At 37.6% G+C, this 72,089-nt stretch overlaps 1 pseudogene; it reads right to left on the bottom strand.

Moving 5' to 3' along the window:
• Positions 1 to 27,696: 27,696 nt before the first annotated feature.
• LOC127188399 (ran-specific GTPase-activating protein-like) lies at positions 27,697 to 30,599 on the bottom strand (annotated as a pseudogene).
• Positions 30,600 to 72,089: the final 41,490 nt, after the last annotated feature.

The raw sequence follows: 72,089 nt of genomic DNA, 5'->3' as shown, positions 1-72,089 counted from the left end.
AGTAAATCAACCTTTAAATATTGTGTCTTCATTTTTCTTTAAAAAAATAAATACATTTTAAAGAGGCAAGTCGTTAATCCAATAAGTCCTTACAACTTCAATCTTACTGTGTTTTTAAAGTGACAGGACTGGGATTAGGAGTCACTGAGAAAGATATACCTGCCACCTCTGCCCGATGTCCACTTCCAACTGTGAGGGATACAACCTAAAGTCCTCAGTGTACACCTGCAAACAGGGCTGGTCCCATACCCTTTTACTCTGTTTTTTATATAAATTTTACTTCGAGTAGCTTAATTTGTAAAATCAGATTAAGAATAAACTAATAAATTAACTAATCATGGAATAGAAACGTTTTAACAACAAACTTATTAAAATGTATGTGAGCCCAGGCTTTCTATTAACTAATTAATTGAACATAAGTAATGTACATCTAACAACCAGAGAAGGTTATTCTCTAGTGGATAACACATGTACTTGAAGTATACTAGTATAGATAAGACAGAGTGAAAAAAAAAGGTATAGCAACATGAGATTTCATCACAAACCTTCTATACCAAGGTGTTCCCATCTATTCTATTAGTATGTGATTGTGAGGAGGGGAGGAAAGAGATATTTTACATCACCTACATATGAATATGAAGTGAGTGTGCTGTGGTGTGGTGCCTTTTAACAAACTTATTTCCAGAACTTTTCTTTAATGTGAAATTCTTCTAGCAAAAGACTCATAATTCCTACTGACACTTTTTACACCAATCCCCAAGCATTAATCTATAATGAGAGAAGGAAATATAGAAAGAAGAAGAGAATGTAAACCTCAGAAAACTCCTGCTATAAATTACAGTTCAATCTTATTTATGTTTAAAAAATAATGACCCAATGGAATAGCTAAAGAGATATTTCTCTCTCCATTCACTATTAATTTATATGTGTCCCAAAGCCAAAATACTGTTAAAAAGGATTGTACAGAAGGCATGGTTGGGTGAATTGATTTGGGGGTGTTTTATTTATGTATTTATTGCATACTCATGGAAAAGGAACAACAGGGCATGCACAGTATCAGTTGTAACTTACAATGGCATGCACCTCACTTTTGATTCATAGTTTGGTGTTGTAACCTTCATAACCTCATTTAAAACCATGTATGAGTATGTTTTTAAAGGCAAATATAAATCCTGCATAGGCTTTTCATTCTGCATTGCTCTTTTCAAATGAATTCATGCCATAGTCTTGGCATGCCTGAACAAATGACTGAAGGAGGAAACTAATGGAGCCTTTCTCTTCTTTCCTTAAAATTCCATTCCCACACAGGATTGATGAAATCCCTGTTCCCTGCTCTGTGTTTGAATGAACTTAATACAGAACTGTTTGAGAGAAAATTAAGTAGAGTTTCATTTTCTTAAAGCAAAAATATTTAACATTAATTTTATGAAAATTACAAGAGGTAATATTTTTACAGCCTAATTTTCAACAAAGAAATTTTAGACTGGTTTTAGATCATCATCCTGGGCTTGTGATGCTATAGGTTCTTATTTCTATCCGGTTACTTGTTTTCTGTCATGTTCCCTCTGACAACAACACCTTCTCTGAGTTTTGTTTTGATTGTGTTCTGTTCCTGCTGCCTATACAATAAACTGTGACCTTATATTTCAAATTCTGATTGACTGTACTGTGGAGAGCTGCGAAGTGCCGCGCCCTGACATGGCGCCGGTTTCCGCCTTCCACCTTCCCGCTGGCGAGTGCTCTCCAGGATAAACAAGTCCTCATATGGAGAAGGGCTGTGCAGGGGTAACGGACAATCTTGTGACGAGCGGCCTTGCTCTGACTTTGACCTATGAGGAGTTAGCACCTGGCAAAAGCTGATTGGTACTTGGTTGTTACTTAAACTCTGTCCTTCCCTTCTTCGGGGCCATTCCTGCTTAGCAAAATCCTGAGTAAAGATCTAGAGAAGAAGTCTGGTTGTCGGTGTCTTATTTCTGCTGGACGGTGCAGCGCCGACAAGTGGTGGCCCGTACGGGGACGTTAAAGTTCCCGTTGCGCCAGATTTCAGAACTCCGGATCTACAGGGCGATCGATCGGTAAGTGTCCGGGATTGTCAGACCCAAAAGGTTAGGTTGTCAGGTCGAGACAGATTACAGTCCGCGGTAAAGCGAGGGACGGCTGACGACCCTGTAGTCATGGGGAATTCGTCATCATGTCCAATCAAAGCAGCCTTAAAAGAGCTATTGAAAGCCAAAGGCTTAAAAATGAAAAAGAAAGTCATTGTAACCTTTCTGAGAGAAGTAGATATAATTGCCCCCTGGTTTGCGATCTCTGGGCACCTGAATGTGAACTGTTGGGATAAATTGGGCAGAGAATTAGATTTCGCCTGGGAGCAGGGGAGCTTAAAAGGAGGAGTCCGCCCCATATGGAGGCTTGTCCGTAGCTGTCTGGAGGACGAGAAGTGCTGTCAGGCAGTTGAGAAATCCTCCGAAGCATTAGAACAGCTACAAGAGAGTAGGTCCGAAGGGGCTTCCAGTGAGAAGGACAAGAAAACACCGGAGGGAGGGCACCTCTACCCCGACCTCCATGGCCTCATGACAGATGGAGAGTCCTCCTCAAAGAGTAGTTCAGAAGAGGAGGAAAAAATGGAGGAAATGGAGAAGGAGCTTGAGAACCTCATGGCCAAGATGGAGGCATCAGCCAAGAGGCAACACAAAGGAGGGGGAAGAAACAAGAAAGCGGAAGTAGCCGCACCCAAGAGCGAGGACTCGCCATCTTGGCACGTCTCTCTGTCTGCACCTCCGCCTTATGCGGACACGTCACCGCTACAGCCATCACATTCTTTGTGCCCAGAAGTATGGAAACAGGCTAGTGCTACTTTTCCCATTTTTGTGGACGCCAATAATCAGAGTTACCATGAACCACTAGATTTTAAGGAGCTCAAGAGTCTGGCTGAATCCGTCCAAACTTATGGCCTTCAGGCCTCCTTCACACATGCTCAGCTGGAGCGCCTTGCCAATAAGGCCATGACCCCTGTTGATTGGTTCAGCACGGTAAAAGCCTGCATGTCCATGGGCCAATACTTGGATTTTAAATCTTTTTATCAGGATCTAGCTCAACAGCAAGCTGCACAAAATCAAAGGGCTGTGAATGCAGCTTGGGATATGGATATGCTTATGGGTCAAGGGAGATTTGCTAATGCTCAAACAGGTTATCCTCCAGAGGTTTATGCACAAATTAACACTTTGGCCATTAAGGCCTGGAAGTCCCTGCCCAACCGTGGCGAGGTCCGGGGGAACTTAACAAAAATCATACAAGGCACCTCAGAACCATTTTCTGATTTTGTCGCAAGAATGATGGAGGCTGCGGGCAGAAATTTTGGCGATCCAGACACTGCCATGCCTCTGGTAGAGCAGCTTATCTTTGAGCAGTGCACTAAAGAATGTCATACTGCAATTACCCCTTGGAATGCTAAAGGATTACAGGCCTGGTTAAAGGCCTGTAGAGAGCTGGGAGGTCCCCTTACTAATGCCGGCCTTGCCGCAGCAGTGATGCAGATGACTAGAGGAAAAGGTAGTACACCAGGAGCATGCTTTTGGTGCGGAAAGCCTGGCCATTTGAAACGCCAATGTCCAGAGAAAGGTCAGAAAAGGGAGCCCCGTACAGGACCGGGGCTATGTCCTAGGTGCAAAAAGGGGAACCATTGGGCTAATGAGTGCAGATCGGTCAAGGACATTAACGGTCAACCCCTAACTCCAGGATCTGGTGACGCCCAGCCAAAAAACGAACAGAGGGGCCCTCGACTCCAGGGCCCACAAATGTATGGGGTCATGGAGAACAGCCAGCAAACCCCTATGCCCAATTTCAGGCCTCCAAACAACCCAGGAGAGCCACGGCGGGGTCTGCAGGATTGGACCTCTGCTGCACCAACCGACTCGTATTAACTCCACAAATAGGGGTGCAGCCAGTGGGCACTGACTTTAGAGGCCAACTACCAGAGAATTCCATGGGCCTTTTAATAGGCCACTCTTCGTCCACACTCAGAGGTTTGATAGTTCACCCTGGGGTCATTGACAGTGATTATACTGGGGAAGTTAAGATCCTTGTTTCCTCACCAAGAGGCATAGTTTCCATCTCTCCGGGCGATCGCATCGCTCAACTAGTTTTGTTACCAAGCCTACATGGTCAGTTTGTTTCCAAGAAAGCTAATAGAGGAGACCAAGGTTTTGGCTCCTCTGGAGGGCAAGCCATGTATTTGTCATTAGACATGGACAAAAGGCCACTGTTAGAGTTAAAGATCAATGGAAAAGGCATACTCGGTCTGTTAGATACAGGCGCCGATCGTAGTACCATAGCTCGTAAAGATTGGCCTGGAGATTGGCCCTTGCAGGCTTCATCCCAGACCCTTCAAGGCCTGGGATATGCGCGTTCACCAGACATGAGTGCTAGAGAGTTGCCCTGGCAAGACAATGAGGGACATAAAGGGACTATCTAACCTTATGTTCTGGAACTGCCTGTTAGTCTATGGGGTAGGGATCTTTTAAAGGAACTGGACCTCAAACTAACTAATGAAGGTCATTATTCAGCCCAATCCAAAAAGATGATGACAGACATGGGATGGCATCCTTCCACAGGCCTTGGAAAGACACTACAAGGCAGAAGGAGCCCCCTACAGCCACATCCCAGGTCCTCCCGACAGGGTCTGGGTTTTTCCTAGGGGCCGCTGAGGATGGTATACCCATTACTTGGAAAACTGAGGACCCAGTGTGGGTTCCTCAGTGGCCTCTGTCCTCAGAAAAATTGGAGACTGCTAAAGACTTAGTCTCAGAACAGTTAAAATTGGGTCATATAAAGCCGTCTGTTTCTCCATGGAATACACCTATATTTGTAATAAAAAAGAAATCTGGAAAATGGCGACTGTTACATGACCTGCGGGCTATTAACAAACAAATGCAGGTCATGGGGCCGATCCAGCGTGGCCTTCCCCTGTTGTCAGCCATACCCAAGGAATGGCCTATTATAATTATAGACATTAAAGACTGCTTTTTCTCTATCCCTCTGCATCGACAAGATACAGAACGCTTTGCATTTACTCTGCCAGCCATTAATCAAGAGCAACCTGACCAGAGGTTCGAATGGGTAGTGCTCCCACAAGGCATGGCCAATAGCCCTACTATGTGCCAATTATATGTTGGCGAAGCCATTATGCCTGTTAGAAACCGGTTTCCAACATTGAAATGCTTACATTACATGGATGATATCCTACTATCCCATAAGGATGAGCGAGTACTACAGGAAGCATTCTCTATGCTAACTGAGTGCTTGCGAGCCTGGAGGCTATACATTGCACCGGAAAAGGTCCAACAGGATCATCTGGTCTCTTACCTTGGTGCAAGGATTGGACCTTTGGAGGTCATCCCTCAAAAAATTGAGATTAGAAAAGATAATTTACAAACTCTAAATGATTTTCAAAAACTTTTGGGGGACATTAATTGGTTGCGACCCTACCTAAAGATACCCAACTCCCAACTACAGCCCTTGTATAACATTCTCTGTGGGGACTCCGCTTTAGATTCCCCCAGGCACTTGACTCCAGAAGGTCGAGAAGCACTGGGCAAAGTTGAGAGCGAGCTGGCTAAGGCCTGTCTCCGACGATACTCACCTGATCAGGATATTTCCCTTATAATTTTTTCTACCAAGCAGCAACCCACCGCTGTCCTATGGCAACAGGGGCCTCTACAATGGGTTCACCCTAAAATTTCCATCCTGAAAACCGTCGAGTATTTTCCTACTGCTGTTGCAAATTTGGCTATGGACGGAATACAGCATTGCATTCAACATTTTGGTGTACAACCATCCTCATTAATTATTCCCTATACTAGAGATCAGGTGCAAACCTTGTGTGCAGTTGTAGATGAATGGGCAATTTTAAGATGCACCTTCTGGGGAGACCTTGACAATCACTATCCTCAACACCCTCTGATACCATTCTTTCAAACGCATCCTGTAGTGTTCCCCAAATTAACCAAACGTGCCCCATTGGTTGGTGCCGCAATCATTTACACCGATGGTTCAAAGACAGGATGCGGTTCCTATAAAATAGATGAGACTCCCCCGGTCGTCATTCAATTCCCTCCAGCTTCTCCTCAAATCATTGAGTTAAAAATAGTCTCAGAAGTTTTTGATAAATGTAAAATGCCTTTTAACCTAGTATCAGACTCTCTGTATGTAGTTAACCTTGTCACTAATTTAGAAGCGGCAGGAAAATTCAAAGCCGCTAGCCCTATATTTCCCCTTATGACTAGGCTCCAAGCATTGATTTGGAGTCGCACTTGCCCCTTCTTCGTTCAACATATACGGGCTCATTCAGGACTACCAGGTCCGATGAGCCGTGCCAATAATGAGGTTGATATAGCTACCCGTAGAGAATTGATCCTGTCATCGCTATTTCGACCCCCAATAGAAATGGCCCAAAGCTTTCATTCCTTGTACCATGTTAATTCTAGAATCTTACAACTTAAATTCGGCATCTCTAGAGAGGCCGCACGACATATTGTTACTCACTGTCCAGATTGCAGCATTCACCTTCACCCAATGAGTGTGGGAGTGAATCCTAAAGGTTTGCTACCACTAAAAATATGGCAAATGGATGTAACTCATATTCCAGAATTTGGAAAACTAAAATATGTACATGTTTCTGTGGATACCTGTTCTGGTATAATCTTTGCCTCTCCCCTTTCCGGTGAGAAAGCTTGTAATGTTATCACCCATTGCCTAGACGCTTGGGCAACCTGGGGAAAGCCCCACCTGTTAAAAACAGATAATGGCCCAGGTTACACCGCTGCATCCTTCAATGCATTTTGTGCCCAAATGCAAGTGGCCTTAAAACATGGCTTGCCCAATAATCCTCAGGGACAAGGTATAGTAGAAAGAGCTCACCGCACCCTTAAGGAATGTCTTTTAAAACAAAAAGGGGGACTTGGGTCTGGCCGCACCCCCAAGGATCATATCTCTCTTGCCCTATTTACCCTAAATTTTTTGACACTAGACAATGATGGTCGCTCTGCGGCAGAGCGCCATACAAATTGGAGTCCAACCTCTAAAGGTCAAGTAAAATGGAAGAATATCCTTACAGGAGAATGGGTTGGCCCTGACCCTGTGCTGGCCTGGGCAAGAGGATCTGTTTGTGTTTTCCCACAGAACCAGAATGAACCGATCTGGGTCCCGGAACGGCTGGTACGGAAGTGTAACTCCAGTGATCCTCCTGTTCCTCCTCCTGATGATGAATCCTGCGATGACGGAACCAAGATGGGGGATCCTGTCGGTGTTCCCGAAACCGATGCCAGTGCGTCATGACGCACAAGTTTTTCCCAGATTTTTTAGTACCAATAAGAGTCTGGAACTCCCTTACCTCCCCTGAGATTTGGAGACAGCTATTGCTGATGAGAAGTTGCTTATTCCTCTAATTGGTACCCTCGCTTTTTCAAGGTTTCTAATATTTCCCTCTCTCCTGGCTGTATCAGAATTTGTGATCAGACAGCCGATTGGTCTGATAGAAAACCCTTTAACTTCAATAGTACTAATGCCACTTGGATAGGGGGATGGTGGCCTAGTATGGAAGATGATAATGCCACCATTCCACCTCAGCCTCGGTGGGCCCCTTTTTTGCAGAGGCATTGATACAAAAGATACCTTCTTCCCTTGGACAGGGTGCCAAAACCATAGAGCTGGTTGGGCCGTAAAGTCGTTGTTTACCTTTTCCCCTCACATTTCAGCCATTTACAACGCTACGTGGGCGGGATACAATTTTACCTGGCAGAGTCCTAACCAAGCTCGACCGTTTGATGTCTGGTTACTTTGTGGCATCAATGGAAGTTGCTCTGATCTTTCTCCATTTGTGATGCTTGAAGGGGGCATGGCAGGTAATGCATCTTTCAGTTGGAAGGAGAGACTTTTGAAAATGTCACCAAAATTGTTTCACACGGCCGAAATATTAGTTTTGCTCCCACACCTGTCTGCCTGTGGCCACCTTTTGTTTGGCTTGTGTATAATGGCTCCTCTTACAATTCCTCCTTCTTGTCTTGTTCCAATCAATCCTGCTATTATAGTCAATGTTGGGACGGGGCTCGCTTCCCTTTAGCTGTGGTCACTCGATTGCCGCGATGGATTCCGGTCCCTGTAGAGGCTCCCTCCTCCCTCTCCTTGTATCGCCCCAGGCATGACTTTGGTATTACCACTGCCATAATTGCGGCCACTTCCCTGGCGGCAGTCGGAGCCATGGATGCAGCTGTCTCTTTGACCACCTCAATCCAGACTGCCCAAACGCTAAACAATCTGTCAGCCACTGTAGCCACGGCTTTGGATACTCAGTCCAGCATTAACAGTAATCTTAGAGGGGGTATCATGATCCTTAATCAGAGAGTGGACCTGATCCAAGAACAGAATGATACCCTGTGGCAATTAGCTCAACTGGGCTGTGAATGGAAGTTTTCTGGGCTATGCATAACTTCTGTGCAATATCATAATTTCACCAAAGCGGCAAAGTTATCTCGACAGTTGTCTAGCTATCTTACAGGAAATTGGTCCCGGACCTTGGATTCGTTGATGACAGAGCTGCGTACTGCTATTGTTACTGTGAACTCCACTCGAGTGGACATTTCCACCGCAGAGGGCCTCGCTTCCCGGATTCAACAGGCCATGCACCACCTTAAAGAATGGGCTGGCATCGGAGCCCTTGCTATGGCCCTTTTGATTGTCAGCTTTCTCTGCCTTGTGTTCCTCCGACGCTTGGTCATATCCCGTAATAGAGACCGTGCCCTTATTGCACAAGCCTTTTATGCCATAGAGGCCGGACAGTCCCCTCAGGCTTGGCTGGCAGCCTTTAAGTCCTGATCAAGAAACCTAAGATAATGAGCTTCCCTCTACTCTTCCCTTGCTTGGCCTTTGCACCCGACTGAGCCTTGTTGCCATTGCACGTCGGAAGGCACGCTTCGCCCAAAACGCTCAATGGCCATTGCACTCCGCAGGGACTCAACCCATTGCACGCGGGATGGCATTGAGTGTTAACCCCATATTGGTCCTCGATCGGATGGGCCATAATATATGATCCAGCCTTGATTGGACTGACTTCCTTTCCCTTTGCTCATTTCTTATAAATTAAAACAGGGGGAGCTGTGGAGAGCTGCGAAGTGCCGCGCCCTGACATGGCGCCGGTTTCCGCCTTCTGCCTTCCCGCTGGCGAGTGCTCTCCAGGATAAACAAGTCCTCATATGGCGAAGGGCTGTGCAGGGGTAACGGACAATCTTGTGACGAGTGGCCTTGCTCTGACTTTGACCTATGAGGAGTTAGCACCGGGCAAAAGCTGATTGGTACTTGGTTGTTACTTAAACTCTGTCCTTCCCTTCTTTGGGGCCATTCCTGCTTAGCAAAATCCTGAGTAAAGATCTAGAGAAGAAGTCTGGTTGTCGGTGTCTTATTTCCGCTGGATGGTGCGGCGCCGACACTGTACTGCTAGCACTTTTTAAGGAGAATGGTCATCAATTCACATTATGCAAAACAGAAAGATGTACTGATGTTGAGGGCGCTGGTTCCCATCTTACATTTACTCCTTAAGCAATCAAATGCACCTTAAGCAAATTTTGTGGAAATTTTTAATTATTTGAGGTGGTACTTTTTAAACTTTAGTTAATTTGTGTGTGGTAGAGTACTTGGAATTATACACATGGCCAGGCACAAATATGGCATGGTGCATACATAAAAATCAGAAAACACCTTGCAGGAGTCTGTTCTCTTTCCTTTCACCATGTGGAATCTAGGATTGAAACTTGTATGGTCAGGCTTGGAAAAAGTCTCTTTCTGCACTCAATCATCTCACCATCTTCTGGTGTTGTGCCCATCTATCTACACATACAAATATACATATATATGTATATATACACATATATGTACAGATATACATATATGTGCATATATAAATATATGTATGTTACATAATTTTGTGTGTATACATACATATTTATGTACATATGTGTATAAAACAAACATTTATCAGTAAAATATGCATAAAACTTTGTTTTATATACATATATCATATTTGTCTCCCAATCCATCCTTCCACCCCTTCACCTATTATTTATCTTTTGACAATTTTTAAAAAATAACCCACTGAATCTAATTAGACTGCAAAGAGGTGCATGTGAGATTTAATCCACTAAGGTGTGACAAGAAAACCCATAGATCCTCCTACACTTGAGCCATCAATATCTCATCTGTTTCTTCCGTAGCTAGTCTAGTTGAATTTTCCTACAAGTGATTTTTCTAATATCAAAGTCTCCCACACACCCCCAGCACTCCCAGTGCTGCTTATATCTGACTCTTTTAGCATTTTGCCTTTAATGAGTACAAATATCTTACATGATAAGTATGAAAAGTCATAATAAATATTTAAGCTATGATGATAGGATGTGCCATTATCTTCTTGAATGCCCACACACATTGTTTAAAAATTAATTAGATTTGTAATGGATTACTAATTTTGATTAAATAAATCAGTCAAAATATATGAATTTGAAGAAAAGTCATATTTTAAACTGAGGCTTTGTTCATGTGAACAGTTAGTGCAGTGAGAAGAGAAAATATGTATATATAATAAGTTGAGCTTAGATATGGATATAATTCAATAAGTCCTCATAGTGCCTACCAAAATATATATTGAATATCACTAATAATATAATATTTACTAAAAACAAATTTACTACCCATAGAATAACATTTTCTGAATAACAAAATACAACCAATAAAGATCTTCTGTGTAATGGCAACTTGCCAAACCTGAGTCCTATTTCAGTAGATGATCAGAGGGCCAACTAGGAGATAGAAATGGAAGACTTAACTTTTTGGCTGCTCTTAAGGGAGAAGCATAAATCTTTTGTGGCAGAAAGCAAGACAGCTTGATATGTTTCTGTAGCTGCTGTGTTCCTCTCTGGGTTCTTGTGAATCAATACCTGTCCAATCCTGCCTATAACTTTATAGAATCATAAAAACATAGCAATCATGGCTAGAAGGAGCCCTGGAGATTACCTACTCTAACTTACTACACTGCAGAAAGTCCATATTAAACAGATTTGAAAACAAAGTGAGGAAATACTACTAGGAAAAAAATTTCCATTTGAGGTCTCTATAGTTATCAGAAAAGACATTTCTTTTATCAGTTTTTTAAATGTTTTATCAGTGTATGTCTCCTAGTAGTTTTTTATTAGTTCAATATTATTGAATTCAATATTATTGAATAAAGTTTGCCTGCCTAAAGAAAGGATTTTCTTTGCCTAAACAAAGAGATTTGCTTAAAAGATTACTAGCATAAAACCATGGTTATCCTACCTCTTGTTATTCTGTTCATTAGGTCATATTCAGTTTTTAGGGACATCACTTTATTTCTATAATTAGCATGAGAAACATGGCTTATTACTTTTTGACACATGGACAGGACTTGCACATGGGGAGGACACCAAGTAGACTGATCATTAACAAAATTCAGTGAAATTGTTTTATCAAAACAACATTAAGCCTACAACTGCTGATCTAAAACATACACTCTTTTTTTTTCTTTTCTTTGTTTTATTAATTCATTCTTGTTACATCTCAATGGTTATCCCATCCCTTGTATCCTCCCATGCTTCCCTCCCTCCCATTTTCCCCTTATTCCCCTCCCCTATGACTGTTCCTGAGGGGGATTACCTCCCCCTGTATATGCTCATAGGGTATCAAGTCTCTTCTTGGTAACCTGCTGTCCTTCCTCTGAGTGCCACCAGGTCTCCCCCTCCAGGGGACATGGTCAAATGTGAGGCACCAGAGTACATGAGAAAGTCATATCACACTCTCCACTCAACTGTGGAGAATGTTCTGACCATTGGCTAGATCTGGGTAGGGGTTTAACGTTTACCGCCTGTATTGTCCTTGGCTGGTGCCTTAGTTTGAGCGGGACCCCTGGGCCCAAATCTACCTATCATAATGTTCTTCTTTAGGTTTCTAGGACCCTCTGGATCCTTCTACTTTGCTATTCTCCCATGCTTCTCTCATCTAGAGTCCCAATAGGATGACCTCCCCTCTGGCCCTGAAGTTCCAATCCTTCCATCTCTTTAGTACTAGAATTACAATTATGTAATATCATGTTCAGTTTACCGGTGCTGTGGGTTAAACTCAGATCTTGCTACATGCTTGGCTTGCACTCTATAGATATACTATATTCTTAGACATTCACAGATATTTTTCATACTCAGTGAAAAAATAAATTTTAAAAATAAATAAGTCTACAAACAAATAAATAGAAAAACAATTTTCTAACCTGCCTATTATGAAAAGTATCTATATGATTGATCTGTGGTCCAAGGCAGTGGAATTGTTTTAGGGGATTCAGTGAACATCAGTTTTTAAAAACTCATCTGCTTCTGTATATTGTCACACTTTCTGCTCAGTATTTTTACCACTGATGACCTCACCTAGCTTTCCTGACAACAGTGGAATGCTTTTATGTAATACAATATAATACTGAGATGCACACTACCATTTTAAGAAAATATTGTTCAATTATCAGTGCAACCTTCCATGGTGTTCCTGAGGGGCATTGACTTGGTATCATTGAAGCCATTATTGTTTTTAAATGTTATATACATTTTATCTTACTTAATCTTAACATGCATATTATAAACAGTTTTACATCTTTCTTATGTACATGTTTCAATTTTTCATAAATTACATATGAGCAACAAATGTAATTAATAGCCCACATACTTCACGTTGAGTGACTATAGGCTTAAAATATAGACTTTTATATAAATCAACAATATGTTACACAAAATCATGAACGAAAATTCTTGTTTCCTATTCATAAGATGGGTCATATTACATATCAGTTTTGTAATTGAACTGGGAGTTATCTATACTCTAAAATTATAAACTTGTTAGTTTCTTCTTTGTATGTTAACAGACTTGTAAAATGTTGTGTGTTAGGTTTCTGTAGTTTGCTTTCTCTTATCGACCAAAGCTTTTTATACTAGGAATTTTATATTGTAAAGTGTGTGGGAAGAGAAGGTGGAAAGTTGATTTAAATATTCATTTCTATTTCCTTTTTCATTGTAAGGCACTTGATGATCCATGATTGAGAGATATGGCTTCATAATGCTTAAAAAGGTCATTGAGATTTTTTTTATAGGAGAGGGGAAGGCTTTTAGTATAGACATTATAGATATTATAGCCAGGGACATATGGAAGAGTTCAGAGCAGATAGAGAAAGTAGTAGACTGGACATGTCCAGCAGAGTAGACTGGGCCATGTGTTTATTGGGGGAAGTGAGAAAGAATAAGAGAAAGAGAGGACAAATGTCAAAGAAAACACATGGCTGAAATGGCAGGTTGATGGAGGAATGAGAAGCTAGGGAGTGAGCTGTAGAAGTTTAGAGTAGGGGGCACAGTTAGAAGAGCTGAGAGGAGCCAGGATACCAGGTATTTGTAATGCTGAGACAGCCTTCTGGCCAGCATACAATTTGTATGGTTATAAGTACCACGATTAGCCATTTGTCTCAATATTCTTTGGTACATGATAATCTAGCCTTTTGCTTGATGATAAGGGGAAACATAATCTCTTCTGTAAGTGCTTTGTAGTTGAAATTAGGACATCATTTTCAGGTGCCAGGAAAGCTGGATTACTGGTAAAATCTGGGAAGGAAGAGAAGAGTGAAGGCTTGGAGACATCTGTTTTGCTTATTGCTCAGGTTCTGTGGGACCACCTAGGGATAGGGAAGTGCAGACCACTTTGGAGCAGTCTTCCCTTTTGGTTCTGACGAATCACCTGAGGCTGGACCATAGCAGGCAGTTTGCTATCTTCAGTTGATAGAAAAGCTCCTGGGACAGCTAAATGTGCCCATCAAACTCCTGAAATGGTCCTCTTCAAAGTGAGATGGAAAAGTCTTAGAATTTAAATATCCTCTGTTTAGGTTTATTTGTTTGTGTGTTTAAGTGATACAATTCTGGATATATGGCCTGAATATTGAAGAATTTCCTTATGGAGGTGGCTTCAAATGTTGCAAACAAACCACTGGGCAAAATGTCCTTGTTTTGGGCATAGACAGGATTCCTCCTAAAAATGGGCAAGCAATGAAGCAGGCAGAGTAAATGGTCAAACAAAATAGGATAAGCAAGTCCTCAATTGTTCCTGCTTCACAAATATGTCTGTCAGATATACAGGGCCAGAAGCCTGAAGATGATGCTCCAACATTATAGAGAGTTGTAGGTGACTGTTCAGAGCAAACTCTTGTTATTTTCTTCACTTTGGAAACCCCAAACATGCACTTCCTGTTTACTCAGGTAATTAATTATATTCCTTCTCAAGTCTCTGATGGAGTTGAAGACCAGATAGTTTAGTTTTAAAATTAAACTAAGTTGTTTAGGGGTTAAGATAAATTTAGGTCTAAATAGATGTTTTATGTAGCTAGAAATGAGATATGATAGATATTGATTTACATTCAGAATTTTAGACTCACCACGATAAGAAAGATATTTTCTTCAAGGTTGCCAAATACAAATAGTCAAAACACACTGAACATGAAACATGTAACATTTAGATAAGTCCTGATTGTTTCATGATTCTTCTCACACTATCCAGTTCATTATATATACATATATGTGTGTGTGTGTATATATATGTGTGTGTGTGTAATAATATAAATGTATACGTAAAAAAAAGATAATGGTCGTTAGCAAAAAAAAAGAGATCGTGTGCTTTGTCACATTATCTGCTGCAGTATGGGTGGAGAAATGCCTAAGAGTTGCAATAGAAAGTTTACATCGGATCAAAACTTTTCCATGTAGGGCCGACAGGGCAACCTAAGACACAGGTAAACTTGGCGTCAAGTAGAATTTTATACTAACACTACCACCTCTCCTTCAGGAAACTATCATCAAAATGCTGAAGGAACCAAACACTTCTAGATCATACACGTTATTATTTTCTAAATATAGGAAACACCCGTAGTTGCCTAGGATACCCTCAATATTATCACAGCCTTGGAGGAATTACTTATAAAGGTTTTATGATATTTGACAAAATTCCTCACATAGTAATTGAAAATGTTCTTACAAATGTTTGGGAAACCGGATCCTCAAGATTGTGGCACACAGCAAGCACTGTATCTGATCTGCTGCATGGAGACCAGGGACTTGAATGGAGCCACAGACTGTTAAATCTAGAGAACTTTAGGAGAGTGGGCTCCCGCACAGCGCAGACACCCAGCAGGCCTGGCCCCGGGTCAAGTAACAGTCCACAGAAGCCCTGAACCCACTCTTTGGATGCTCGTAGGAACCCACCTGAAGGCTGCAGCTGGCAGATAAAGCCTGAATTCAGTGTGCAGGTCGGTACCAGAGCCCATGGCCTGTGGAAGTCACGGGGAAACAGGGGAAGCTGCCCTTGGTCCCATCCACCCACCCCACGCAAACTTGCCGAGGACCCCCTGCCACATGGAAACACAGGCAACTGGGTCCACCTAGCTCGGAGAGAGGGCGCACAACCTGAAGTGCCAAACCCAGCCCACATTGGAACAGAGCACAGGGTATTGAGCACCTTGGGTCCACCTAGCTCAGAGATAGTGGCGCAGCCCGTGGCACCAAACTAGGTCCACACTGGAACAGAGTACAGGGTACTGAGCTGCTTGGGACCACCTATCTCAGAGTGATCGGCGAACACCAAGCGGGGCCATACCGGGCTCAAATTGGAACAGAGCACAGGGGATAGAGCCTGCAGATTAGAGCAGTTAGAACCCAGCTTGAACACTTCACACAGCCCTGGCAGGATCTCCCATGGGGCTGGGCCCACCTAGCTCAGAGAGAGTGGTGCACAGCCAGCAGGGCCAAACCAGGCACACAACGGAACAGAGCATAGGGGACAGAACCTGAAATCCAAGCAGTTAGAACCCAGCTTGGACACTACAGACAGCCCTGACATGATCTCCCACCCTCTCAGGAAAGGCTGGACATCCCAGAGGTGTCTATACGCTGTTCTAAAAGGCATACATATCTCAGTGGGTCTGAGCCGGGTGAGGTCTGGACTACAGGTCTGCAGAAAGTGCAGGCAACTGGGAACATCTTGTCCAGCCACAGCTTGTTAGCCTCAATCTGAGACCCCAGGACAGCTGGCCTGAATCACAACACTAAAGTAAAACGGACCAGTCAGAAGCCTACTTCTGCTGACCCAGCCCAGAGCCTAAGTTGTAGAGCAAAGTCTCCAGGAGTGGAAACTAGGTCACATGCCTGTGTCAGGGAAAAACTCCCTGATCCCCACAGACAAGAGCACGCAACCTATAATCATTCACCAAATATCCACTCTCAACAACCAGTGAAGGAAACCAGAAGCCACATCCCATTAACAGAAACAGCAAAACGTCTAAAGGACAGCATAAGAATGCAAACAACAAAAGCCAAAACAGCTCAGCACCTCCATATCCCAGCTACCCCAAAGAAAACAACCCAGAGAACCCAAACACAATTTAAATACAAGAAAATAACCTCAAGTCCTTAGTAAGGAAGATGATAATGGAAGAAATGACTGAAATCTGTAAACAACTGCAGAAGGATGCAACCAAGCGGGTGGAGAACATAAAAGAGTCATCAGTAAAGTTCCTGACACAGAACATCCAAGAAATCAAGGACACCATGAAAAGAAGAAATCTGAGAATAATAAGCATTGAAAAAAGGGAAGATGCCTGACTCCATGGCCCAGAAAATATCCTCAACAAAATCATAAGAGAAAATTTCCCAATCTGAAGAAGGAGATGCATATGAACATACAAGAGGCCTACAGAACAACAAATAGAATAGATCAGAAAAGAAAATCTTCCTGCCACATAATAATAATAACACAAAATATACAGAACAAAGAAAAAATTTTAAAGTTGCAGGGGAAAAAGGCAGAGTAACATACGATGGCAAACCTATCAGAATTACACCCGACTTCTCAGCTGAGACCATGAAAGCCAGAAGGGCCTGGGCAGAGGTCCTGCAAACCCTAAGAGACCAGAGATGCCAGGCTACACTACTGTACCCAGCAAAACTATCAATAATCATTGGTAGAGAAAACAAAATATTCCTTGACAGGAACAAATTCAAACAGTACCTATTCACAAATCCAGCATTACAGAAGTTACTAGAAGGAAAACTCCACCACCCAGGGATGAATTACAACCAAAACTACACAGGAAATTGATAACTACACCATCGCAAAATCACAACCTCACAAACTCTTGACTGTAACAAACATCAAAATGAAGGAAATTAATAGTCACTTGTCATTAATATCTCTCAACATCAATGGTCTCAATTCTCCAATAAAAAGACATAAACAAGACCCAACATTCTTCTGCATCCAAAAACACATCTCACCCACAATGGCAGACATTATGTCAGGATAAAAGGCTGGTAAAAATATTCCAAGCTAATGGTCCAAAGAAGCAAGCTGGTATAGCCATCCTAATATCTAATAAAATAGACTTTCAACCAAAATTAATCAAAATGGATAAGGAAGGACACTTCATACTCATCAAGGGTAAAATCAACCAAGACGACATTACAATTCTAAATATCTACACTCCCAATACAAGTGTACCCTCATTTGTAAAAGAACTATTAACAAAGCTTAAACCACTCATCGATCCCAATACATTAATAGTGGGAGACTTCAACACTCCATTTTCACTGAAGGATAGGTCATTGAAACAGAAACTAGGTGAAGAAATAACATCACTAACCAACGCCATGAATCAAATGGATCTAACAAATGTTTACAGAACTTTCCACCCAAACACAAAAGACTATACTTTCTTCTCAGCACCCCATAGAACTTTCTCCAAAATTGATCACATAGTAGGTCACAAAGCAAGCCTCAACAGATACAAGAAGATTGAAATAATACCTTGTATCTTATCAGATCACCATGGTCTAAGGCTGGACTTCAACAACAACAGAAATAACAAAAAAGCTCACATGTGGAAACTAAACAACTTTCTACTTAATGACACCTGGGTCAACAAAGAAATAAAGGAAGAAATATAAGACTTCCTGAAATTCAATGAAAATGATGGAACAACATATCCAAATTTGTGGGACATATTGAAAGTGGTGCTAAAGAGGAAAATACATAGCACTAAGTGCCTTTAAAAAGAAATTGGAAGCATCCCACATAAGCAACTTAACAACACATCTGGAAGCCCTAGAAAAAAATGAAAGAGAAACACCAAAGAGGAGTAGGCATCTGGAAATAATCAAACTCAGGGCTGAAATCAATGAATTAGAACCAAAAAGAACAATTCAAAGAATCAACAAAACCAGGAGCTGGTTTTTTGAGAAAATCAACAAGATAGACAAACCGTTAGCCAAACTAACTAAAAGGCAGAGAGACACTATCCAAATCAACAAAATCAGAAATGAAAAGGGAGACATACAACAGACCCTGAAGTAATACAAAGAATCATAAGATCCTACTTGAAAGGCATAGATGTCACAAAATTTGAAAATCTAAGGGAAATAGACAGTTTTTTTTTATCGATTCCACTTGCAAAATTGAATCAAGATCAGATAAACAAATTAAATAGTTCTATTTCTCCTATAGAAATAGAAGAAATCATTGATAGTCTCCCAACCAAAAAAGGCCAGGGCCAGATGGTTTCAGTGCAGAAATATCAGACCTTCAAAGAGGAGCTAATACGGATACTCTTCAAGCTACTCAAAAAGATAGAAATGGGTGGAACATTACCAAATTCTTTCTATGAGGCCACAGTCACATTGATACCTAAACCTCACAAAGACCCAACAAAAAAGGAGAACTTCAGACCAATTCCTCTTATGAACATAGATGCAAAGATACTCAATAAAATACTTGCAAAATGAATACAAGAACATATCAAAGATATCATTCATCATAATCAGGTAGGCTTTATTCCAGGCATGCAGGGATGGTTTATTATACACAAATCTATCAATGTATTCTACCATATAAACAAACCAAAAGAAAAAATTACACGATCATCTCCTTAGATGCCGAGAAAGCACTTGACAAAAATGCAACACCCATTCATGTTTAAAGTGTTGGAGAGATCGAGGATACAAGGCACATACATAAACATAATAAGGCTATATGCAGCAAGCCAATAGCCAGCATCAAATTAAATGGAGAGATACTCAAGGATATTCCTCTAAAATCAGGGACCAGACAAGGCTACCCACTATCTCCATATGTCTTCAATATAGTTCTTGACGTTTTAGCCAGAGCAATAAGACCACAAAAGGAGATCAAGGGGATCCAAATGGGAAAGGAAGAAGTCAAATTCTCCCTATTTGCAGATGAAATGACAGTGTACATAAGGGACCCCCAAAATTCCACCAGAGAACTCCTTCAGCTGATAAACACATTCAGCAAACTGGCTGGATAGAAAATTAACTCAAAAAATCAGTAACCTTCCTATATACAAATACCAATCATACAGAAGAAGAAATTAGGAAAAATATACACTTTACGTTAGCCACAAGCAATTTAATTTATCGACAAGTAACTCTAACCAAGAAAGTGAAGGATTAGTTTGAAAAAACTTTAAATCCCTGAAGAAAGAGATTGAAGATGATGTGAGAAGATGGATTTCAGAATTAAACAGAAAATTCTTAACAGAGGAATATCAAATGGCTGAGAAACACTTAAAGAAATGCTCAATCTCCTTAGTCATCAGGGAAATGCAAATCAAAACAATTCTGAGATTCCATCTTACACCCATGAGAATGGCTAAGATTAAAATTCAAGCGACACCACATGCTGGTGAGGATGTTGAGAAAAAGGAACAGTCCTTCATTGCTGGTGGCAATGCAGATTAGTGCAGCCACTTTGGAAATCTATCTGGTGCTACCTCAGGAAACTGGGAATAGGGCTTCCTAAAGACTCAGCTATTCCACTCCTTGGAATATACCTAGAAGATGCTCCAGCATACAACAGGGACATATGCTCAACCATGTTCATAGGAGCCTTATTCATAATAGCCAGAACATGGCAATAGCCCAAGTGTCCCTCAGTAGAAGAATGGATAAAGAAACTGTGGTACATATACACTATGGAATACTACTCAGCTATTAAAAACAAGAAATTCCCAAAATGTGTGGACAAATGGATTGAACTAAAAATGATCATAATGAGTGAGTTAACCCAGAAGCAGAGAGAGTCTCAAATGGTCTATACCTGCTTATAACTGGACACTAGCCCAAGAAGCGTGTCTCATGAAAGTCTTCACTTACCTGGAAAGTGGGATAAAGGTAAGGACATCCTATTGAGACTCTTGGTGAGAGAAATATAGGAGATAGGGAAATAGATGGATCCAGAGGGTCCTAGAAACCTACAAGAAGAACACTATGATGGGCTCAGGGGTTCTGCGCGATCTATGGCACCAACCAAGGACAATATGTGCAGTCAACATTAAACCCCTACCCAGATCTAGCCAAGGGACAAAATATTCTCCACAGTTAAGTGGAGACTGGGGACTGACTTTCACACAAACTCTGGTGCCCCATATTTGGCCATGTTCCCTTGATGGGGAGGCCCGATGGCACTCGGAGGAAGGATAGAAGACTACCAAGAAGAGACTTGATACCCTAGCATCATATTCAGGGGGAGAAGGTCTCTCTAAGTCACCGTCATAGGGAGGGGTAATGGGGTGAAAGATGGAGGGAGGGGGAATGGGAAGATGCATGGGATGAGATAGCAAATGAGATGTAATATGAATTATTTCATTTTTCAATAAAAAAACAAATGTTTTGGAATCCTAAAGAAAATATTGCCCATTTTAAAATAAGTAATTGACATCATACGAATAAGAATAAGAGAAACAGGATTATTTAGACATGCTTCAAGAGTCCCTCACAGGGAGAATGAGATTTATATGCATTACTCAAAGACTGAAAGGAAACTAGTGACATAATTAGAGAGAGCAAAGGCTCATCTGTAATTCATAATACAATTAATATATACATCAGATTCAAAAGAAACTTAAATATGGTTTAATATTCATATATTTGCTTGTATAGAATGGAAAAGACATAAAGATGAGCAAGAAGATGAGGAGACAGAGAAAAAGAGACAAGGACAGATACAGAAAGACAGAAAGAGAACATCATGTTAGCTACTCTTATATTAGGTTTTAGAGTTGAAGTTTCATGGCACTATAAAATGGCCCTTAATTCCCAGAACTATTTGTTCAACTACATTCATAGCGTCTTTATTCATAATAGCTACAATCTCGAAACAACCTACATGTCCCTCAACTGAAGAATGGATAGAGAAACTGTGGTATATTTACACAATGGAATACTATTCAGCTATTAGAAATAAAGAAATCTTGAAATTTGCAGGCAAATGGTTGGAACTAGAAGTCACCCTGAGTGAGATAACTCAGACCCAGAAAGATCCACATGGTATATACTCACTTATACGTGGATGTTAGCCTAACACTGATATTTTCTGAGAGACTCCTCCCATCAAGGGATTGAGACAATTGCTGGGACTCACTATTGGACTCCTGATGGAGTGCTGAGAGTGGTATGGAATAACTGGGGGACAGAAGGACCCAAGGGTTCAGGAAGCACACAAGAAGACCATCAAGGCTGGCAGATCTGGACACAGAGGGGTCTGCAAAAACTGTTGTGCAAACCAAGGAGAGGAGGTAAACTTTAAACCCCTTCCCAGATCCAGCCAATGGTCAGAATATTCTCCACAGTTGAGTGGAGAGTGTGATACAACTTTCTCACATACTCTGGTGCCTCACATTTGACCATGTCCCCTGGAGGGGGAGACCTGGTGGCACTCAGAGGAAGGACAGCAAGTAGCCAAGAAGAGACTTGATACCCTATGAGAATATATAGGGGGACGTAATCCCCCTCAGGAACAGTCATAGGGGAGGGGAATAATGGGAAAATGGGGGGGGGGAGGAATGGGAGGATACAAGGGATGGGATAAACATTGAGATGTAACAAGAATAAATTAATAAAAAAAATATGTAGTAAATCTAAAAGCACTGTTCTTATCTAGGCAATGATCAGCTCATTGGGGAACAGGGACTCCCTCTGACATGAACTCTGGTGCCCCTGCTTTGATCACTTCCCCTTGGTGGGGAGGCCCAGTGGCACACAAAGAAAAGGGAAGCAGGCTATCCTGATAAGACCTGATCGGTTGTGGCCACATGGTGGTGGAGGAGTTCCCCTTCTGTCAGAGGCTACAGAGAGGTGAATAGGGTAGAAGAGACAAGGAAGGTGGGACCGAGAAGATACAAGAGAGGGGATAATATTCTGGATATAATCCAAATAAAATATAATAAATTAAATTTTAAAAATGGTTCTTAACATTGAAGACTTTATACTTTACTTCAGCAGATGGAAAAGAAAAATAAGAAGGAATCAAAAATTAATATAAGAAACCATAAATATTCTAAGAGTAAAATGATTTTTGCATGTGTACAATCATTTTCCCTAGTCTGTTTTCTCATTTCCATCATGTACTTTGCAGTGAAAGCATGAAGTCAGATGGGCAGTTTGAGTTTGGAATTATTGCTCTCTCACTTGGGACCCTGGGCTGTTCTCATAGCTTTTCTAAGTCAGTTTCCTCATTGAGGATATAACCATAATAATGTATCCCACTGACTTATAGTAAAGATGATAAAAATAAATAACATCGAGATCTTGTTGTTTCTCACTGGAATTCCCATTCATTTGACTATGACTCTGGCACAAAGTAGAAAGTTCAGAACAGCCTCAAATGCAAAGAAAGCCTGAATCTTATAGGTACCCACAGAGGCCAGAGGTGCGAGATTCTCCTGGAACAGGAGTGACAGGTTGTTATGAGTGGTCTGACATCTTGTTGGAAACCAAAGTCAGAAGCTCTGCAAAGAAGCACAAATATAAACTCATAACTCCTGAGATTTCTCTACCCCTCTTGGTCATTTGGGTTTTTCAGACAAGACTGCAATATGTATCCTGGCTGACCTAGAACTCAATGTGCAAAGGAAGGTAGGTTTGAAATCACAGAGATCCTCCTGAATATGAGTTAAAGTGATTAAAGTCAGATACGTATATTGCTGTAAGAGTTGAGTCTCCACAAGGGCAGGAATAACTCCTTGTAAATGGAGCTGATACCATTCTTACAACAATCACTATTATAAATGAATTCTTATATGATTCACTTTGCCTCTGACATCCAGTGTTTACAGAAGCATTGCAGAAGCTAAAACCTTGCCACTGAAAGTGTGGCCTCCAGGATGATGGCATTAGCAATATTGGAAGCCAGGTAGACAAGTAGAAATCTAACCCCTCAGTCTTCGTTAACAATTAGTATCCCCCTTGCAATTGGAGAACACAGAGCCTTATTAATCACTATCAATCTATCATGGTTCTTGAAATCACCTTGAAGGTCAGCTTTAAAAAGTCTAATGTCTCAGTGGCCTTAGAAGCATTATTTTCAACTCTTTTAGAATATACTCATTTAGAAGGCTCTCTCTGTCTCTGTCTCTCTGTCTCTGCCTCTGCCTCTGCCTCTGTCTCTGTCTCGGTCTCTCTGTCTCTCTCTGTCTCTCTGTCTCTCTCTCTTTCTCTTTCTCTCTCTCCCTTGTGCGTGTGTGTGTGTGTGTGTGTGTGTGTGTGTGTGTGTGTGTGTGTGTGTGTGTGTTCCACAGTATGCTTGTAGAGGTCAAAAGAGAGATGTAGGTGTTCATTCTCTCCTTTTACCACATAGGTCTCAGTGACTGAATTCAAGTTGTCAGATTTCAGGGCAAGTGACATTACCTACTGAGACAAAACACTGGCCCACAACATTGGCATTTTATAAAGCTTCCTCATAAGCACTAGTTGGATGGGTACCACTGGGTTAGAGAGCTTATAACCCACGTGATGGCCACATGGCTGACAGACGACAGAGTGGAGGTTATACCAGGACTCCAAACTCATGGTGCCCTCTTTACATATTGACTTTATGTCTATGTTAAAGTCACGAAATCTTCAAATTCAAATGAAAATGTCATGTTTAGTGTATGTATAATATCTACTTGTCATTTATAGGATAATGCCTCTGATGTCCCCAAATTCTAAAATGTTTTGCATGCTCCAAAGTTCCAACATTCAGCACAGTGGTAAGTAAATATTGTTACTAACATAAATACTGTTTGATTAAATACACAACATTATTCAAGTACTAAGATACTGACTAATTATACCAAGAAACACTCCTTTACCCTGTCAAACTAAAATGCAAATTGCCCATCAGGATTAATATATGAGAAGTGTGAAACTTATTCTTTCTTGCTGTGATTGATGCATGCAAATTATGTCACTTATCAGGCCATAGCTTCCCTATAATTTTATTTAATGTAATATAATAATGAAGGCTACAACCTACATTTCCTAATACGTAAATGAGTTGAAAATAAGCTTCGTATTTATTCATTAGCTGCCACAGCGGCTACATCCTGAGATTATTTTTTGATATAGAATTAAACTTTACAAACAACTGGAACATCTCACTCAATTTCTAATTCATAGTGAAACCATTATCTTATTATAATAAATACCTGGGTAAACAAAATTTAAATAAGAGCAGTCCTGCTTTACAGATTTTTTTTTCCCCTGCTGATAATGTAATCACTATTGTTCCATTATAAAGCCTGGCAATGAATGGAATTGCAGTTTATGAAAAGAAATTGAATTATTTTAATCAGCCATTCAGCATTAGATTTCATGTAGGAATATAAATTTATAGAGTTTTCTAATCTTATAAAAGGAAATAAAAAACAGTGTTGGAGAGTAGGACTGGGGACAGTGTAAGGGGGCAAGGGCAGATCCTATCACATAACCAACCCAAGTAACTTCAGAGGAGAGCAGAACTGACTGCCTGACTAGAATACGCAAATGCAACTTATTTAGACAGAGGCATTTCAAGACCACTCCTTTTTATCATTACCTGAGAATACAGCATGGTGAGGCCCCGTCCTGACTAGGAAAAAGAATTCTTTTCCTTTTATAATTTGTTATCTGGAAGCTTTTTTTTTAAACTCAACCATTCATTAATTCCAACTATATTTATTGAACCTAAAAATTTGGGAAGATATTAAATGATTAAACCCTTGAACCAGAATGCCCAAGTAGTCCACAGAACAGAACAGGTGTCAGACAGTGGGATGGCCAAAAGCTTCATTTGCAATAGCCTAAGGAGGGATTTTCTGTGACAGGAGAATTCTATATATGTGGAGAGGTGAGGAGAGTGGAATTCTGTGGGAAACCTCTGCAGAAGGATACAGAAGCTCCTACAGAAGGCCAATCTGAACAGTACAGATACTTTGGAGATGTGTCTGACTGGAAAGAGACCAATTTACAGCTTCACACATATTGAACCACAATGACTTTCAACTATTTCCATAAGGAACAAAATAAACAGAAGCAATTTAAACTTGCACCCCAGGTAGTGGAAAAAGAACACATTCACCTCCTCAAGACTGTAAGGTGGCAGAGGTTCCAGTACCTCTTTACAGAGATGCAAGCGAGACAAAGAAACAGGGTGATGCTTTAGATGGGGTCTTCCTTTTTACAATCTGTTCCATGTTTTTTGAAAGTAGAAGATGTTAATTTGTTTGTTTGTATTTGAGATTGTATTTTAATTACAATTCTTCCTTTGCTTTCTTTCCTACAAATGCTCTCATATCCTAGTCCCCATTCTCCTTCAAATCCATGCCCTCTCTTTTAACTAATTATTATTGAATGCATATATGAATATATATTCTAAAATATGGCTCGCTATTCTTATTAGAAGGTTTTTATTAATTAAAAAAGATAAAAAGGGTCTCAGACTAAAACCAACAAAATAACACAGCAATAATACAAATAAAATGTTTCCCTCACAAATTCCTGTGTCTGACTCTTTCTAAGATGATGCTTACAGGGAGGTGCTTTACTGGGTAAATATCTTATGCATGAAGAACCATCATGAATGGGACCATTATTTTTGTACAAATTAACAGAGGGCTAGCTCCCTCTCTTCTTACCTTGAGAGAAGATAAAAAATGTGAGTGAATATGGGAATCTAAAGTACCTACTAGTACCAAGATCTCAGGCTTCCAACCTCCAACACTAGGAGAAGGCAGTTCCTTCGGGTTATATGCTGCCTTATCTGTAGTATTGTGTTATAGCAGGTCAAACTCATAAGCACATTACAAATGATGTTCTTCTTCACCCTCTCCTTTAGTTTAGCTGTTTATAAGCTGGCAAGTAAAAACTCTTTGGATTCTAGTTTGCTGACTGACAAAAGTGTAAGAATCTTCCTAAATGACTGACTCTCCCCTGGGGAACACTTGGCAATGTTCAGTGTTATATTTGTTAGTCACAGCAAGGCATGGGGTGTTTTTTCACTGAGAAATACTTTGCAGAGACAAGGATTCTGCTAAATATCCTTGGATGACTAGAAAGACTGAGAACAAATATATCTGGCCCAAAAAGCAGTGGTACCAACCTCAGGAAGATGTGATCTGAATCTACTCTCTCTAGTCACATTGAGCAGTATGGTGGCTGTGTTCTCTGGGAAGCTTGGGGTGATGTGCAGTGAGACTTGATACCTAGGAGATGACAAAGGCCAAACCTTTCTGTTGGGTAGTACTGCTGTGGAGTCTCTGATTTGGCTACAGGACTTAAGAAAAAAAAGTTAAATCATAGAAAAATGACAGTTTGCCAGAACTTCTAAAGACATTGCAGCTAGTCCACAGTGGGTAAAGAAAGAACACAAAAAGGATAGTTTTCTCAATAAGGAGATTGTGTACCAGGTGTGGTGGTACATGACTTTTAATTCTGTCAGAGGTTGGTGGAGCTCTGTGAGTTTGAGGCCAGCGTGGTCTATTTTATAAGTTCCAGGTATGTAGAGAAGCTACATCCTTTGGTTAAACTTATCAAACAAGAAACAATGTGACATCTATGTTCAGGCCCATTTGATCATTCTTATTTCTCATGTTCTTCATTCTTAAGAGTTGTACTATTCTGAGCTGACTAGTTCATATTTATATTTTTCAAGCAAAAGGAGAGAGAGCTTAGTGTCTGTACCTGTGCTCTTTTCACATGTGTTTTTAACAATGACATGTGGGAATACATGTATTTAACTCAAAGGAAAGAAGTCATTTTATATTTATTAATAACAACGGCATTAACATCACTACTACATATGGTCATTAATAACAGAAATCTTTTGTGTTTCAACTCTCAGCTCAGTGATTATCAGGTCGGAAATGCTTTAGGTTGACTGTGAATAAAAGCTTGAATGGGTACCTCTGCAAACAATTCATGTCCTTAGAAATCTTGTTATCTGTTATACCTGCTGGGTTCTATACAACAGAGCAACAAGGGACAGTAAGATGGGAAAAGAAGATGGGAACAGAATCAGGGAGATGCATTCAGAAAATAATCATAGGCTATTTCAGCAGGCGATCACCTGGCAGCATTCCAGCTTCAGCAAATCCTTTCAGAAGCATCCTATGAAAAAGTAGTTCAAGAGCGTCTGAGAGCTTTTTAGGCTATGTATTCACTTTGCCTGGTTATAAATCTCAATCCTACTCTTTACTAGCTCTGCAGCCCTGGACAATTTGTTTTTGTGTTCGTTTTAAATTCAGTTCTTTATAAAAAATCATTTCTAAAAACAAAGCAGAATAAAAACAAGACTTAAAAAGTACTGCAATTTTTTCAAAAGAAAAGGAAAGGAAAAGGACAGAGTGGTTGGTTGCTTCTCCCCAGACTCCTCTTCCACCTTCTTAGCCACATTTTCAACATTATCATTTTGCCTGGTCCTTTCTTTTTTCTCTCTTCTCTTTCCTGAATTCTTCAATCGCTGTTTTGAACTTTTGTGCATTCTCAGCATTTAGGAAGCGGATGGCAAGGATCTCAGGCTTAGGGCACCCATCAGCAAAGTCAGAGTGGGTATTCCAGGCCCAGGCTTGGTCACTGCCAGCATTTGGCTTCAGCTCCATACTCGGAGTGACATAGCGGTTGGCGCAAATCTTCAAGGTCTTGTCTTTCCTCATGAGATGGAGGATGGTCCATTTCTCCTTATGCTTGAAGAGCTTGACATCTCCAGTGCCTTGCTCCTTCCACTCTGGCAGGTCATTCTTTGAAGCAAACTAGAACAGCATTGCTCTCATCTTTAAAAAGCCCCTCTTCATCTTTTTCCAGTGTTTTAATTTCTTTCTCACGAAGAGAAACTATTGGCTCGAATTGGGGGTTATGGTTGGACTCATCTGCATTTTCTGGGGGAGATATCATAGTCCTCATGAGTGTCCGGAGGCCACTGGGGAGCTTGTCACAGCTCCTCTCCTCCGCATCTGGGCAATGTTCTAAACCAAGCTCTCGTTGGTGTTAGGTGACTCATCAGCTCAAGAAAGGATGATAAGTATGGGATGTCATAGAGCTCTTGAGAAGAGTGAAAGAGTTAATATGCATAGTATTGCTTAGACATATGAAGGTTAACTTTCCTGCAGTGGTACCTAGAACACTTACCCAGCACATGCAAAGCACTAGGTCAGTCCTTAGAGCTAAAAAACAAAGTATTTTAACATATGAATTTTCTTTTTCATTTTTAGGGTTTGTATGTGTGAATGGAACTGTTGTCTTTCAAATACAATTAATATGGCATGTTCTTTAAAATTTCTTGCAAAGTGCTTAGATGTGACTTTTAAAACTATTTGTATGGAATTCTTCGTGAGTTCTATATTGTTTGAAAATGGATACGGATGCTGAAGAGGAATGTGCATATTTCTCTAGTATATATATTTAAAATAGAGCAACTATATCAAATACAATTTTTAAAAAACCATGAAAACCTATGACACAGAGAGAGAAATTGGTTTTTAGGAAATGATGTTCACCAACATTATATAAAAAATTCCCACTAGCTCCACCATAAATAATGAAGGTAAAAATGCTAAATCTGGATTATAATACCCCTTCTTATATTAGTAGTGTAATTAATACTCCAAGCCCAATAATGTTACAATGTTTGTCATCTTGCATGTTAGCTATCATAGTATTTGTAACTTATGTAAATATAATATTATACAAGTTTTAAATTATAAGCTCGTTTGTTAGAATACCATTATTTTTAATAAAAGACATAAAAGTAAAAGAAATGTCCTAAACTACATGCCTCTATATAGCTTTTATGTGCAGTTGCTCAATTATCACTTTCACTGGAGAATTGCTGTCAAGAGTTGTCAGGAATCTATATGATTCCTGCCTGTCTTTGAATAAGGATATTCTCTTGTCATTAAAGAATTTGAGTTCTGTAAAGGAAGTGTACAGAAGTCATCCTTCAACCTGTGCCTCACTGGGAAAAGTCTGCAGACTACTCTACTCCTTCAAAGGTGTCTTTAGGTAAGTCCCTGCTGCTCATATCACTAATGTGTTTGTCAATCCACTTTCTCTTAGTTCTCCTGAGGTGTTTTCACTTAGTCTGTGTATTGTAAGGGGTTGTGCCTCTCTCTCTCTCTCTCTCTCTCTCTCTCTCTCTCTCTCTCTCTCTCTCTCTCTCACACACACACACACAACTTATATTTTCTGTGACAATAATTTTAAGAAAAATCCAAATAGAAAAAAATTTGTCTAAGAACTACAGTAGGTTCCCTATTATGGCCTCTTTACACATCTTCTGGAAATGATAATGAATCTGTAATATGCTTCATAAAGAGCCAAAGCCGAGAAAAGAATGGTTCCCTTTCCCTGACAATTGAAGAAGACCCATTGTTAGACTTTAGTTTAAACTATTTGTTCCTTTGTTGGTATCAGTTTTGAAATTTTCTGTTGTGAATTTCTGTTATTGCATAGTTCAAAATATCTGAAAATCACTGGCCTAAGTGATCACTAATATCTTTCTATCCCTGAGATAATTTTATCTCCTGATTTAATTTAACATGGTTCCAGAGACACGTACATTTTTTGGTTGACTGAATGATTCTTCCATGTAACCGTAGTTGCATTTGCATGTTATGTAATAACATTTGTCTCCTCGCTAATTTACATATTCTTTCATGCATTCACTTAGAAAACATTTGCTGATTTGCTCATCATGCAGAGAAAAGACTACTTAGAGTAGAGAAAGGTGGTGAGAGACTTGGACACAGAAAAATGTCTGCACCCACCTTTGATAATGATTTTCTGTGAATTTCAATCTATTTCTTTTTCAGCCTCTTACGATTTTCTGTGATGAGACTCACAGCCAAACTTCGGGCAGTGTGCAAGGAGTCTTTTGGAAGAGTAGGGGATAAAAGTATCTGGAGGGGACAGGAATTCCAGAAGACCAACAGAACCTACAAATCTGGCCTCAAGGGCCTGTGGAGACTTATGTACCAAACAAGGACTAAGGATGTAGAGGGCTACCAGCTCATATGTAGCCATTAAGTTACATATGTAGACATTAGCTCAGTCTTTATGTTCGTCACCTAGTAGGGAATCAGTCTCTTTGGACTCTGTTGCCTGTTCTTCGATCACTTCTCCCAGGTGAGGCGGCCTTGTCAGACCACAGAAAACTAACTTCATTGTGCATATATTTTTATTTAAGAAGAAAAAATAAACAGTCCTAAGAAAGAAAGAGTCAAAAGAAGAATGTGAATGTTTGAGTGAGTTTATAGAATGCTAATATTCCAAAGTATAAAACTTTTGAAAAAGTAGAGATTGTAAATATGAACCTCAAACTCAAATGGTTCCAAAGGCTAAGGAGAACTCACCAATTAAAAGAGCAAGGAGGAAAAAGCACATTTTGAAACCATAAACTGCAGGATACTTATCTGAAATCTTTCTCCTCACTGAGCTACCGCCTCACAGGTTTGCAGATATATTAACATCATTACAAGAAAAAGCATATCAAAGGCAAACAATCAGTACCTGAGAATAACCAAAGAAACCATGTCATTGGATCTCAGAAAGTCCATTGGCTACTGCTATCCAGCAGCATTAGAACAATGCTTCAGAGGGCTTTTCAGGGTTCAAAGTATTTGATTTACTGCTACTGGGCTAAGCAATGTACCCAAGCTTTTCCCTCTTCCACACATTCAATTTTCTTTGCACCCCTAGAACTGCAACATATATATTGTACATAAACCCCACAGCAACTCAGTGAGTGTTGTGCCTTCACATATTCAGGAAAACTAGAAACAAAATACAGAGCAATTGCACAAGAGGATACAACAATAATTACAGGCCAATGTGCCCACAAACCACACAGGGACAAGGTAATCAGTGTATAATGAAGTTAATCATGCCAAAGGTGTTAAACTCAGGGTGAGACCTTCAAAAACTGAAGAGAAAAAAAGAGAAATTTAAGGCCTTTCTTTGTTTTATAGATTGAAGAAAACCAAAACACATTATATAATGTAGTTTACAAACAAAGATTAATTAAATATGTTAAGATCAAGCATTATCATTTTAGAAAAATTAATTTACTTGAGTTTTCAAAGTCTTATACTAGGCATTCAAATATTTCAAATAAATGTTCAAAAAAGTTATCAAGAGACTATTAAGTACCCACTTTAGAGAGCTTTTGTGCCTGTCCAGGGGGTACAATTTTACACATAGATGCGGTACATATAATGAGTTTTGCTATGCCCTTATCACCCTAGGAAGAAAGATATTTTTCATAAAGAAACGTGGCAAATTTCATTTTTAGAGACTGGACTATCTCTCTTCCTCTTAGAAAACAACTGCCAGTCATTCCTACATGGTTGTTTGTATTTGAGCTATAGTGGAGGTGAATAATGATTCAGCTCTTTGATAATCAAGGTTGTGCATAATGGAGATTAACTGCTAGAGTCCCTGAGAACCTAACAGACAGATCAGCATATAATGCTCCAATTCCCTGGGCATGTGAGAGAAAATGAATGTGTATTGACCAATGGGTGGAATAATAGCTCTGTTGACAGTGTGAATAGAGGTATTCAATTGTCAGTTGTCAGGCAGAAGGGCTAGAGAAGAAATGGAGAGACACAATGGGCATGCCTCTGCTTTCTGTGCTTCCTTTCTATTTTCCCTCAGACACTCATCAATTTCCAGCAAATGGTCACATTATTTTGAAAGTCAGATTATTGCAGTTTTCTGGTTTTTTGTTTTGTTTTGTTTTGGTTTTTTTTTTTTTTTTTTTTGGTCGCAAATAAGTTCATGGAATAGTTCAAAGTACTTAATGTGTGAAGTTAATAATGAAGAAGTGGGAAAGAGCTGAAGACAGTTGGAGATGAAGGAAAACTTGCTAATGAATCAGAGATATAAAAGAAAACCTCTGTATTGCAGGAAGCAGCACTTATAGTAGATTTTGAATGGGTTCTTTCTCTATGGTAGGAAGATGATACATTTTCAGAAGGGAAGAATATTTGCTTCTTATAATCCCTCCAGAAAAGTCGGCTACATCACATTATTATTTCTTACTCATGTAAACTTCATTAAATATTTTATATAAACTACAATTTTAAGAAAAAATTAGCAATCTATGAGAGCAAAGGTAATGAACTAGCCAATCGCAATCTCTGTTATTTTACAGATTTTCATGGAATATGTCCTGGATGATTCTGTTTTTTATAGGGGACAGAGGGGGTTAAATTTCTGTAAACACATGCCAGGCTTTAGTGAAGAGAGGTTGAGGGAAGGCCCAGTTGTTTAGAGTCGTCAATATACAAGAATGAGTACTTGATTTTGGATTCACAGCAACCAGGGTAAAAACGAAGGCATGGCCATAAGCCTTTGAGCCAAAACTCTGTTGGGGGCAGAGACTGGAGATTTGCTTAGCATTGCTTGCAGCCAGAATAGCCCCAAGTCAGTTAGCTCCTAGTTGAATGAGAAATACTATCTCAATGGAATAAAGCTAAGAGTAAGAGAGAGCAAAAAGAAACTACTGAATTACAGTGCATCCATGGCTTAAGAGGAGGAGATAACTCATCTTAAAAAATTCTCCAGGTAAAAAAAGAGGAGGGAAAATAAAATGTGACTTGAACTGGCACATTGACACAGTCTGTTCTCTACCACAAAGTGAGCAGTTGACATTGCCAAAAGCCCTATTGTGCCCAGAAACATTCTGCTATTACTATTCAGTTATCAATGCCAACACAGCAATTCTAAACACTTTATGTCACATCCAGATTTGCCCTGCAGGATGTTAGCTGCTGATATCTAATCATGTTGAGACTGAAAAAGCCGAAACAATCGTGGTTACTACCTGGGACATAGAAGGTAATGCATGTTAGTGGTGTTACCTTCTGTAGCTCTCATCTGTGCTGTACTGATCTAAATAGAAATAACTTAACTGGAATCTCAGTGAAAAATAAACCCCTGTAATAATTAATATTAATAGGCTTTCATTAAAGGAAATTAAGGAAAAGTTAGCTAAGCAGAGTATCGGGGGAATTTGACTCTCTCATTAGGTATAGAATGGCTGATGAGAAATTCAAATACCTCTGTCCAGGATGGTAATGCCTTGAGCTAACTGAGGCTATTTCTTTCTCTAATTCTTTGATTATTTTATTTTGGAGACATTATCCAGCGTATTTTCATCTCAATGATCTATTGGGGTTGATCAAATAAATAATTTAGTAGCAGCAACCAATGAGAATGATTCAAAAAAGCAGAGTCCCCATCTAACAGACCTAAGGGCAGCTAAATGTAACGTTGGTATTTATACAGTCACAGGGTATATCTCTTGAAGTTAGAGACACATCTCTTTGTTGCTTTCTTTCAGTGACTCAATGACTATTCAGAGACATCATAGAATTCAATTGCTAAGTGCCACTAGGCAATGACAAGACATATTTTGCTAATAAGGAGAGAAACTGACCTTGTGTTTTATAGCATATAAGGATTATGACATACTTGCAGTGTTGTTGGCTAGACTATGTAAATAAGATAGAATGAATTTACCACATAACAATTGCTCTTAAATATTGATCTTTGAAAGTTTACTAAATCATCAGCTTCACAGTCTTCATCTTTTCATTCTTCAATCTTCATCGCTATTTCTATTATCTTTTGCATTTAGTTGTACATTTTATTTCCTCTCCTTTTTGACCTTGTCATTCTTCTTTCTTAAATGCTTATAGTGTAAATATTGTCTAGTAGTTACAGAATAGAGAGAAATAGGCCCTACATTTCGTGTATATGAAAACCTCATTGACTATGTGATGCAAGCACAGAAGGCAAAGTGAACTCTGAAGAAAGTAACCCATCTTCTTGGTGCTCAGGGATGTCCTCAGATTGCATTCCTATAGAAGGGAATTGATTCCCTCAATTGATTCTATGTACTTATTTAAATACCGTGATATTTTGTTCAGCCTACTTTGGCCAATTTTTCTTTTTCTATAACACTTATCTCTCTGTTATATTCATCCAGTCTTGTGACAGGATTTAAACTACAGAAAGGCAAGAATCTCAGAATCTCATGCTTCATAGTCAACCTGCTACCAGAGCAAGTTTGTAATTCCTTACCAGAGGAAAGAGGAACTTACCAAACTGAGCAGAAAATAAATTTTCATATGGTTGCTCCAGTAACTTAACAAAATCCTACATTTTGGAGGGCAGAACCTTTGAAGGTTCCTACAAAACCCAAGTCATGGTGTTCTCAGGGCCTGTGTTAAGTTTGGGAGGCTGTAAGGGAGAATTTATTCTCCTTGACTAATATATTTTCTGTACATTTTATTTTTAAGAAGAAATTGAAGGATGAAGAAGAAGTGAAAAGGAAAGAGAAAGTCACTGTCTAGGAGAAAGGGAAAGCAAGAGAAAAGGCCAAAAGGAAAGTGCTGTCAGAAGCAAGGTACCACAGGCTCCTTTCTAGCCATTCTGCATCATCACTAAACACAAACAGAATGGCATAGTCACCAAAGTCAAGGTCTTGGTTGCCCTCTGATTCCTGACTTCATTCATAGAGAACATTAACTTTGGAAATATTGAAGGATTTGCATTAGAATTCTTCACTCCAGATTATAGAATATGGAGCGAATTACATCCCTCCCCCCAAACCATGAAGCATCAAACTTTTCCTAGAAAGGAATTAAGAGTCAAAAGTATCAAAGCATTCTGCTAAGAAAAAAAAATGTAGCTGAACAAATCCCCACTTATCCTAGCCAAGTAAATGGTGTCAGTGTGCTATAAAAATCCCATTATTTCACAACTTCCTCTAGTTTAAACAAAATAAAAACCAAAAGTTTGGCAGGTTCAAGCTGTTTCAATATAAAGTCAAAAACCCAAGGAGCTCAGGCTAAGACAATGAGAGATCTGACACGCAACCCATTCAAAGATATATTTTCAATGCCATTCCATTACTAATCAAAACTGAGCATGTATTTGACTTTTTATTAAACAATTGTTGGATTGTGTTGTTTGAAACAAGAAGCACAGACACAAGCAAAATCACAAGTCCTAGCTGTAAAACATGTCTAAGAATACTGATGGGCTAGACTGACAGTCTGGTAAAGTATCTAAATAGTTTAGTCTGTATAGTGCTGACAGTACACCTACAAATACTACAAGAGTTTTCTTTCCAAGGTGCCAAAGGAAGGACCAGTCAAAAATGTACAGGACAGAGAGAATGCTTGTTAATTTATTATGAATGACATTTATTTATTTATTTATTTATTTTTGAGACAAGGTTTCCCTGTGTAGTTTTGACTGTGTTTACATTTTTTCACGATATCTTTCTAGAAAAGGAAATTTGTTTAACTCTAATATTCATAATAAAGAACAATTTTTCCAGATGGAATGTCATATTCTGTTAACTGAACAGATATTCTTGAGGTGACTTGAGAGGAGGGATACTTTCTGAATTGTTCAATGTCTTAGATATGATTGAATATCATAGATGAATGAAGACATACTAGAAAAAATTACAACTTTAACGGTAAACATTCATCACCATGGAACATCTGGGTCTACCTACTTTACTATCATATCATTTTACTTAAAGATGGGACAGGCATTGGCTATTTCATGTTCTGGAAAACAATTATAGAAACACCTGAGCTTCCATGGATCTTTCTCCTTTATTCTTATATTCTTTATAGTACACATATACTGAGCGAAATGAAAGGAAAATCTTTATGGAAGGTAAAAATGTTAACTCTGTGTAACACAAACTCCAGAAATGTTTTAATTACTGTATTTTTATTGATATGCAACAATTGATTATACTTCTAAAGTTTATAATAAAACTTTATAGTTATATCTCACATAAACTATGACAATAACTTCGTGAAGACAAGAGTATATTATTCTTACCCAGAAAGCAGTGAAATGCCCTCCCAAGAGATTAAGTTATTTACACAAGATGAAAAAGCTTCCAAATGCCATAATTAGTGTCTGAATTATCTTGAGACTCCAATTATAAAACACTTTCCACCGAAACAAGATCATCATACGGATGGTTTTCAGTAAGTACTATGTCACTCAATTTAATGACACTTTATGTGATTTACGTATTTTAAAATAGCCAAAGGATGGACAATAAGATGGATACAGGTGTTATTCATCCATCCACTGATGCATATGCATGTAAGAATGACACAGTCACTGATATTGTGCTGCCAGGCTCTTCGGCTGAAGAAACCATGAGATTGTGTATGTTCATTTTTCCTTAAAAGGACAATCATATTACTTTAAAAAAAATTTTTTACCTTATGAATCTCTCACTATGTGATCAAGAAATATAAATCATGTGGTTTCACCTTCTCATAAAAGTGTCTAATTAAGATCAAACTTGTCCCTGTGGTAAATGTAAAATGATTTAATTATAATCAAAATGCTCTCAATTGAATACCTTCGGTTTCAAAGAGTCACCTCCTAGTGCTAAGAAGCTCATTAAATTCAATTTGCAATAATGTACTGCTGTCATGTTTCCTTTCTGAACCACAGTATTACATTAAAGTTCTTTGATTATTTCCCTGTAGGGTAGCATTAATGTGACACACCGTGTGAAGGAAAAGCTCAAATGAGACTCAAAGATGCACTACTTTATTTCAAAAATTTCTCAATAGATGTTAATGTTTAGCAGCATGAAAAATATGCAATAAAAAGCAGTCTGTCTTTGGAACATGGGAAAACAAATTTTATTACTGTTTGTCCTGGAACACTGGGAATTCTGCATCTGTGTAACTGCAAATACATGTGCATTTTCACATAGTGTAGATGGTGCATTTTGTTTATTTTCTACCTATCCCGGCATTTGATTTCATATTTTAAATGATGTTCTGATTTTATTCTTTTCACTTTCATGACCCTGAATATGTGAAATCATTGCTTTCAAGATATAGGCAAAAATAAGAGAATATTGAAGGTGAGAAAAAAAAATCAAGAAGCAAATCGGAGAATTATATTTCTAACTTGGTTATTTTATTAAATTAATGGATAATTTATATTTAAATTAATATAATTATATTTAAATTAATTAAATTAATAACTTTTAAAAATAGAGGCATTCAAATCTTTTACATTTATTCAATTAATGTAGAGTGACAGCATACATGTGTTAATTGAAGGTTAAGAAAATAACCCCCCTCTGAGTTTTGGGGATAAAATTACATCAGCAGGCTCAGTGATGCCTCAGAAATCTCACCAGCCTTTCCATTCACATTTTTTTATATTAGGTATCAAATCTGCATCAAAAACAGTAGGAAAACAAAGTTGTCTTCATATACGTACATATGAAAAGGTTGCCTGATAACATATTACAGCATGTGATAAAAGTATCAGCATGTTTTGCATAAACAGATGTTGCCCTGTGTATTTAGATGTAAATATGCAAACAAAATATACTTTATTCCTTTCTTTCTATTTTTTTTATTAATTTATTCTTGTTACATCTCAATGTTTATCTCATTTCTTGTATCCTCCCATTCCTCCCCCCCCCCATTTTCCCATTATTCCCCTCCCCTATGACTGTTCCTGAGGGGGATTACCTCCCCCTATATATTCTCATAGGGTATCAAGTCTAGAAGATTTGATAATTATATAAATTTTATTTTAAAAATAATGTTTTCTTATTACACTATATCAACAACAAGATGATAGTCAACTCAAATAGACATAGCAACACAATTTTTTCATTGTTAGATCATTTGGTAGAAACTAAATATTTTTGATAATTTGTATTTGATTGTTAGTGAACAAATATATGATTTACCTATTACTACTACAGATATTGTTGCACTTTTTTACCTTTGTATTTGACTGTTAATGTATTTTACACATTAAAACGTCATGAATTTCATCAATGCTGATTATTCCTCTTACATATTGCTCATTCAGAAGCCATTGGATCTTTTTGGGAAAAGATCATATTTTGGAATAGACGTAAGTTAATAATAGATAGACATATTAAGTTATGTATTGGTTTTAATCATCTCATAAGCAAATGTAGCTAGAAGTCAGTAGCAATGGACACTACAAAAACAACACAAGTACATACAGAATAAAAAATGTGCTCATACAGAATGAAAAACATGCTCTTTATTGCTCAATGGGTAATGGAATAAACAAAGGGTGGAATGAAACAATAATTTAAAAAGAGGCCATTTACTTGAAAGCAAGCAAGAAAAATATTTAGGACAGTTTGGAGGAGGAAAAACAAAGGAAGAGTGGTGAAATATATATAGCACATTGGCCTCTAGAGAAAAAATAAAACAAGTAAATTTTAATAAGAGATGAAATTTAAATAAAAATGAAAACTTTTGTGATATGACAAATCCATTTTTAAATATGAAGCTTTGACTATGAGCGATTTCACTAAATATCATAAATAAAGCAAATCATTAAATAATGCATGTGTAAGTCATAGAAAAACAAGAAAATTTAACTTAAAGTCAACAAATAGGAGGAAATAATAAATGCGCAAAATGACCCATAATTGTTGGATAAAACAATGTTTAATGACTTAAACCATCAGAAAAAGCAATGCAAAGCTACACTGAGATTCTCTCTTACTGTAGTCAGAAAGCATATGGCTGCCATGAAGGAACATGACAACAAATGATAGTAAGAATAGAGAAGAAAATTAAAAACTCACACAGTTAGTTTGAAAAAAAATTAGTGCATCCACTGTGGAAAGTAGTATGAAATTACTAAAAAAAAAAAAAGCCTAACAATAAAATAAGTTCCAGTTGTGCCATTTCTGGCACACTCAAGAAACTCATAAATCTATGTACCATGAAGATACATGTTTATTAATGTTCACTGTGTTATTGTTAATAATATCCAAGGCATGGAATCAACCTATGTGTTGGTTAACAGATGAGTGGATGAAGAACATGGTACATGTAAACACCTTTGAGTCTTATGCAGCTACAAAGAACAAAACTACTCTTCTCTCAAAGAAAATAGTGCTTGAGGCCACATTAAGTGAAACTGACCATACAAACATAACATATTCTTAAACATATGCTGAATCTAAATTCTAAAGTTAAAGTTATATGAGACATAGAAGGAAAAAGAGAACAAGTTGAGGCTGGATAGAAAATACTTAGAGGAGAAATGCCAAACTACAAATTGTTTCTCTTGCAATAATTTTTGCTGCTTTTTACTTACGTATAATAAAACCTTTTCTATTTTGAAACAGACCTGCATTTGATGAACACTGTTTGCTCTCATTCTGAAAACCTTTGGCTCCTGTGAAATTGGTCTTTTATTAACAAATAACTGAAATGTGCTGAAGTCAATGATTGTTTTTAACAAAGACCATTCCACCCACTCTACAAAGATGTCGTTTGTGGTGGCTACTTCTATTCCCCATTATTTAGCATTGTAACCAATAAAGAAAAAGAAATATCTATTTTTTGAGCTAGAGTTTTCATTTCTTAATTCTACATAATAGGCTCCACTTGCCAAAGCCATATAGTTAACATTTAGATTGGTCACTATATAATTATGTCATTTAATTATTATATTAATCTACGTATTTGTTGTATTTAAATATTTTCAATCTAGCTTTGTGTTAGTAAATTGCATAAATCACAAAGCGGGGCTTTGAGGAATCCAAGCCCTCACTACCACAAATGTGAAATTCCATAGTGTAATGTATGTATGTATATATACATATATATAGATAGATAGATAGATAGATAGATAGAGAGAGAGAGAGAGAGAGAGAGAGAGAGAGGATAAGCATTTCATATGTGTTTCTCATTCAATCCATATTTAAAAACTTGAAACAAAATGGCTGGGTAACTCATTCAAAACAGCAAAGCTGGCAGGTCCTATACCTGGGAATTGAAAGGTTGCTTGGCTCAAGACTTCCTGTATTTGACCATTATCTCTAAGATGCAGTGAAAGAGGTAGAAAAATCTGTATAAAGATATAGGTATAGGTGGCTCATCCATAGAGGAGAGGCCACTTACTCACAAGAATATTATAAATTACCTTAAGTGAGCACCATTATTGTCATTTTTAGTCCCATATAATCCTAAATACAAATTCCTTTATATTGCCTACCCCTGGGGTTCTTTTCTGTAGTTGGGACTTCTGCATTCTACTCTTGTCTAATGTCACATTTCTTCGATTACTTCAGGCAGTTCATTCCTTCAAGCATTGTATTCCATGCTAATTACCATTCTGCAATTTCACTGTGGCTATCTCCTAGGTTTAGCTCTGTATCTGCGTAAGCATTGGATGTTTACACTGATATGATTTGTATAAAAACTCGTGGGGCAATGAGCTTATATTCTTTGGGACTTATCCTTGAATCCCTATGGTATGTACTTTTTCTTCTTTTTTAAAATTTATTCAGATTATATACAGCTTGTTATCTCCTTACTTGTATCTTCTGATTCCTACTATCCCCCCTTCTTTCGCTCTCTCCTCCTCCCCTAGACCTCTGACAAAAGGGAACCTCCTCTCCTAACACATGACCAAAGTCTATCAGGTCTCATCCAGATAGCCAGCTTCCTCTTCTTCTGTGTGCCACTAGGCCTCCCCACCAAAGGTAAGTGATCAACTATTTTTTTAAATGTTAATTTCTAAGCCTGGCAGTGTTGGCTCACACCCTTAATCCCAGCACTTGGGAGACAGAGGCAGATATCTGAATTCAAAGCCAGCCTGGTCTACATAGTGAGTTCCAGGACAGTCAGGGATATACAGAGAAAACCTGTCTTAAAAAAAAAAAAAAAAAAAAAATCAAACAAACCAAACAGACAAAACCTTTTATTTTAAAATAGTAAGAGACTGAGTGGTAGCGTTCTAGTATATTTTGGTGTAAATGCTATAAACACCAAGGATTCAATAATCTTACATACCCATCTGACTAAAAGTATGAATCCATTTAAGAAACATAAAAATTAGAAACAGACTCCACTCCTTGGAATATACGCAAAAAATGCTCTACCACAGAGCAAGGACATTTACTCAACTATGTTCATAGCCGCCTTATTTGTAATAGCCAGAATCTGGAAACAACCTAGATGTCCCTCAGACATCTGTGATACATTAATCCCATGGAATTCTGTTCAGATAGTAAAAACAAGGAAATCTTGAAATTTGCACGCAAATGGATGGAAATAGAAATGATCATCTTGAGTAAGTTAAGTCAGACGCAGTAAGAAATACGTGATATATCCTCACTTATAATTGGATACTAGCCCAGCATCAATGTCCTCTGAGAGTCTTCACTCAACAAGTGATTTGGACCGATGCTGGGACTTGCTATTGGGTCTCCAGGTGAGAGTGGTATGGGAAAATGGTAGATAGAAGGACACAGAGGGTCCATGAACCCTATAAGTAGACCATCAAGGCTGGCGGGATCTGGACATGGGGGTTTCATACCTGCTGTATCAACCAAGAACAATGCATGCAGTAAATCTAGAACCCCTATTCAGATCTAGCCACTAGACATTACATTCTCCACAGTTGTGTGGAGAGTGAAGACTGACTCTGACATGAACTCTGGTACCCCTTATTTGGCCACTTCCCTATGCTAGGGAGACCTGGTGGCACTCAGAGAAAGAGGAAGCAGGCTATCCAGATGAAACCTGATAGGCTATGATCATATGGTTTGGGAAAGGGTTCCCTTTTGTCACAAGTTTAGGGGAGCGAAGTAGAGGGAAGGAGAAGGAAGTGGGTAGATACAAGTGAGATAACAATCAGGATGTAATCCAAATAATATAATTTAATTAAAAAACTAGAAACAGAAGAGTCCAACCCATGGGCAATCAGTAAGTGAAATTGTATACTCCACAGTCCAATTCTCAATGCCTGGTGACATTTATATTGTCACAACTCAAGAAAGTTAGCAGCAGATAAATGTCCTCTACCACTTTGACAGACAGTCAAAGAAAATGGTGACTAGAGCTATGGTATTGATCAAGTTTGAGAGACCCAGACCTAGGCTAATGTTAACAGCAAAATGAATCAAACTGAATAATAAATAGTAAACTAGCCCGTGTCCAGATTTGCTCTGTTCCAATAGTACATGATCGATCAGCAATTCTAGTAAATAATGATATGATAAATGAAATCTTTTCATTCATCAGTTTTCTATCATCTGGTCATTGCTCTTAACATACAGGAAAGGAGTGAGTACTGGAAACTATTCACATGGGAAGGAGATAAGGGAACAAAGTAAGTTTGGTAAGAATGAGTAGCATGAATGTCAAAAAAAAAAAAAAAAAGAAATAAAAAAAGAAAATAGGGGAAGAAAAAAATGTAAATATTTCACTAAAATATCGTGGAGCTTCGCAATCTTTTCTGGAGATTGGCTGAGAAATCACAGGAGTTAACTAATTAATGGGCAAAGCTTGTTAAATTAGGTTGAGATGCAATTTACCAGCCAGGCAAGACATAAGAAAGTCCTCCCTACATCACTATGATTAAGAATATATGTTTCCTCCTTGTGGGAGAGTGTAATTAAGCAGTGATTACTACATTAATAATCGCTGTATAAGGTTTTTAATTATTCTTGACTATTGACATATTCTTCTTGTTTAAATATATTACATGTTTGTTGACATTGTTTCCTAAATATTATCAGCTTATTAAAGAGAATGAACCACTAATGATTGTACAGAAAGTGTATCTGATATTTAAATTCTCAACTGTTTGTATTTTCACATTTGAGAAGAGGGAAAAATTTTTATCCCCCTTCCCAAGCTGTCCCCTCTTCCTTATTCCATTCCTCCTTTCTCCTTCACTTCTTTCCTTCCTGCTTTTCTTTCTTTCTTTCTTTCTTTTTTAAGGTAGTTACTTTCTAGTTTTTCCATGTTGGCCTTGAATTTATGATACTTCTACTTCAGCGCTACAGTAGTTCATACTACAGGCATACACCTTCAGATCTGGCCATATTTGGAGATTTTAAGAGTAAATTGCCAAACTAATACTTACTCTAAGAAAATAATATAGAACCAAAGTGAATGAAATGTCATATATGACTCAATGATGAGTTGTAAGTGCACTGGGGAGGTTATGTGAAGTCTCTCTGGAATCCTCTCTGACAGGAGGACTGAGCTTTGCCTCACATATTAACAATGGCTATATGTAAACTAATGGCTATAGAGTGAAGAACCCCCTATATGTAATGGCTATTGAGTGAGCAGAGCACCCACATGTCTTCAAGATAATGTCTCTCTGAAACACACCTAAAAATTAAGAATGATAATTTCTACCCTGCAAATGTAGTAAGGGTTAAATGCGTTATCTAGGTCAGAAAGTCTAAGATCATGGATGGTGCATAATGAATATGCTTATAAATTAGGTATTATTAATTATTTTGATAATTTACTTAATACTGCCCATGAAAAACCTCAAGGGCTGAAAGTTACTCTCTTTTGAAATATAGGTCTGTTCATATATGAATTTATTAAAATCATTGTTGTATTATATTTTAAAGGCAACTCAATTTATTTTATTAATGAAACTACTTTTTATTATTATTTTTTTCTTTTGTAGCCCATGCTGGCCTTTATTTCATGATCCTATCACCTCAGTCTGCTGGATTTAAAGTTAGGTAAACTTTAAACTTGAGATTTGTTTAACATCACAATATTAAATAACAGATTAGCCATACTCAAAACAAAGAGAATCATATTAAAAATAATAATGGGGATAACGGTAGAAAGATATTTTATATAAAAATAACATTTGAATTTCTGATAAACATGTAGGCTTCTTATGCACAGAAAATGCAAGATAATGTTTACTTATCTTAACAATATTACACTGAGAACTCTGCTATATTTCTTTCTGTACTGTAATTTGTCTATAGTTGAGAATAATACTGAATAGAGTTATTCAGACAGTACTTGAATGAAGAATCAGGACCAGTGTTTATGAACACACTCACACACAGAAGTTTAGAGTTATAGCTTGGGGATCAAATTCTGCTGGAGATGTGTGAGGACTTAAATTCTAATATCCATAAAACATATAAAGCTCAGACCAGCTGGATGTATCTGCCACTCATTGCTATAACCATGAGCTGGGGTACAAAGACAAGAGAAGAAGAAAAGCTCATGGGCCAGCGTGCTTGGCGTACATAGCACAGAGGCAAAATACTAATGAGACAAGGTAGATAGATGTTGATGGGAACCCTTGGATTATTGTCTGCCTCTTACACAAGCATCGCGGCAAACATAAATGCATGCCAAAAGACCAAGGTGATCTCTGGGAAGGAATGGAATAAAACCTGTTTGTAGATTTAAGAAAGAAAGAAAAAAAAAAGGACTTTGATTTATAACATGGAAAAAAACCTGCTGATTTCCAACCCTTTGAGAAAAATCATGAAAGAATTTCCAGGCTTAATATTTTTAATGTATAAGTTAGAAACTTAACTGCGTGTCCTAATGAGAAACCTATGATAGAATAACAAATTAATCACATTAGGAAAAGCATGCCCTTTGCATTTCCTTGCTCCTGGGAACACAGTGCTGAATTTTAATGTTACATTAACATTTGCAATAAAAGTTAAAAACCCTAAAACTAAGATACAGAAGTTTTGTAGAATAATGTGGTGATCATATAAAAATAGCCACATCTAGTAATTCGAGAGGACTACAGGGAAGGATTAATTGTTGCCACTTGCAATTACTTAGGCGTTATTAGGGAGGTTTGATTAAGTTAGCAACTTAATTAAAGTTTGCTCATGACATCAAGGACAAATGTGACACATTTGTCTTGTGTTACTTAACTGACATTTTCAGAAAGGACTTATATTTTAAACCCTGGATAATATTTCCCAGGTGATAGCATTGTATTCTAGGGTATGATGTATTTTTATTTTGTTTCAGATAACACCTTTTTTATTTGTTTTTTGATTAGAACACTTTACAGTAACTGAACTTCTAACATGTAATGTAGCCAACATACATTTTTTATTATATAGCCCACACTGGCCCTCATATCCCGACCCTTCAGTCTGATGAGTGCTGAAGTTACACATACATGTTCCTATATCTAGCTCCAAAACCATTAACTTGTGAATTTAAGTTTATCTAGAGGTTACATATACCATTAATCACAAAATGCCCCAAATAAATATTTATAAATTAATAAAATCTATTCAATATTTAGATACCACAGATACAGGCTTTTTTGTAAATTTATTTTTTAAATACATATTTTAATTATCTTATCACACAGCTTATTTTATCCATACACAATATTGCATATGGGTATCCGTATACATAGTCATGTGTAAAATATTTGAATGGGAAGAATAAAAATATATGTATTAGCATATATTATTAGCATATTGAGGATATTTTTATTATTTTCTAGTAAGCTTAACAGCATATTATACTAGAAAGGATTATTTTAGAGATAGGGAATCTTATATAAGTGCATTGGTTCAAGGGCTTTTTCTCTATTTTCACTTGTGGGTATATATCATAGCTCAGCGCTATATTTGTCTTAAAAGGGAAAATGCACAACCTGAACTCTTGAAAGAGACTTATCAAGATATGGTACTTTCACTAATAATGACTCTCATTTTAAGTTATGAATGGCATAGTCTAGGTTATGAGTTGTTCAACATTATTCCAAGACATATAGCCATTACCCCTCCTCAGAGTGCACTTAATCTCATCTGACATTATTTGAAAGAGTGTAGTTTCAAAGATAGCTGCTTTAAAGTATGTTTGTGAGAACAAAAATAGGGAGCAAAACTGAAAGAAAAAATAAAAATGGTAATAAAATTAAGACGGTGTCTCATGGCCTGTTTAAGACATTCCAGTGGCATTATAACCCCTTAAACCAGAAGCAAATGTATCAAACATATTCAAACTGTCAGTGGTTAAAAAAAAAAAAAAAAAGCATTACATCCTGACATCTTCATTTCTATGGATTCTCTGCTCTTCTCATCTAAACTATTTACTCTGATAATTTTAGTGACATAAATGTGCTTTTAAATAGATAATTTTAAACTTTGTCCTTTATTTGAAATGTGGACAAAGCAATCAAGCACAACTGCTAGAAACTTTAAACCTGACATAATACCCATTTTTTTTTTTCTGGAGATGCTAACATACTCTATCACCTAGGTACCAGGAAATGTTTCAGACACAAAAAGCAGGAGATCTGAAGACTATTGTACCAGACTTAGAAGCCCATTTCTGATAGTCTGATGTGTAATAACTTTTATGATGCTGCTTAAATATTCTGAATTAAGAATATCAACACTTTTTAAAAGAGATTTATGATGATAGAAACAATATTAAAATTACATTCTGACATAGACATTGGCAATATGCACTAGTTTCCCTCCTCTTTATCAAACATATATATGATATATATAAAGATACCATATATAGTTATATATGCATAATATATATATATATAATATATATATTATTTACATATTCTTTAAGCATATCTGTATGTTTTAATACAAAAGCTTTTAGTTTGTTAAACTATGCAAAATTATCGAAATTTAAGTTTCAGCCCAAAATGACTAAGGAAGATGGCTTCAAAGGTTGTTTTCAATGACTCACTTTCCCATTCCTTTCACTGTGTTTTCATCAATTTCCTCATAGAATAAAGCTATCCACATTTCAAAAGTGACAACAGTATTATTTCACGTGTTGTTCACAAGAAATATTGAGGCTTTCACCTTGCTCTTTCTTAGATTAACTTACAAGAAGACACACGGCTCATTGAGAGAAAAGTCATGGCACTCTATTCCTGGGAGGCAGTCTAGGGAGCCACCAGCGAGCATCAACCCCACAGAAACAGGATTGAACTCTTAGTAGTCTGTCTTCCAAAATAGTGAAGCTTTCGGTTGGAAACATCTTTATCACAGCTCCATGGTTAATCTTCTGCCAGATATATTTATCTAATTCCAAGTTAGAAACAGATGGCAAGAGGTTTTCAATTGAAAATTGTTCTTTAACAACAATTAAATTAATATAAAATATTTAATATACAGAAATACACAGAACCTTGGTATTATATAAATACATGTATTTATCATGTCATGCACAAATTATTTGCTAATAGGCGTATTCTTAAATTTAAATTTAAAAGTATCATGTGAGTAATTAATATTCTTTATTATTTTAAACACATCAAAAGCCTAGGGTCTTGTTTCTTTATATAAGTCTTCTGATGCCATGCACTTCCAAGATAACAACTTTCTCAGAGAATGTGTAAAAGAAGTATATTAGAATCCAAAGACATTCTAATTTGATGTGTTCAAATTTCAAGTAAATGGCAGATTTTAATTATTTCTTCAAATTACCTAGTTAAGAAAACATTCCTTCAATAAATATTTGATTTATTATTTTTCATTATAATATCATCAAATAAGGTTTATTCCTGATTCTTAAAGATATTCTTATATTTATCTACATATATACACACATGTATAGTCCACCTTAACTATCTGACAGCAGCTAGACTCAAGACTGAATAGAAGAATATTTTTTTAGTAGCTTCAATACAATTGATAGACTTAGGGAATTGCGAACTAAAAATATGGCTCAATAATATAAATTGATTTGAGATTATTAATTACACGAATGAAGTTTATATTTATTTTATTTGATAATTTCTACAATTATAAAATATATTCTGATCATGTCCCTGCATTCTAATTTGCTCTAACTTCAGCTTGTATCCCTATCCTGTCTCCCTATGAGGTTCATGTCCTTCTTTTCCTTTGTTGTTAATGACCTCTTGGGTCTCACTGGTGGGGATCCATTTACTTAGGCATCAGTAACCTACGAGAGGCCATATCTTCAAAATAGATTGACGCTGCTTCCTCCAGAAGATGCTAACTGCCAACAACTCCACAGCCAAAACTGGGACCTTAAGGATGCTTCCACATGCCGTTCGTGCCAGAATTTTGACTGACTTGTGTTGGTAACAACAGCTTCTATAAGTTGATGTGTGCAACAGTCATGCTGTATCCACAAGTCAATATTCCAGGCTCTGTACCCCATGTTCCACCTCTTACATTCTTTCTACCTGCTTCTGAGATGATCCTTGGAACTTAAATTGTGAGACTGACGTAGATACTTCATCTCAAGTGGAATGTTTTCTCCTTACTCTTGGCACGTTTACCACTTATGAGCATACACATTGTGGAATACATATAATATTTACTGTTGTTTCACCTTATGAAGGTTGTCAAGTGGACCTTCAAACGTTTTTATAAGATCAGATAACATAGACTAACTGAACACTGCCATGATTGACCAAAAAATTTTAGGTGGCTAACATCTTTATGACTAAACAATTATGAGTAAGAAGGTGTGATATCAATAAAAGGATATAAAGTTCAAGCCATAGACCAGAATATTAACAATCAAATCAGAAACATGTGTGGGGGGAACAGTGATTTATTATCTTTGGAATTTTTAATGGAAAATGTGAAAACGTTCAATAAAAGTACCTCAGGAAACAGATGATTCCTGTACATGTGACACATTTTTACTATCTTAAGCTTTACATAAAATGAAAGTCTATAGGAACACAATGATTTAAACGAGGCTTAGACTAACAAATAATCTCACTCCTCTTCAAAAATTTTAGAAGTACTTAAAATATTGTCACTGTGTCTCCATTGTTTATAATCTTACTTTTGCAGTCATAAACACTTGCCCTAGAGAATTCTTCTTGTGTGAGTTCCCTAAGTGTTCTTAAAAAGAGTGTTCTTAAGGACAATTTGTAGTAGAAGATGTGGAAAACACCACATAAAACACATCAAGAACAGAGCATACTATAACAGCACAGGGATGAAGCTAATACAAGTGAATTGAAGCATGACACATTTAACGTTAATTAAGTAACATTTAATAATAATATCATTTATGATAACATTAAGTATCAGTTTGAGTTCACATTTTGGTAAATCAAAAATTACAGATTCTAGAAAATCCATATAATGTATGTCAATTCTAAAAGTCGTAAAAAACAGGCAGAAATTCAAATAACTTCCAAAGAATGCAGCAACACCTTCAAAAAGGCAGAAAAATTAATTTTAATGTAGCAATTACCCATACGAAGACGAAAAGGAATATGCCCATTAGCAAATTATTTGTGGATGACATTATAAATACATTTATTTATACAATACCAAGGTTCTATACATAGTATACTTTAAATATTTCATATTTATTTAATTGATGTTAAAGAACAATGTTCAATTAAAAAAAAAAAAACCTTCTGCCATCTGTTTCTAACTTGGAGTGAACATCAAGGAAGCAAATTCCAAGGCCAGCACTACTTTCTGCAGGACACCACACACACACACACACACACACACACACACACACACACACACACACACACACATTCTGGACATGGGGCCATAACAGATGCTTGCTATGAAGTCAAAGGACGTTGAGTAATTGTTAAGAGAAGAGCTTGAGGCATTGCTCCTATGGTCATAGAGATAATAAAGTCAGCATACAAAGAAAGGCAGCACATTTCTGTGTTTAAGAGATCACAGATTCCAGCGCTCGGGAGGCAGAGGCAGGCGGATTGCTGTGAGTTCGAGGTCAGCCTGGTCTACAAAGTGAGTTCAGGACAACCAAGGCTAACACAGAGAGACCCTGTCTCAAAAAACAAACAAACAATACAAAAAAAAAAAAAAGAGAGAGAGAGAGAGAGAGAGAGAGAGAGAGAGAGAGAGAGAGAGAGATCACAGATTCCTGAATATCTTAGCCTCCCATTTCACAACCACTTTAATATTTCAAAAGCACCCTTCATATAACATTTCTTCCTAAGAACCTGTCAAACCCACTAAAGTATTTTTTACCTATAGAGGAAGTTCTATCCCAGAACTAGAACAATCCATAAGGAATTCAGGTCTTCCTGATGGAGTTTATATTTCAGAATAGAAGTAAGGTGCCCCTCAAAACAAGGATGGAGACTCATGTACTTGATTGTGCTTACACAAGAACAAGGACCTGGTTCTGAAGTCCACACAGGAATCTTACTGCCAATCACTGTAAGAGAGAGACCATTGTCTTGATCTTTTTCTCCAGGACTGACCCTTTTAGTAGCTTATCCTGAAGATAGAAGATTCTAATACATTGTGCTGACATTTTATTTTGATTGCTCTTAACTTTCAATTCGCTTTCTTTTTCATGACCTTAGAAGCTTTAAAAATTACCTGGAAATAAAAAACATAATGTCATATACTGCTGTGTATACTTTTGGATTGTTTCTAGTAATAAAAAAAAATCAGGGCTCTTCATTTTTACTGTGCTTAAAGATTTCCTAGAACTTAAAGTTTGAATTTTACTTCTTCTTCAACATAAGCCCAGTTTTAAGATATTAACATGGGGAGGGTTTTTTGGTTTTTTTTTTTTTTTTAATTAATCCTTTGACAGTTTTGATAGTCATGCTTTAAAATTTCTTACTGCTCCAGCTCTTCCAAGAGCCATTCACATTCTAGCTACTGAATTAATTTTTTTTAAACCTGTAAAGGGTACTTTGTGCTTTCCAAAGTATTCTTGAATGTTTGGTTTTTCACTGAAGCATTGTCTACTTGATACACCCTTAGAGAAAACTGACCCTTCTTTTCCAGCAGCTAATTATCAATCACTCCACAGCTATAGGTGGGCAATGTGCCCACATTGCACCTCCATGATGGGATTTGGTCTCTTTTGGTTTTGTACTGGTGTTAACAATTTTTAGGGTAATTACAAAAAACAAAAATAGGATTTGCAAGTCAATCTTAGAAATTTCAAATACTTGCACTCTCAGAACTCCAAGCACTTCTTTAGCTATACACCAAAGACTCTTCAAGGAGTCTTCAAGAGAGTATTTTTATTATTTGAATTTTATACTTTTGAGAAATGTCAGGAAAAAAAGACACACTTGCAAAAATATTCTGTGAAGTGGAAGTTTCTGGTTTCTTTGAATACTCAGTTGTGTCATGTGAATGTGCTTTTTGTTTTGGTCCCAAGTATGGGATATGAGAATGTTTTTTCACCACTGAAGACAACCTCTTAACGTTTGTTAGTTGAAAACAGACCCACAAGAGGGCACATTATGTTTTCCTGAAAGTTGTCTTGTGAGAGGGGCATGGATTTGGTCAGCTGAAAACCATTCTTGTCTGGACTCTGAGAATAGATAAGTAGAGCCCATGGACAGTGAGATAGCACGTTGGCATTGCCATCCCTTGCAACAGTTTACATCACTTCATTGGTCTTTGCTTCTCAAAGAGAAATGCTCCTCAACTTTTCAGAACTTCTCGGGGGACTTCAGTTGAGTGCTCTGACTCATGCCAATTTGGCAGACTTTTACAGTTTCTGCAGGATAGTGCTGCTGCTACTCATTCGTGTTGCTGTTTGGTGTTTTCTATATGACTAGACTGCTAGTATCCTGAAAACAGGAAGTAGAATTGCCATAAGAAAATAACTCTAAAAACAGGCCACATTCCCAGCCCCTATTAACCTTCATTCTCTCCTACCTCTGGTCAGTGGGTTGGAAGGGAGGTAGAAGCATTTAAGAACCCTACATAAAGTAGGTTGGTTTTTTTTTTTTAATCCAAGCCTATAGTGCTGTTATTTTTTAATAAAAAACGTGAGAATGGCAGTTAGATGCTATTCAACATGGCCAGACATGCCTTACTGTCTTTTCTTGAAGGGAGTATAAAGAAAAAACTAACTGGGCATGAAGCATTCACTACAGAAAATAAATAAATAAATAAATAAATAAATAAATAAATAAATAAATAAATAAATAAAAGAAAGAAAATATACATTTCCTACCCTTTCATTTATTTTTCTTTCCTTGATTCAAGCTTTGCATTAATAAAGCATAGAAGGAAGAGGAAAGAGGAGACCAGAAACAAGACACATCTGAATGCATCTTTCTTTCCACATAAAACCTATAATTTGCTGAAATTTTCGGAAACGTATTACTTCTTTTCCCTTTTGACTGCTTGCATTGAAATTCACAGAAACCAACAAAAGACATCATGAAGTCTCCAACATGAATCATTTATTTGGACAAAATAGGAAGGCTATTTAAAAAAGGGCAGTAATTCCTTCTTGCTGTCAAAAGATAAAGGCCTACAATTCCCCACTGAAATGTGTACAATACCTTGTAAATTGTGAACATGTAATCATCTTCTGAAATAGAGGAGAAAAACACCAATTGGCAGCATTTGCCATGGAAGTGAATGCATTACTGCAAACCATAAATATTTTTAATTCTAGTGTTCTTTGGGAAAAGGAGAAAGGTCAATCCTTCTGAACAGAAAATAGTTAAAGTCAACTGAAATAAAAGGTGGCTCAAGTTAGAAAAGTGACTGTAATGATTTTAGTATTTGTTCAAGTAAACTTTTGTTCCCGATAGATCTTGGTGTTATAGCTACCTGCTTTCATGGCAGGGATGCCGTTTTCCCAAGAGGCAGAAGATGAGTAGGCCAATTCCAGCTGGCCATAATAGAAGTCAAAATTTTGTTAGTTTGGTGAAAATCCTACTTCTGAGGATCTAGGACTAGGGACAGTAATTACAGTGAGTGAGGTCATGTTTATCTAAGCAACACCATGCTTCCATACTGCTACACAACTCAGAGAGAATTATAAAGAAATATTTGGAGTGAAACACTATATTTATAGATCCTCCTTTGGGATTCACTGCCTCCTTTTAAAACACAATCAGTGGTATCAGTGGTAGAGGTTCATGGATACTCTCTGGCCTTTAAGATCTTTCCTTGAGTCATTGAAAACTGTGCTATGGAAGCTGATGGTTAAGGTTACATTTAAATGCGTGATCAGTCTTAATTCAACCCACTTGTGAAGGGTCTACCACCAACTGGGAAGCAGGTAGTTTGTTCTGCTGAATGCCTGCCACTGCTTTCAGTCCTGCTCTTTCTACACTTTAATCTACTTATAGTCATTTTTGATTCTTAGGGTGGGTCCCAGTCTCACAGACTACCTTTTCTTCTAAAGTTTTCATTAATACATATTTTCAATTAATAAATGGTAATTCGCTGCATTAGTGATACAAGTATAATTCATCAAGCTGTGTTTACAGTGTGCAATATTCAGACCAGGGCAATTGCCTTAGCAGTCAACTCAGACATACATCATGTCCCTATGCTGAGAACATTCTGCAAATACTCCACATTTCAGTGAAACATGACATCAACTTCTGTCAGCCATGGTTGCCTTACTGCACCATGTATCTATCACTAGAATGTATTTCTTCTACCTACTGGTCCCTCTTATTAGACATCCTTTTATATCTAATACCCTAATTAACTGCAAAGCTATTTTTATCTCCTGATCCTATAAAAGATTATGTATCTGAATTACAAAACCCAGGTTCTCTTCATTGTGTTGCAATCAGAAGGATAACCTCCATCTGGCCTGTTCAAAAACAGATATCTTTCCTTTATGTCATTTTTAGAAAATCAACTTCAAGCAATCAGAAAGGACCATGCATCCTTCTGACTTGTCAAAGCTATGAATGCAATCAAAGGATGACTAAATTAAAACCACTCTAGTAGGATTCCTTTTGATTAATCATTATTATCTTCTGGAAATATTTGAAAATTAATGAAATTGATCTTTGCTTCTTGGTTATTTAAGAAATAAAGCTTCATACATATTGGTAGCTTCAAAATAGACTGACTGAAAGGCCAATAGAAACATGATTTCATAAATCTGAGAATCAAACAGGAGACAGGAGGGTGTGGCACTTGGAGGCAAGGAGTCACTGTATCCTCATCTTCCAGGTAACTGAAAGAACTTTTGCTTATAGTTAAATAAATGATCATTTTTGTCTCAACTGTTAGATACCTTAGAATACTATAGTATTAATTTTGTCCATATTTCCTTCCAAATGATCTCTTAGTCATGAAAGATAAGCCCTATGTTTAATTCATAAGATAAAATCTATGTGATGTATACTGCTGTGATGTATAGGTGCTATTCATGGGCAAAGCAGCATAATTATGTTTTCACCAGTGAACTATCCAGTGGTGCAATGCATTCATTTCAGTTGAAATGAAACAAAAGCGTTCATATCTGCACCCTCTGCTACTTGAAAGCTTCATGTGGAAACCATTAATGGGATTGGGTGATTAATTGGAAGAAGTTATGTGACTACATAGAAAGGATCACATTTGTCTCTGGTTACAGTCACAAAATTATGGCTTGTTGTCCTCCAAACAGATTATTTTAACCCTCCAGAAGTCATGGTTGCCTTAAAGTCATTGCAATTCTCTTACCGTAGCCTCCCAAATACTTCTTCAGATTGAAGACCTAAACTAACTACCAAACCAAGCTTTTACAAAGATTTTGGTTTTGTTGTTGTTGTTGTTGTTGTTTGTTTGCATGCTTGCTTTCTGTTTTTTATGTATTGTTGTTATTATTTTGGCTTTGGTTTGAGATACGGTCTCTGTTGTTTTGGATTTGTTTTGAGATAGGGTCTCTCTGTGTAGTTCTAGCTATATAGGAACTCTGTGTAGACAAGACTGGCCTCAGACTCCCAGAGATTCTTCTGCCTCTGCCTCTCTAGCACTGGGATGAAAGGCATGAGCCACCATGCCTAAGATTTTTATATAAATCTTAAAGGTATGACTTAGAAATATATAAAAAGAATGGTATTTGCTTAGTTAGTATTATGTAGTGACTGTCTGTGTCTCTCAGAGTTTATGTTACTATCCAAACACTAACACACTCTAACATTGTAGAGAGATAGTCATTTTGGGATCATTAAATCATGAGGGTGTAGTTATCCTTCTGGGACACAGATTCATTTAAAAGCAATACAATGAAGCTTGTTTATTATTTCCTGCCTACCCTTGCTGTGTGCAACGACCCACACCAGACCATGGATATGCTTTGGACCCATCAACCTCAGAATGAAATGAGCAAGAATTTCTTTAAATCATCCAGCCTATGAAAGTTTGTACATGACTATATGTGCCTGTGTGCAATTGGAAAGACTAACTGGAATGATGGCCAGAATTTCAAGGAGTCTGATGTTTTTTAACTCTTGCCCAAACTTCTCTAGTTAGCTGCAGTTTCTCTTGGTGATTCTTTGTGGCCACATAACATGTATGGTTAAAAAATAACTAGTATCCTTAGAGAGTGTTGGTTGGATTCTTAGTTAATTGAGCTCACCAGACAAGCAAAAGGAAAATTGACACACTACTTCTCAAATAGGTCACTCTAAGAATTGTGAATGAGATGACTGATCTCTGGTGAGATTAAAGAGTATGGATATATGTATATTTTTTGTATATACAAAAGCTTCATAGTACATACCTTTGAGCATTGCAAGCAGTTCCTGATTCTGATAAGTATACACATCAGCATGTACAGAAAGTTCTTTTATGTATTTTTCCTTGTTACTATATCATATATAGTAATCATATGCATATAATAATTAGTAATTTTAAAAATGATTTTGAAAATTGGTGTTCAATTGCATCTAAGTAAGTTTACAGAATATTTTAGTCTAATGGGTGTTTTTTGGTGCAAGCTAATGCATGTTGTAGTATCTAATGGCATTGTTAATGTTTCATAGATTCATTAGTTTAAAATAAAACTAAGCACTATAAAAAACAAAAGAGCAGTTAACTCATGGCAGAAAGAGATTATTTCATGTCCTCCTTTCCATTTTCCTGGAGAAGAACAAAACAACAAACTTCAGCCCAGACACTCTGTGATACATTTCCTTTGCTAATAAATGGGTCCTCAGGCTCAGATTCTATATAGTGCCTGAGCTCCTAGCATTCATTTCTATACCTGCTTTGCAGAACATGGAAGACTACAGTGATTCTTTCACAAACTTGCACTTAAGAGCCTATGTTCAATCTGTCACCCAGGAATTCGCAGGCTTACGGTCAATATCCAAAGACAGATGTTTTCTCAAATGGGTCTTACTTCATGATCTCTATAAATTTAACAATACTACTTTATGGACACTTTAAAACTACCCACCATTGGGATCCTCCTGGCCATCATGTTCCTCTCCTATTATACCATTACTGTTAATTCTTTGACATTATGATTATCCTTATTCTCAACCACCAATGGTGAAACTGAAATACTATAAGAAAGATGGAGTGAGGCATTGATTTCTGAGCCAATCAAATCAAGGAATTACTGGACCTCATTTTTTAATAAAGCACAGCAATTTGAGAATGACTCCTTTGAACTGGACTTTCCTTAACTATACAATGGAAATAGAGCTAATTTTCTAAACAAAGAGGTTGTTTGTGGTTCACAGTGTTGGTTTCTTTCTTTGTTACCATTCCAAGATTGTAGGATCATATGACCTCCCTCCTTTCTTTTCCTCTCTTCTGTTATTTTACTTCCTTTCTCTCTCTCTCTCTCTCTCTCTCTCTCTCTCTCTCTCTCTCTCTCTCTCTCTCTCCCCGGCTCTCTATCTCTCTCTCTCTCTTCCTCATCTCTCTCTCTCTCTCTCTCTCTCTCTCTCTCTCTCTCTCTCTCTGTGTGTGTGTGTGTGTGTGTGTGTGTGTGTATAAGGGAGGCTGTTGGGAAAGTAGAAGAAGAGATAAAAGGACTAATTGGGATGGCAAATAGACAGAAAAAGATAATGGAAAATGAGGATGAGGATGAAAATACTACATGGTATAAACATATATGAAAATATTGTGATGATTCAAACCCATTATTTTTTCTGAAGAATATATGCTAATAAGAAGACAACATAAAGAAAGAAAAAAGGAACAAAAGGAAGTATTGCTTACAACTGAAACAACAAAACGCAATCTCCAGCTTGAACATGCTGTAGATAGAAGCCTTGTATGCAATCATTTTTCAAAGAAAATTACATCTTATTTGTAGCTCATTTAATAAAAGCAAACAGACACCCCCACCTTTCCCTTTATTCATCACATCCTTTCTCCCTTTTTTCTCTGTTTTTTGAGTAAACAAATAAGTGAAAACACAATTTCATAGTTCTGAACTTTCTGTTTAAAAGTACACTCAGTAATCGATAGTGTAAGTTGCTTGTGAGGATTCTTTATGAAAAAGGTTAGTGAAAACTCCAGCAACTGATCTTTTACCTTGGAAACATCTTTGAATGAAAAAGCAAAAATAGGGAAATATAACAACAACAAAAAAGGCTTCAGTGCTCATTTCCAACACGTAATTCTATAATTGAATTTCTAACCAATTGATTTTCAAATACCAAAAGTCACCCTTAAAAACATACATACAAGTAACATTTATACAGACTGATATGTTGTACTTATATATGTGTGTGTGTATATATTCCTACATATATATGAAAGGTGTTTATATGAATATGTTGCTCTCAGTGGAGATCTTAATAAGAAAGTGGGAAAGCTGAGCAGGACCACACCCTTAGACAAAAAAGCCCATAAATTACTACCAATATACATAGATATTTAACAGCAATTAATAAAAATAGGCAAAGAATTAGAAAAAAAAAGAAGGAGTATATGAGAGTGTTTGATGGAAGAAGAGACAAGAGGGAATCAAAAAAAATTTATCGGAATATAATAGTATATTACACAAATAAAAATATAATTAAAATGTTCTTAAACCCCTAGTAAAGGTCATTTAGAGTCAATAATACCGTACTCTTTTCAGAATTATTTTCAAAAGTATGTATCTGGTACATCTGATAAAGGAAAAGTATTTGTTTTGTTTTATTTTCCAGCCACCCTCAAGTTGCAGCTTACTCACAGAGGCACAATTGCAAGATGATCTCCCAAAGGGTAAATATTGGCCTCTGAAACACAAATGTCTGCCAAAATTTTCAGTGCAGTCCCTGCAGGATTTTTTCCTCACTGAATGATGGTCTGCAGTTCATTTTTTGCTATTTGCTTTTCTGATTCAGTTTCTGTCTCTCCAAGTTAAAGTGACACTAAATACAAGCTCAACTTGCTATTGACTTTGTTTACTTGGCATACTAAATCTAAGCTCTGTGGGAGAGCCCACATCCATATATATCACAGTAAGAGATAGACGTTACACATAGTAAAGGACAAGATCTCATTAATGTGGTATTGGTGGTCTTGGTCCACACCATCACCATCATTATCACTATCATCACTGTAATTTTCACAGTCACCATCATTTTCATCATGATGACTTTACCATCTCAATCACAAAATTTGTCCTCAATTAACAGTATGAAAACTTAAGAGACTTTAAAACACCTGAATGTTGGGATAAGATTATCAGTTGAGTTTCTACTAAGTTCATACTATTTTGTCTTGTTCTAAAATCATGGGGGTATTTGACCACTTGTTGAAGAGTTATTCCCATCAATGCATTCTGATTCCAGTTAACTCTCTAGTATACATTTAATAACTTTAATCCTATCTTCAAGTTGAATTTTTGGAGGGAAGTTACTAACTTGCTAAATATAACATCGGTGGTAAATGTTGACAAATTATTCATTTTGGTTCAAATTGTAACTATAGCTGTTATTTTTATCATGAAATGCTTACCATGTTTGTACTTAAATAATATTTATTAAAGTTGTCCATTTATACTTTCAGTACTAGGGTATGAACTCATAGGTTTGTGTTGACTAATCAAACACTGATTTTAGACTTCATCCCCAGCCTTTATTATTTCATTTCTTTTTTGATTTTCAAAGCTGGTTACCCTCCCTCAAATTCCTATGAAGTCCCCAACACAAATGTAGACCATCACAGATAAAGACAACTGATACAATATAAGAGCAATGTAAACATGGGAACCGAGACCTGGCATCTAAACCACATAGCTCAGGGAACATCTGGAAAGGGGAGTAGAAAGATTGGAAGAGCCACAGCAATAGAAAGTATGGTGTATAAACAAGTAGAAACAATGGCAATATCAGTGGACACCATAATGTAAAAGGGTGGAGGGGATTTCACTGGATTTCAGCCCTAGATAAAGAACTACAGGCAACTCCTGACTGGAGAAAGAAAATTAGCCTTCCCCAGAGATGTGCCTCTTTACTGGTTGTCCAAGGCAGAGCAGCCAAGTTAATTTCAATTATGTTTTTTGTTGTTGTTATCATGTTGCATGTGTGTGTGAGTATGTGTGTGAGTGAGTGTGTGTGTGTGTGTGTGTGTGTGTGTGTGTGTGTGTGTTGAGAGAGAGGAGGGAAGGAAAGAGGGAAGAAGGGAGGGAGGAAGACATGGAGAGAGACAGAGAGACAAAGAGAGAGAGAGAGAGAGAGAGAGAGAGAGAGAGAGAGAGAGAGAGAGAAAGTGCATATTTTTTAGGGTTCACATGTGGAGATTATAGGACAAGTTGAAGAAATCAGTTCTCTTCCTCTACTATGTGAATCCCAGGCATGAACTCACATTATCAAGTTTAGCAATAAGCGTCTTTACCCAATGAGTCATTTTGTCTTTCTACTTCTAGTAATTATAACATTAAGATCCTTTCTCCTCCTTTCTTGTTCTTAATACACCAAATTGTTAACCCAAGTCAATTAGCAAGAATAAATTCACATTTTTCCTCAGCATCAATTGATGAAAACAATGTCCTTACTTCAGTGTCTATTTTTGGAATCTTTGTGAAATATCAGATGACTTCAGTTATGTGGACTCTTCTTTGTATTTTCTATTAGGTTCTACTTGTTTACTTGTTTACTTCTGTGCCAGAACCCGTGCTGGGTTTGGAAATGTTGAAAGATAATCCCTTAGGACTGCTATTTTTGTTAAGGATTGCAATAGTTTTCCAGAGTCTTTTGTGGAGACATATTCATTTTAGTATTTTTTCTATTTCTATAAAGAATATTGGAGACATTTTGACTGGCATTGCATGTAATCTATGAATCATTTTTGTTGGTAGGGTCATTTTGACACCAACAGTTCTACCAATCCATGAGCATGTGTAGTCTTTGCATATTGTCTCTTCCTCAATTTCTTTCTACAGAGATTTAAAACATTCCATGTAAAAATAATTTACTTTCTTTATTCGGTTTATTTATAGATATTTTATTTTGTAATTGTCATATATATATATATATATATATATATATATATATATATATATATATATATATATATATATAAATAATAAATAAATTGTAAGAGGCCATGAATCTGAGAGGGAGTCGGTGATATTGAAGAATTCAGAGAGAGAGGAGGCGAAAGTAATTTAGATATCAGTGCTTATATGAAACTATAAAATTTGAAATAATAAAATGCAGCTATACTTAACAATGAAGAACATATATTTTAGTGTCTTTTCAGCCATTGGAAAAGAATTTTAGAAAACTAAAGATACTAAAACTGACTCCTACATAATTTTAAAAAATTAAGCTAGCGAAGAGTTTGAGTATATAATTATTGTGAGAAATATATGACAGGCTTAGTTAGAAATAACACCATAAAAGTCAAAATAGTCAGTATTTAAAACACCTGGTTTCGATCAACCTTCAGAAAAGGACAAACCTGAGCGAAGAACATGGATAAAACAGTTTCTGAGGTTTATATATAAGAAATACAAGTCACGATACTTCCCAGAGACAAACTATTTGAGAATACATAACCAAGGGAAAATATTAGGCAACCAGAAACCAGTAAGTCAAGGATGTATGGTTTCTTGAGTGCTGAGTTGACATTAACTGGTATTTGTCTTACACTTATCCTTATCAGAAACTTGTTACAAACCTTTCAACACTTCTACTCTACTATAATTTTTGTTCATATCTTATTATATGTATATTTCCTTCTCTCTATGTCAGATAGGGTTCTCTAAAGAAATAGTAATGATAGAATCACACACACACACACACACACACACACACACAGGAGGTAGGAGGAGGGTAGATTTATTGGAGTAGCTTAAGATTGTGTTCCAAGTTCTCCAATAATGGCTACCACTTAATGGAAGTGCCAAGGATACAGTAATTGTTCAGCCCACCATGCTGGATATCTCAGCAGTTGCAATCTAGTGCTATATTCCCAGTGACGTCCTAAGAAAGATCTGCCAGTTTCCAATCCACACCAGAATCTAAAAAAATGGATTCTAAAACTGGCAATGGTATGACATATATGAATTTGCCTGTGAAAGTGAGGGCAAGGCCTTCCTTCTCCCAAGTCATTTTATGTGGGCTGCCATCAGAAGATGTAGTCTATATTTAGGTGGCTTATTCTGACTTCCAATGATCCAGATTTAGAGCAGATCTACCACCTTAAATAATCCAAGGGAAATATATCTGTCTCAGGTGTTTGTAGCTGCTTAAGTTTAAGTTAATTCTGTATAGAGTCAAGTCGACAGCCAAGATTAGTAATTGTAAGTCTATCCCTTTAAAGAGTGAACAATTGCATACCTAGCCACTGCTCTTTCTAAGAAAACTATATACCTGTGTATTCTGCTATAAGTTGTGTTTTTGTGAAGATTTCTCTTCACTGGTGTCTTTCAGACGTGTCCCAGAAAGAGGTTGCAATGGCACAGCTGTCCACTTCTTGGTGGTACCTTCATAATATGCAGAATTATCAGTAGACCACTTGCTAATGCTCTCTTCCTCAGTCAACTGATATTAAGACCCATTCCATAAATCTATTGGTACATGCATGGAAAGAGATGCATTGTTATAGAAGTAGAAACCATAGATATTTGAACTACTTCTTCATGTAACATGTTTAGGCACTCAGGATGTGCTTAAGCCCAACCACTTATATACCCTTTCCATTTGACAGTGTGCTGCTGCCAGGCTCATCCTACTTCATGTCCTTTTGGATCAGATAATACCCAGCTTATATTGGGAAACTCATTAGCCATGGTGACTTGTGGGCCATTGTCAAGTGTTCAATTTTTACTACGGCCAATAGTAGGTCAACAGCTATTTCTCAAAGGGAGAATGTTTGTTTGAAGATGATGGTAATGCTTTGATTCAAAATTCTAAGGCTCTTCTATTAATTTCCAGGGATTTTAGTTGTTTTAAGAACTCCCCATCAGAGATTTTGTTGATACTCTTGATGAACTCTTTATAAGAATGATCATATATGTGGTTTCTTTTGCGAAGTCCATTTATCTCTTCTCTGTACTCCAACTGGGCAAGACACATTTGTTAATGTAACCTTGATTTCTCAGTAAATCCCCTCCTGAATTCTAGACTTTTGTTGTGAGAATTTCAGAGAGCATTACATAAGCTAAGAGACTGGGTATCCTTTGAAGGGAGAAGGCAAAGCACAAAAACCCGAGTACATGTTTGGAGGAATCTTACGTCATCATGTGAGACCTTCAAGCATGCTCAGACACAAAAGGCCTTAGATGTTCTGATGTCTAGCATTAGCAGTTTTCAGTTCACAAAAATGTGTGAGCATATCCTTTAAAATAATATAATATATTATTATAACAGCATTCCGTTATGTATAATTATATATTATATATGCCATTACGTGTGTAATCATATATACATACATAGTACAATGTAATTACATACTCTATATCATATACAATATAGAATATAATAATAGCATTACAGACAACCTTAACCAAATCCATATGACTTACCCTGAGGTAAATCTGATTGGTGATTTCCCCCAAAGTCTTCCAAGGCATATGGTAAAGCTTTCCTTCCTTTCCTGACCCTCCCATGTGATCAGAAGATAGTCTTAGTAACTGTAGTTGAATGTGTATTTCAAAAATTTCTCCTTGCTATGAGTAATAACTATGCTTCTAAACCGAGCTGTCACTTGATGGAATGGCCAAGGATTTGGTAGCTGCTCAGTCATAGCCTGAATGTCTCAATAGTCTCTGTCTGGTGCTGGAGTCCCAGGTAGGTCCTAGACAATTGCTAGTTTCCAGTCCACAATAAAGTCCTGAAGAAGTAGTTTCTAACACCAGAAAAGGTACAGCATATATGAACTTGCCAGTGATAGTGTGGGCAAGCAGGCCAAGAGCAAAGGCTTTTTTCTTCCTGTCATTTTTTGTGGGCTGACACCAGAATTAGTATGGAACTGCTGATGTCAAATGACCTAGATCAATCATCTATCTCCCACCTCATATAACCTAACTGAGAAAATTCTCTCAAAGATATAACCATCTGCTTGGATTTTAGTTACTTTGAAATGTAAATAAATTGAGGACCAAGATTAGCCATCAAACTCCCGTATCATTTCTAGATGTACAATTGAAGGTAAACTTCTGCCATGTGATGGTTTGATACATGTATAAAATGAACACAGCAAAAAATCAAATTAACACGTTTTTCTTCCAGCTTACTTGTGATATTGTGTATATATAGGAATATTTGTCAGTTTTTACTACAGATTTTAATATTTACAGTATGGCACAGAATTCACTATTTTAAACTGGAGTCACACTGTGCAGCAGATCTCAAAAATGTATTCCCTCTTTAAAACTGGAGCCCTTATGCCCTTGGACCAGCACTCATTACTCTCAACCCCAACCCTAGAAATCAGCTTACTACTTGAGTATGACATTTTTATGTAATGGCTACAATTGAGAAATTCTAGTACTTGCCTTTTGTTTGTGACTAATCTCAGTTTGCCTTGCTCTCCAATATAAAAAAGACAAATACTTCCTTCTTTAAAAGTCAATGCTGTCCTATAGGTTCACTTCATATACTGACTACTATGAATTCTGCTGTGAGAATTGAAGGACAATGGAATACACATAACTGCCCAAAATATTGATTTTCCTTCACTAGGATATGTATACAGAAGTGGGCTTGTTGAATCATGTAGTAGTTGTAGGAATAATATTTGGATCAATATATTATTTCCCATAATAGCTGTTCCAATATGTAAGTATTTACAGCATACTGGTACCTTTTTTTCCTACATGGTCATAAAAGACATGTTAATGTCTCATTGAAAAACACCATTATTACAAGTGTTAGGTAATAGTTAAATGTGGGTTTAATTTGCCTTTCCTTGACAATTAGTGAAGTTGAACTTTTAAAAATATAAATGTTATTTATTTTTATGCTTTTTAAAAAATAATGAATATATAAGAGGGGCACTGAAGATAGTTCAGCCACTAAAGTGCTTAAGTGCATAAAAGCTGAGTGTGGTCAAATTCTGTGGAAGTATCGACAGACAGATCTCCAGAACTCACCAGCTAACCATTCTATGCTCCAGGGCCCTGAGAGAGATCTTGCTTCAAAGATCAGGTTGGATAGCTTATACGGCCAATACTTAATATGCACCTTTGGTCTCCCACACATACACACCAATGTATGCAACGTGACCTACGACACACATACATCCAAACACACATGCACAGACATTTGCACATACCAGAAAAAGTGCTAGAGAAAATTATTTTCATATCAGCTAATTTTCTGGCCACTGCATTGTTATGTTCCATATATTTATCTAATTATTGTTCTTTTATTAAGAATACAATTAGCAGTGGACTGGGGAATAGCTCCAAAACCCTGAGACAGCCTTGGAGGCTCCGAGGACAGCCACAGTATCTCCTTAACTGAAAAAAAAAAAAAAAAAAAAAAAGGTAGGGTTTACTTAGTGGAAGATACTTTAAAAAGTAGTCTAATAAAATTGAAATGAAAGATGGTGGATCATAGCCAAGCATGGTGGAGTGGGAAAACTAGAGAGGTTTGGAAACATGTTTGGAGGCCTTATGAGAGCAATGCCTCAGCTGACTAAGGAACATGCCATGGCTGAGGAGGGCTGGTCCTCAGCCAGCATGGAGCTGCCGCTGCGGCAGCCCTTGCTGCTCACTCCACTGGGGAAGAAAGCACAGGTGTGAGGCAGGCTACAGGCATCAAGGTAATACTGTCAAGACAGTGAGAAGGCAGTCACCAAGCATAAAACTGTCTACAAAAAGTCTGCAGAGCAGCCTGAAACTCTCTAAGATCCTGCCCAGATACCTTGCCCAGTGGGAAGATCACCCTGAGTCTGGACAACAACAGGACTATGCAAGAGGAATGTCAGGAAGAGTCCAGTATTTATGGTGTTTCAGAACCCAGATACCTTGAACCAGACCAATGACTCTTTGTAATGAGTATTTGCATGTAAAGCTATTTGGGAAAAAAAAATATATATACTGTGTGACATTATGCAGTTTGTAATGGCACTTTGGTGAATAAATGTGAAGAGGTGGGAAACATGTTGCAGAGAAATGTTAATAGAGATGCAGTGGCAGTGACAGGTGTGGGAGCTAGGCTGTAATGGAACAGGGAAGCATGTCATTGCTGAGTTGGACCAGCAAGGTAGTGTACAGCAGGCTGGAGCTCCATACATTCTCTGTCCTGAAATGTGCTGCCCAGCTGCGTGATTGCTATGGTTCAGCGAGCATTATGTCAGGATGTCTGAAATGGAGAATGGTAGGTTTTCTGGATTTGGTCTCCTCAAAGGATCGCTATTGTCCAAACTGCTACTGGTGAGGTTATGTTGGTGACTCCAGTCCATGCTATAGTCTGGGGCCTGTGGTGGTGTCCATGTTAATGCCCATGATCTGGGTACATTGTATGAAATCTCTAAACGATCAATGCAAATATTACATTGGAAAAGTTATTTACTCATGGTTCAATATGTTGTCTTTCCCTGTGATGACTGATGTCTTTGTTACACACAAGTGTGTTTGTGTGCGTGTGTGTGTGTGTGTGTGTGTGTGTGTGAAAGTTTGTGGCTTTTTTTTTTCTTTTTGCCTTTGCTGTTTATGTTTTTGGGATCTTAACTAAAAGGTCAGTGTCAATAATCATTCCTTACCTATTTTCATGTACTAGTTCTAAGATTTCATCTTATGTGTATTAAATCCACTGTCAGTTGGAATTTTCCATTTGGCTTAAAGTTTAAAAAACTAATTTAGGGGAGGGTATCCTATTGGGACTCTAAATGAGAGACGCATGGAAGAATAGCAAAATAAAAGGATCCAGAGGGTCCTAGAAATCTACAAGTAGAACAATATGATAGGCAGATCTGGGCCCAGGGGTCCCACTCAAACTAAGGCACCAGCCAAGGACAATACAGGAGGTAAACTTTAACCCCCTTCCCAGATCTAGCCAATGGTCAGAATATTCTCCACAGATGAGTGGAGAGTGGGATATGACTTTCTCACGTACTCTGGTGCCTCACATTTGACCATGTCCCCTGGAGGGGGAGACCTGGTGGCATTCAGAGGAAGGACAGCCCGTAGCCAAAAAGAGACTTGATACCCTATGAGAATATACAGGGGGAGGTAATCCCCCTCAGGAACAGTCATAGGGGAGGGGAATAATGGGAAAATGGGGGCGGGGAGGGAGGAATGGGAGGATACAAGGAATGGGATAAACATTGAGATGTAACAAGAATAAATTAATAAAAAAAATTAATTTTATTCTGCTTGTGGACATATGTTGTTTTAAATGTTTTATATATATATATATACATTTAAAACCTTTTCTAATAACTAATTGACTGAGAAAGTATGGATTTATTGGCTCATGGTGACTAACACCCATATTTCCCACAACTGTGGAGGCTGAGACACCTAGATTGTTAATTTGAGATCAGCATCCCCTATGCTGTGAATTGCAAGGCAGCCTTGGCCACAGAATTTAATCTTGTCTCAAACCCAGCCACTAACCATAATATAAGTCACTGTGGATTTATTTCTGTTTCTTATATTTTGTTCCATTTGTCTGTATGGCAGCTTTTAATCTAAAGGATTAATTTTTGATTTTAGAATATATTAATATTATATTACGAGATTAGCTCTGTTTAGTCTTATTCACCAGCTTTTTCTATTATTTTGGTTGATAATGTAACTGACTGTAAAATAAATTGAGTTGTAAGAATTATGTCCGTTTGCCTATACAGTTTCAAGAGTCATAAAATTACCCAGCACATGTTTTTTAGGAACAAAAAAGAAAGAGGTCAAGATTGTGTATTTAGACTTCTTGGAACCTGGATACTATATGTAAGATCACAAAAACACAGCACAAACAGGACATTGATTCTTTCTCCACCTAAGAGAAGAGGCAAGGGCTTGAGTACACCCTATGTCCCACACTGAACCGCCATTGTTAACTCAGTATTTAGCACATTAACACTTGAGACCTGTGTTCTAAAGTTTTATTCCTGAACAGCAGCACTTTATATGGACCACCTTAATCTAAGCACAGAGACATGCCATAAATCTAAGTAGCTGTAACTTTCAAGTTCTTTGTGCCCAGTGTACTTATGATGGACAAGGAGATACAGGCCTCTCTAACTTAATTAAGCATACCCAACCACCCTTTAATATCGAGGATCATGAACCTACTACTTACTTGAACAGAGCAAATATTGTCTGGGAAAGCTACCAATATATAATGATATGCATAGAATTGAAATTTTCAGTCCAAATAATTTTACAAGAGATTTTAATAACCAGAAAAATGATTCTGTTGTCTCATCAGAGATTTGAATGATATAATTATCATCTTAAAACACTGTTGATTGTCAACCAGAGTTTTATAAAATGTATTTTTTCTTTCAGTACGAATGTTGGTGTTAGTAACTTTCAGGACAAACAAGGAATTTTCAAATGAAATAAAAAAAAGATCTTACCATCTAGGAACACACGGATTCTTAACTTCCTAGCTCAGAATTCCATCCATCCTTGTTACTGCTAGTCAGAATCACTGTATTTTATCCCTGACAATGCATTTTAGTAAAGCAGAAAAAAAAAAAAAAAGAAGTCATCATGAAGGGACATTATCACTTCACAAGGAGGGGATAAGCTGCAGGAGCAGATGAAATTCAAATCAGCTAGGATCTTGTTTCCATGATAATGTATCTTTCCAGCTTTTAGATCACACGAGAATGGTTGCTGTACTGAGTGATTTGCAAAGTTGTCTTTGAGGCATCATTGAGTTTTTTTCCTAATAGTATGTAGTAGTATACTAAGCAAAGAGACTTTTTCATCTGAGAACAAGATTAGTTCATTCCATTTCCTGACGGATTTAAAACATGGCAGGTAGAATGTCTTGAATTATTTTCTTTTTCTTGCTTCAAATCCTCACTACAACTTCTTAATGAAAGCACAGGACCTCACTAATTAAGGCAATTCTTCTTTCAAAGCTGTCAATGGCCCTTTATTCAGTAAACATTTTACACTAGGATGTGGTAAAGAGATTACAGGTATTAGCTAATGTTATCAGAGAAGGAGAAAGAGGGAGAGAGAGAGAGAGAGACAGAGAGAGAGAAAGAGACAGAGAGATAGATAGATAGAGAGAGAGAGAGAGAGAGAGAGAGGCGCTGAATTGCAGAGAGATGGTACATTCTAAAACTTTGAGGGCTTCAGGGAAATTATGGAGCAATAATTTGTTACCATATGTACCCAATTACAACTGATAGTTATAATTTCGTAAGTAAAGAATATGCACTTTGCTCATTCTGCATTTCAGAATGAGATCTTCTGAAACAAGGGCATTGAAATTTTCTAATTCACTGTTTCAGCATCCTACACTATAATTCTTGATGCATCTGTACATATTTGATTTACCATCAATTGATTATAAGGACATGTACAGTCTATTAATGATTAAATTTTAATGTGTGAAAATAGTCTATCCTACTCCTACCTCCTACGTTCCTGCCCTTAAAAACAGGGTTTAGAGGTACTATTATCAGCCTTTAAAATGGGGGAAGTAACACAATTTAGTATAAGTGCTTACTGGACAATCATGAAGGCCTAAAATCAATACTAAAAGCCACATTAAAAAGCAAGAATCTGGGTAGAGGTTTGATGATGGCTGCACGTTTTGTCCTTGGTTGGTGCCTTTGATCAAGCAGAACCCCTGGGCTCAGATCCACCCATCACAATGCTCCTCTTGTAGGTTTCTAGGACCCTCTGGATCCAACTACTTCCCTATTCCCTATATTTTTCTCACCTAGAGTCTCAATAGGATGTTCTTACCTCTATCCCACTTTCCTGGTAGGTGCAGATTTTCATGGGACCTGCCCCTTGGGCTAGTGTCCAGTTATACTTGCAGCCATCATCAAACTCCTACCCAGATCTAACCAAGGGACAAAACATTCTCCACAGTTAAGTGGAGACTGGGGACTGACTTTCACAGGATCTCTGGTGCCCCATATTTGGCCATGTCCCTCTGTTGGGGAGGCCCAATGGCACTTGGAGGAAGGATAGCAGACTACCAAGAAGAGACTTGATACCCTAGCACCATATTCAGGGGGAGGAGGTCCCTTTTGGTCACAGTCATAAGGAAGGGGAATTGGGGTGAAAGTGGGAGGGAGGGAGGAATGGGAGGATGTATGGGATGGGATAGAAAATGAGATGTAATATTAATTATTTTATTTTTCAATAAAAATGTGTTTAAAAAAAAAGCAAGAATCAAGCAAACAACCTCAAGCATGATGGTATGAGATTATAATTCCAGTACTAGAGAGATGAGACACGGGGAACTCAGTAACCTATCAGCCTAGGCTACTTAGTAAGTTCTAAACAAAGAAGTGACTCTCTCCCACCCTAATACAATGTAAATGAGGAACCAAGGGCTGATCTCTATTAGGTTTGTATCCCCAGTCCACATGCACCATATTAATATGTACCTGCATATGAATGCATCATATAAACACATAGACACTCACAAAAAATGGTATACAAAATGGCTCTTACATTTTTTGCATTATGTATTGCTTATCTAAATCCACAATTTCTGGGGATAGGAAAGCCATGATTTAAGATTAAGGTCCATAAGTTGTATTATTCAAAACTGTAAGTTTTTAATAAAAATTATTTAAATATAGTTGCCAGTGTATATATTTTAAAAAGTGTGTTAAGGGCAAAACCCAAAAATAAACATAAATTGCACATGTGTGCACCTACACACACACACACACACACACACACACACACACATCACATCACAAAAACACCAAGCTAGCAACCATAGTAGAGAAGCAAAATATGACTAACATTTTTTAAATTTTATTTTATTAATTTATTCATATTACATCTCAATGGTTATCCCCTCCCTTGTATCCTCCCATTCCTCCCTCCCTCCCATTTCCCCCCTACTCCCTTCCCCTATGACTGTGACTGAGGGGGACTTCCTCCCCCTGTATATGCTCATAGGGTATCAAGTCTCTTCTTGGTAGCCTTCCTCTGAATGCCACCAGGTCTCCCCATTCAGGGAACGTGATCAAATATGAGGCAACAAAGCACGTGTGAAAGTCAGACCCCACCCTCCACTCAACTGTGGAGAATGCCCTGTCCATTGTGAGTGAGTTAACCCAGAAGCAGAAAGAGTTAAATGCTATATACTCACTTATATCTATATACTAGCCCAAGGGGCATGTCCCATGAAAGTCTTCACTAACCAGGAAACTGGGACAGAGGGGAGGACATGCTATTGGGACTCTAGATGACTAACACTCTTTAAAATTTGGCCAAACAAATAAATATAAGATGCAAAATCTACAAAAATAACATTGAGTTTCTCATGTGTAGATCAGACTAGAAAGTGCTGGTCATGGGACCTACTTAAGTGTCGTTTATATACCCAGGGAGACTTCATTGGAGAACATTAATTTTTTATTTGCAAGAGATTATCAATTAGAGCTAGTTTCTTGGTTAGGCCTAGGACCTCATGTCTGCTTCTCCCTCTCAGTTCTGGGACTTTGTCTGGCTTGAAACTTTACAGCCACAGTCTTGTCTAGAAGACCTCTCTTCCTTGGATTCATCCATCCTCTTTACCTCTCCTAGTCTGTGCATCTCTTCTCTCACATAGTTCCCCGAGCAGGAGGGATGTCATGGAGACATCCCATTTAGGACTCAGTTTTCCAAGGTTTCTCACACTCTGCACATTGTCCAGTTGTGGATCTCTGTATTAGTTCCCATCCACCACCACCGTTTTTGGCACTATTGCACCGTTGTAGATCACAGCTTATAGCTAAGGTGGTGTTTACCTTTCTCCTCTGATAGCATGCAGAGTAACTTTCAGCACCGTAGACAGTTGGAGTGCAGGTTCTAGGTAAGCACCAGCATGGCTTCACCGTGTTTAGTGGTATATATAAGATTTTAAAATGTGAACTCCAATCACATTGTTTTTCCATAGTATATATTTGCTGTTTCAAAAGTAAATATTTAGAGTCAGTCTCCACTCTCCACATACCTGGAGAATGTCCTGTCCATTGGCTAGATCAGGGTAGGGGTTAGATGTTTACTACTTGTATTGTCCTTGGTTAGTGCAGTAGTTTGAGCAGACTCCTCCTGGACCCAGATCTACCTGTCACATTGTTTTCTTGGAGGTTTCTAGGACCCTCTGGATCCTTCTATTTCCCCATTCTCCTATATTTCTCTTACCTGACCTGACTTAAACTTTGGTGCTCCATATTTGACCACTTCCCCTTGTTAGGAACGCCTAGTGGCACTCAGAGAAAGAATAAGCAGGCTACCAAGATAAGACTTGATAGCCTGTGACCATATAGAGGGGGAGGAGTTCCCCCTCAGTCATAGACCTCGGAAAGGGGAATAGGGTGAAAGCAGGAGAAGGGAGGGAGGAACTGGAGGATACAAGTGATAGAATAGCAATTGAGATGTAATCTGAATTAATTAATAAGATAAAATTTACAAAAAATCAAAATAAACAAACAAACTTAAATATAACTTTATTCTAGAATGGAAACAGAGTACTTGAACATGATTTCAAATTCTATCAGGACCTAATTCTCACCCTTGTCATGACACC

This window comes from Acomys russatus, chromosome 4 (assembly GCF_903995435.1).
Source record: "Acomys russatus chromosome 4, mAcoRus1.1, whole genome shotgun sequence".
In the NCBI taxonomy this organism is placed as follows: Eukaryota; Metazoa; Chordata; class Mammalia; order Rodentia; family Muridae; genus Acomys; species Acomys russatus.
Note: the sequence above shows the minus strand (reverse complement) of the source record. Positions and strands in the feature narration are given on the sequence as shown.